The sequence below is a fragment of the Nothobranchius furzeri genome, chromosome 6, assembly GCF_043380555.1.
Source record: "Nothobranchius furzeri strain GRZ-AD chromosome 6, NfurGRZ-RIMD1, whole genome shotgun sequence".
NCBI lineage: Eukaryota > Metazoa > Chordata > Actinopteri > Cyprinodontiformes > Nothobranchiidae > Nothobranchius > Nothobranchius furzeri.
In genome coordinates this window covers 38025900-38081336 of record NC_091746.1, presented here as the reverse complement: position 1 = coordinate 38081336, position 55437 = coordinate 38025900, and the positions used below count along the sequence as shown (strand labels likewise).

At 42.1% G+C, this 55437-nt stretch overlaps 1 protein-coding gene across 3 annotated transcripts; it reads left to right on the top strand.

Annotated features, from left to right (window-relative positions):
* Nucleotides 1-4076: 4076 nt before the first annotated feature.
* mctp1b (multiple C2 domains, transmembrane 1b) lies at nt 4077-54146 on the top strand. 3 transcript variants are annotated; one of them, XM_054744020.2, is made up of 21 exons: nt 4077-4724; nt 24538-24658; nt 24735-24877; nt 24967-25046; nt 34768-34891; nt 38810-38848; nt 39606-39770; nt 39850-39980; nt 42691-42877; nt 42949-43042; nt 43154-43256; nt 43642-43744; nt 45067-45168; nt 45390-45464; nt 46716-46835; nt 46907-47017; nt 47094-47147; nt 47755-47864; nt 48067-48176; nt 49870-49967; nt 50113-54146. In XM_054744020.2, the coding sequence occupies exons 1-21, from the start codon at nt 4221-4223 to the stop codon at nt 50182-50184; spliced, it is 2646 nt and encodes an 881-aa protein (XP_054599995.2). In that variant the 5' UTR covers nt 4077-4220; the 3' UTR covers nt 50185-54146. The 3 variants fall into 3 exon arrangements, with proteins under 3 accessions (XP_054599995.2, XP_054599994.2, XP_054599996.2); XM_054744019.2 differs by having other exon boundaries at nt 39603-39770; XM_054744021.2 differs by lacking the exon at nt 38810-38848 and having other exon boundaries at nt 39603-39770.
* Nucleotides 54147-55437: the final 1291 nt, after the last annotated feature.

The window sequence follows — 55437 nt, the reverse complement described above, 5'->3', positions numbered from 1 at the left end:
CAAAAGCCAATAAAAGCTGATCAAAACAGCAATAAAGGAAAGATAAAAATCATAATCTAAAAGCCAAATTGTAAAGGTGAGTCTTCAGGCGTGACTTGAAGATACCAATGAATGGTGAGTGGCAGTGCATCCAGAGTGTGTGAGCAACATACATGAAAGCTTGCTCCCCCGTCTTGTAGTGCATTGTCGGGGTGCAGAGCAGCAGTTGGTCTGCTGAACGTAGCGAGCACACTAACATATAGGGGTAAGACCGGCCGGTGCCAGACCATTCAAAGCTTTGTATGCAAACAGCAGGCTGATGTCATACCTGCCAATGCATGTGTGTGTGTGTGTGTGTGTGTGTGTGTGTGTGTGTGTGTGTGTGTGTGTGTGTGTGTGTGTGTGTGTGTGTGTGTGTGTGTGACTGACTTGTAATGTGTGGAGTGGCCATTTCCATATTGTTGGGACATTTTGCTGCATGGTTTACACAATGCAGAGCACCCTAAAACATGCTTTTAGCCCTTTGATGCATAATGGTCACTACAGTGGACAGGTACTCAAAATTGTTATTTCTTTATTTTCGCTATTAAGCACAGCTTTTGAAGACTTTATTGCATGTGAGCCCCTCCATTTGGACTTCAGTAAGTCAAGCCAACATATTTCATGTTCAGAATGCACTCTGTCCACTGAGATGGACATGTAATAAATTATTTGTAAATTAACAAAATGTAACAAAAAATATTTGTTGAAATTTGGTTCATTCACACCTAAAGATGAATGAAAAAAATTGTTTAAAAAATCATGGTTGAAGATTTCATAATTCATGCATCAGAGGGTTAAAGGTATGGTGTGAATTGGTGTTTAGGATAGCGTTAGAAATAGAACCCCATTAGTTATGGTTCGGGTATGTTATTATATAAATATGAGTGTGTGTGTGTGTGTGTGTGTGTGTGTGTGTGTGTGTGTGTGTGTGTGTGTGTGTGTGTGTGTGTGTGTGTGTGTGTGTGTATGTGTGTACTTGTGGACAAATTGGAACTTTTAACCTGTAGTGTGTGGACATTTCCACATTGTGGGGACATTTGGCTAGTCCACACAATGACAAAATGTACCCTTAAACGTGGTTTCAGAGGTATGGTGGGAATTAACTTTTAATTTAGATTAGGGTTAGAAATAAAACAGCGTTTCAGAAAGAAAGGGTCAAGAGTATCCAGTTTGGCTGATTTATGAGGACCTAACCTCAAGTAACTTGATTTTATTTAGGCCTGGACCTAAAACCACGCTGGAGCCAACCTCCTCAGACCTATGATCTCGGCTCCTCACTCTGCATCAAGTAGCAGACCCTTCCAATTACCTTTATCTCTTATCTCAAACCCCACAAATATATGCTGTTTTTAAGCCACAGCTCCTCAGCCATGTGGCAGCAATCTTGATTTGAAATTGGGCCCCTGGGGTCTTCCTAGCTCCGATGAAAGGTCTTGTGATTAAAATAAAGTTTTTAAGCTTGGTTTATGCTTGACGCATTTACTTTCCGCGCGGTGATGCGGCTCGCGGATGGAACGCGCTTCACAACTCGCAGCGTTTATGGTTTGTGCGGCTCGTCTCTGCGGTGAGCCAATATTCTCCCAAACTGTAGGGGGCAGCATGGAGCTCTACGGCATGCATCCAACACTACACCATAGTACAAATAGAAATGACTGTTTACAACATGGCATTCCAGCATTTTTAACAGCATCCTCATCTTTTCCAACAGTGCGAGCTATTTTTATCCAAGAATTATTAACAACATGTTGATCACGGTGATCTCTGAGAGCTGAATCATACAAATGTCTGTATTTACCAACCTCTGCCATACTAGTTCTTGCCGGTCCGCCATGTTTTTCCGCGTCCGTCCGTCCACGTGGTTAGAAATTTTCCGAGGTGCGCGTTGCGGAAATTCTGGGCCGTGTGGAGGCGCGGTGGAGGGGCGTGGTTGTTAAAATGACGCAAAATGACGCAACTTTTCCGCGCGGAGCTGTGCGGACCTCGTGGACGCGTCAAGCATAAACCAACCTTAGTTCTTGCCGGTCCGCCATGTTTTTCCGCGTCCGACCGTCCGCGTGGTTAGAAAATTTCCTAGGTGCGCGTTTCGGAAATTTTGGCCCATGCGGGTGCGCGGTGGAGGGGCGTGGTTGTTAAAATGACGCAAAATGACACAACTTTTCCGCTCTGAGCCATGCGGACCTCGCGGACACGTCAAGCATAAACCAACCTTAACCCATCACAACCTAAACAGAAACCCTCTTATCTTTCCTACAGCTTTATGAATAACTTGGCGGTTTGCAGTGGCAGTGGCACACATGCCTCGGCAGGGGCATAGCACCAAATTCTGGGCCCTAGGTACAAGTCTTCTAGGTGGGCCCCCATGCTCAATTACTTAATATCTCTCTTACACATTTTTTGTCATGCTATAAGACAAGATAATAACTATGATCTTAGTTTAACCTCTATATTGAGCAAATACAAATGCCAGCATAATAAAAGTGAAATGCCCAGACTTCACATATAATTATTTTTATTTGCCAACAATGTGTTCAAACAAAAATCCTGGAATTTATTTTCCAGTAAATGCCCACTGACAGGTCTTCATGTTAGCAAAATCACTTATGAGATCTTTAAAGTCCAATCCTTTGGCTAATTGGCTTTCAATAGAAAGAAGAGCTAGGCTGTTTAGACTATCCTGGGACATTGTTGATCTCAAATAATTTTTCACCAGTTTCAGTTTGCTAAAAGTCCGTTCACCCCCAGCAACAGTCACAGGTAGTGTGCAAAAAATCCTCAGTCCAATACAAACTTCTCCAAAAATGCTCTGTAATTGCATCCTGTATGGCATTAAGCAGCTCAAGAGGAGACCGACTGTGTGGAAATGTGGCACCATATATTGTTCTCAGGTGTAGCATCTCATTCTCAAATTCAGCTGTGAGATCCTTGTAATATTTTCTCATCAGTGCCTGGCATGATATCTTCATCTGCTCTTCAGTCATGTCTGTCATGGTTCATGATGTTAAGTTTTGCTGATATGTATTGATATATTAAATACATATGACATGAAATAAACCAGGTTCTCTCTGTGAATGTAATGTACTCTAAATTTTATAATCCCTGCATTATCAGCCAAATTATAAGATTGTCCGTTTTCAAGATCAAATATAAAGAAATTTAAAATAGGCTTAAAATATCTAACCAAGTCAATAACAATCCTCTAACACCAGTGTCATCATGCTATACGAAAAACAGTGGCAGCTTCTCATTCCTGAGATTACCACGAATCCATCGATACCAAGTTTGTCCTGGTCCATGACTGGGAAGGAGCTGAAATATCCACACAGAGTGAACCTGTTTTTACTGCGAGTCCACGAATTAATTGGCGGCGGCTGCCCGCGATAATAATTCTGATTAATATATATAAATTAATTAGTGTTTTCACTGATAACACTAATTAATTTATATTTGATCTTGATGGTGAAACTAAAGGTGTTTAACACTGAACACCTAACATGAATGCAGCTTCTGAGAGCTAGCTAATATCAGCTAAAACTGTGTTCTGCTGCTGCTGGCTGCTGCTCACCTTCCTTCTTGAAAAACCTAGTCAATACTTGCTTCTGTTCAATTAACTTTTTCTCCTTCTCCTTCTTTTCTTTTCTTTTCTTTTCTGGAAGCCAGATTTCCCTTTCTTGGGAAAATCCATGACTGACTCTCCTGCCTCCAGCTCTGGCTGTCAGCATCTGTGATGTCTCTCTAGCTGTACACGCGGCCGTGCAGCCCCTGGCCGCTGGTGTGGACTAAACCACTTTGCACATTTTTAAGGGGTGATAGATGCCTCAGAGATTATTCAGTTATTATTTTTAAGGCGAGAATCTGTTTCTTAACTTCTTTATCCAGGTAAAGGGAAGTTTATTAAGACATTAAGTAAGTTGGGGGGAAAAACAACAACAATAAAACATTTTTATTCAAAGCTGTCTCAGGGCCCCTCCCTGCAGTGGGCCCTGGGTAAACGGTACCCTTCCCCCCCCCCCCCCCCCCAGTCCGACGCCCCTGTGCCTCGGTGCTGAAATATGTTCAGACCGGCCCTGCGCTCCCGCCTGTCGCTGCTGGGGTCATTAATGTCTGTGCAGCTCTCAGATCCGTGCAGCCGAACATGCTTCTCGTTTAAGCGCGTTTTCCTGGGCGTGATGCGGCTCTGTGCGAATTTCTGAGTCGGAAAGATGGAAAGGAGCGACGGGGACGATGAGAGCTGCTCGTCCCAGCAGAACACGATGTGGAAACAGCTCCAAGCCAAAGCCAAGCCGCTGCTCAGCCCCAAGGCAGGCGCCCGGGACCCGGACGACAAGAAGGAGCGGGGCGTGTGGATGTTCAAGAAGATGAAGAGGAAGGAAAACGTCGCCCTGGACTGGGTGATCTCCTCGTCGCAGCCCGACCTGCTCTTCTCCTCACAGCTGGACGTGGAGGCGCAGGAAGCGGCTCAGCGCTGCGGCAAAGTGGCCGGGAGCGGCTCGGTTCTCGGTCGGGAGAAGATGCTCTCGTCCGTTAAGCGCAGGTCAGCTGGCATGGATAAACCCACGGTGGCTCAGCTGGTGCAGTCCCACCACAAGAGCTCCTCACTGGGGTCCGCATGCCTGGAGCGGCTGGCCGAGCCGCCGAGCGGCAGCGGTGGGGAGGAGGCTGCTGCAGCGGTGGAAACACATCTGGAGAGAAATCAGGAGCGCCCGGTGAGTTAGACCTGTTAATACCACCGTTCATGGGCTTTGGAGAGTTTTACTGTGACATGTGAGCCTGAAAGCGTGAACGCAGGAATTAAAACCCACTGGGCTCTAAATGCAAAATGATGCCGGTGTGGAAGAGAATAAAACCATTCTAAACATCAGTGATGACGAGGCTTACAATTAGTGGCTGTAACTTTATTCAGCTATGGTTTTATTATGAAGTCCCGTTGGGGAGAAGAAAAAAACAACAACACAGCTTCCTTGAATGAGTCTGAGCGTCAACAGAAGCAAACATCTCAGATAAATTCATTTAAAGGCATGACTTTAGTATTTCACTGCTTACACTAAAATCAGCTGCAGGGAAATCTCCACACAGATAGGACATCATGATATTTCCCACTAAACTGTGTATGTAATTAAACAGTTGGGAAGGACACATTTATTTTACTTTCTTTTGAAACAAACTTTTACTGAAGCCCGTTTTTGTGTTAATATGAGAGGTCACCACAAGCCCTGATCAGCATCCCTCCTCAGAGATGTACCTCTTCAGCACATGACTAAACTTAAGTGATAACAGAAGCTACTTAGGTTAAATGTTGAGATGGACGGGACTCAATACATGAATCCCTGTCCACGTATACAAATGTTAAAAGTAAATCATTTTGTTCATTTGTTGATGGCTGCTCACTCCTCCTGTGCAGCATTCAGTCAACACAAGTCCAGTTTTAACATCTGGTAACAATTTGAATGAATCATGATGATTGCATTTGTTCTAATGACTAAAATTCCTTCACTGTGTTTACATATTTGAGGTTTTTTACAATAGAGCAGCCTGATTTTAGAATAAACAGGGTCACTGTTCACAGTTAAAGCCCATTCTGGCAACACATCTGTGTGTGTGTGTGTGTGTGTGTGTGTGTGTGTGTGTGTGTGTGTGTGTGTGTGTGTGTGTGTGTGTGTGTGTGTGCGTGTGTGTGTGTGTCTGTGTGTGTGTTGTTTTGGAACGCTTTGTCCATGTGGGCGATAATTATAAATCTATTTCCATCAACTGTTATCTCAGTCATTGTTCAAGAGTTCATATTAGCCTACTGCTAATGCTAAGCTAATTCATTAGTCTGCTGTGGTCCCAGTGTTTTTATCACTTTTACAGTGGTTTGCTTTTTATATGGAGTCACACTTTCATATTTATTATCCTGACATCATCTTTTTAACATTTAAACCCTTTCACAATGACCTCAACTCAGAGTGCAAAACATCAAAAACACTTGAAGCCCTTTGCAGTAATTTGCAGCCTCCTTTAACACTAAATAGGTTTTTAAACTTTAAGCTAGAGATTTAACATTGATCTCAGTGATTGTTGGGTTACAAACTTGAACAGTTTCATATCTGACACCACTCTGCAGCCATCTGCCAGAAACATCACTTAACAGTTTTGTGGAGCAGGTAGGTGTTCTAGGGGGCGCTCTTTTACCTGCATTATAGCAGTTAGCTTTTTCAGTTTAATGATCATCAATAAAAAGCACATAAAAAAGAAGTGTACCTTTTTGTTGGCATCATGGAGTCTGGAAGTTAAAGTAAGAGAGTAATGACTTTGGAGGGGGGGTCTCAGTATGTCCCCTAACATTAGCTTCACAGTAAATAAATCAGAAGGCAGGTCATCTAAGAGGGCTTTGGTGCTGTAGTCCTGTTGTGTTATGCACAATTACACAGAAATGTCATTGGGACAAAAAAAAACTTGTGTCTACTTGTGAAAGAGTGTGGAAGAAGCATCAAACAAGGGGATAAATGTACCCTTATAGTTTACATGATCTAACAGAAGAATATCTTTCTATTTTAAAGTAGAATTTACCATCTTTTTTTCTCCTCAGGTGTTGATCGTGCATGTTCATACCTGAGCTGAGGTGTGTGGGCTATGTTAGGCACTCTGCAAGCTGATTTGTTTAACCCCTTGTAGGTTATTGTAGCATCAAATCACTTCAGACCTTAACGCATCCAAATGAAGTATTAAGATTAGGGCCTTTATCATAAATCTGCTATATTCAGTTTTATACATATCGCCTTAGTCAGTCCCTACTCTCCCAGCAGGTCCCGAGGTCCAGTGACCAAAGCCTACTGGTTGTGCAGCGCACCAGGCTACAGACCAAAGGTCTGACATCAGGATGTAGATCATTTGCTGCTGTGGCCCCCAGACTCTGGAACTCTCTCCCCCTGAGCCTGAGATTGGTGGACTCAGTGGTCTCCTTTAAAAAGCAGTTGAAACCTCACATGTTCAAGCTGGCTTTGGTGACCTTTAGTTGATTTTTTCTCACTGATTTCTATTCATGCTGGTGTTTCTACCAATTTCATATATTTCTGTCTCTTGTTTTTGGTCTTGCTTTTGAAACAGCCTGTGATTTGTATCTGTAAAGGTCCTGTAGAAGTAAACTTTACCATTTTAATACTTCTGCCCTCTGGGAGAGGATCTACAGATGGTAAGGGCCAATTATACTGTTACTTAATTACTGATCTTTACATGGTTTTCATTTTAACATTAGCTAATAAAAGGTTGGCAGTGACAGAAGTTTGGTCCTGATGACCAACATAGTATGGCTGAAAGGATTGACCTTTTGTCACTATGCCGGTTTAAGAGGGATGCTGCGACCTCTTCAGACAGGAACTGTTGGTTGTCCTAGGGTCCAGTATAAAGCGAGAGGAGATGGCTCCAAACTTGTAGACCTCATTGACAACATCTGTTATATATCATATTTCAGGCTTTAAAGGGTTAATACCGGTATGAGTCTAAACTATTCAGTGTGGAAAAGCTTTGAGACTGCATGATCACAGCACACTTTATTGCTAAACCCTACGGTCTGTCATCTCATGTTGGGTCCTATCACAGCAGATGCTGTTGTAGGAACATGTTTTCAGAGCAGAGCTGGACAAAGTTTCACTGAAACAAAACGTTTTATTTCTGGGTATAAATTCAGGCTGACGAAAATAAGTCGTATTCAAGATAAATGACTACTCAATAGTGCCAAAGGTAACATTTTGTCATATACTGTGCCTAGCTTTGCTCTCAGAGGTTTAAAATAACGTGAAATGGAACATTTAACTATATTTTATAGTAAACTTTTAAGACCAAGAAACTAAGACACAACTGACCAATCAAATCCACGGAATTTGACCCTTTTCTGTTACTGAAGCAAACATTTGAGACCATTTTTTGTCTCATAGCTACCAATAAATATAGAGATGTTTCTATTTTATAATGTACTCTTTGTTGTTTTCATCAAGAGGCTGTAAACTAAAAGACTTCATAGCTCTTTGTGACTTGTTAAAAAGTCAGCTGTTGTTTTCTGCTGACCCTGCAGCTCACCTCCCCACTCTGTCTTAATCCTCTGGATTAGGATTACAGTCCAGCCAACCACCTTGGATCATCACCAGTGTTCTTTCTACCTATTGTTCGTTCCATTTGGCACCTTCTTTACTTGAGCTGCTGTTGCACCAGTAGGGCTCTACCCTGTGAAGCATTCCCACACAGGGCATCTGGACCGGAGGATCAGATCATCCTTTCTACTTTCTGTTCATCTTTTGATGTATGTTCTTGTTAAGCGCCGTGTTTGACCCTGGCTCTTTTAATAAGTGAAGCCCCAGTGGCTCAGCACCGTCTAGAAATACGAGGGTTACTTCGCTGTGTTGGAGATGACTTCTTCTCCCTCGCTTCCTCGTGTGGGCGTCTTCTGTCGGTGAGCCTACTCAACCTGTTCATTTCTGTAACTCCTTAGGAGGAAGTCTGATTTATTCCTTCATTTATGTTCATCTGGTAATAATTTACTGGATTCCACAGATTATTAAAAGTTTACCAAACACTAGTTTAGTTGTAATTACAGTGAGATTTGCTAAACAATGAAATTAATCCTTCAAAATCACCAAAAAGTATCACTGAACGAGTTTAAGTTTCAGGTGTATGCTGTCATTAAGTGGGTCAGAACTGAGTCAGAGCTCAAGTCTGTCCTGAGTGACCCAGACGATGAACCAGACAGCAGTCCAAATTATTGCAATCTCATGCATTTGATCGAAGAAATTAGTAAAACAAGATTTTTGCAATAGAACAGGTGATTATTGTTAATGTGCTTTATAATAAAGAGAACCTGATTGAGTATGTTTGAGTCATCCCACGCTGGCATTATTTATCATCTTTAGTGAAACTAAAATGAGAGATGTGTTATTTTTGCTGCTGAAAATGCTTAAATTGTGGCACGAATCAGAACACTGGAATCAGCCTAAAGGCGTCTGATGTAAAGTGTCACGAGCGTGCAGGTGAGGTGAGCGGAGGTGAGGATCCAAGTGCAGGGAAAAGCAGGCAGGCAGGCAGACAGACAGACAGACAGACAGACAGACAGGAACGATGAAAGGATTTTAATGAAGGCACGCAGGACATCAAAACAATGATCCGACAAGACAAACAGGACTGAGGGTTTAAATACAGGAGGAGCTGGGACCTTGGGTGATTGGGAGACGAGAGGCAGGTGGGAGAAATTAACATGGAGACAGGACAGGTTGTGACATAAAGTAGAAGTTCTTCAGAGTGTAAAACCACTGGTGACAATTTGAAAACACGTGGTTTTGAAGGCAGTCTCTGTTCCCTAATTTCTGCATCACTGCTGCCATCAAAATAGAGTAAAGGAGCTCCTTACTGGCCCAGAGACGAGATGAGTCTAGATTTCTTCTCAGTGATGATCCATCTCACGCCTAAGCCCATAAAGGTGAACTCTCTGCTGGTAAAACTTGTTTTATGAAACAGTTCAGTTTGAAGTAGCATTTTTTTAAACTAATGTGATGGACCAATGCTTGCCAAGGTAATACTAGCTTAATACAGCCAGAGGTATGTACGGGGTAGGTACCAGTTAAATACTAGGTACATTTTTCTTAGCTCAAGGCCAAGATCTACAACACCAAGACAAGACTCAAGGTGTAGGATATGCAAAGGGGCCCAAGAGACAATCCACCACATAACTGCAGGGTGTAAGATGCTGGCAGGGAAAGCATACCTTGCTCGTCTTAAGCCGATTTTGAAAAGGTTGTATTTGGAGACTGTGATACATGCTTTTATTGCCTCACGACTGGACTATGCTAACACACTATTAATCGGGACTCCAGCTTCAGCCCTAAATAGCCTGCAGATTGTGCAGAATGCTGCAGCACAATTTTTGACAAGCGCAGGCAGACGAAGTCATATGACCCCAGTTTTGGCGCACCTTCATTGGCTACCAGTAGCATTTAGGGTTAAATTTAAGGACAAGTGGGCAAGTCAGGGGGTGCGGGTATGGATCCCATTTCCGCATTCCTGTGGCAGCCTGCCCCCCAGTTTTCTTTGCACATTAAACACTTCCACCAGCAACATTCCACGCAAACACACGCTTAGGGCCTTGGGAGTGAACACACTCAACGGCATTTGGCAAGGAGATCTTTCAGCCTCATCCCAAGTGCCGGTGCCCACTTCCAATTTTAACTGCATTTAGACACAGAGGGCTGTGGGGGGAAGTGGAGTTGTGTGGTGGCATCAGCTGGCATGGGCCAGACGATGCCTGCACTGCCTGCTCACCCCAGCCTTGGAATACACCTCATCAACACGCTGTAATGATAGATTTTAATTACATTTAATTAAGGACCATAAGACATAAAAAATTCATATCTAGTATGAATTCCATCTTACAGACACTGGGTTATTTAAATCAGAAGATTGGATCTTTTTATTGCAGGGATTTTCTAATAACACTTTGCATTAACTGAGAGACAAGAGAAGAGAGAGACTCTCAAACATTTAAGGAAATTTATTACTAAATAATTTTAAACAGTTTAACAAGACTAACTCTCTAACGATGGATGTTCTGTTTGAATGAAGTGTGAGGTGAATGGTGTGTGTGAATGAGTGTCAAATTCACAACCCTCGCATCCGGAGAAGCAAGTCTGAGTGGGAGATGATGTTTTGCTCCTAACTGATCAGAGTTTGAGACCCGTAGTCATAAACAAATGAGACGCCATTTTTGTCGCATCCACATACCCTCAGTGAGACCCCCGTACAGATCCGGATGCCAGGTCCACGGACCCTCCTCTAGTACTGGAGCCGATGGTACAGCGTCGACAGTACGACAAACCAGTCTTTGGCTCCAGGTAAAAAGCGACAGGTGTTTCACAGAGTCAAAAAGAGAGCCTCCTTGGGTCAGCGAGTTCAGCTTTTATTCTGAGAGGTCATCACGTTACAACGCACTAACACTGTATTGGAGTAGGCGGAGGGAGACTAGGGGTCTTAGCGCACCTCTGTTGTCGCTTGGCTTCCCAGGGCTGGAGGCTAGGAGGTGAGCTGGCCGTCTGGTTGGGGTCTGGGGTGGTGGGTTTCTTTGCTCGGCATTGAATGGGAGAGCGTGCTCATCATCACCCCAGCATAAAGGAGCAAACTCTGGGAACCGGTGAGGGTTGTACGCTTTGTGCAGCAGTACCGGGACCAGAGTGAATAGCTCCAGCAGGTACTCCAGCTAGGACCAACAAGTGTGAAGTGGAAGAAGTACCACTTCACACTGGTTGGTCCTAGCTGTTACGTAAGCACTGGTGTTCAGTTGGATGAAGCTCAGAGTGCCTGTTTAATGCTGCATTTATTATGACTTTTCATCTGAAAACACACTAAGAACGCATCAGCGCAGCTCGTCAAGAGTGACATCTTGAACATAAAGCACTCTGCAGGGTACACTAGATTGTATTAAAGTGTATTATAATTTGTGTTCAAAGTTATCCATTCTAATGTTTTATATTTGAAGGAAAACTCATGGAAATATAAATGTTGATATTCTGCCTTGTCTTAAAATGATAAAGTTCTTGTAACTCATTCACTACTCGCTGTTTTCTGAACAGAAAGCCCCTGACTGCCAGCGTTTTTGAGCATTTTTACAGATTTTGAAGACTCAGAATAGTGTTTTTTGATTGTGTAAATACCAAAACTACCAAAAGACAGAGTAGACTCACTTCTTCCATCAGGAAGAATCAGAGTGTTTCTAGCTTTTTCCGTTCTTTCCCAATCCGTTGTCAATGTGTGAGCTGCAGAAGCATTTCTGGTTTGCACCTCGCCTTATGCGTCCTGAAATTATCTCCTAATTCATGGAATGTCTGCATCATGATCACATGATGTGTGACACACTACTTTAGGGCCATGATGCTTGCTCTCAAAGTGTGCAAGCTCGTCTCCAACCCGCCCCGTTAAAAAAACGCAGTTGATGACTTTAGTTGTCAATGGCAGTGAGTGAGTAAACAGAAGTTTTCTGAGAATGGAAAATCTAAAAGAAAAGATCACATTTTAGGAAGACTGCAGATGATAATTTACATCAGCAGGTGGCAGAAATGAGCTGTTTGAGTCTAATTAGGAAAATAATAAAAAACGTGAAACATTCAGACATTAGTATAAAACACTTAGTTTGCTTCTTTCTATGTTTCCTTCGTGTAAATTCAGTATTTTGAGGTTCCGTGTTTTTAGCTTTTCTTTTTTCTTCTCATTCTTCTATTTTTCTTATTTTTCATTTTTTTCTCCCATATTTATTTTGATACTTTTTAAAACCTTTTTTTTATTTTCTTAATTGCCTGTTGGTCTTTGAGACACTATATACAAAAATATTTTTTCTTTTATGTTCTTGAGTTTGACTCCCATCACCTCTCATCCCAGTACACACACACACGCACACACACACACACACACACACACACACACACACACACACACACACACACACACACACACACACACACACACACACACACACACCTCATGCACTATTCAGCAGCTGATAGATTGGTGGTTTCATATGTCTGAATAGATGAGCCAGACACTCAGACGCAGTTTTACCTTAATCCACATCAGCTATTAAGTACTCCTTTCTTTTAAATATAACTTGGATAATATTCAGTATTAAATTGTGTTTACACCATCTGTCTGCACAGATTGTCACATTAAACCAATCATTGAACCATTTAGTAAATATTCAGTGAATTTTCCAAAATTTTACCTTGTAATTTCCTGTAAGATATTTCTTGTGCCCCTTTAAATTTTCCTTTTTCTTTTAATTAGAATTTTCTCTGAATATGTGATGTAACAAGTCTGATCAGGCCTCTGGACTTGGCCGGAGTAGCAGACAAGATTGATTTGCCAGGAGACATCCTCCAGAGCTTCTGGTTTCACAGGAAATGTGTCAGTTATACAAAGACAAATGGCATCTCGTGTGCCAAAGGCTGTGAGGGGCTTTGTTTCAGCATTTAACCGATTATGGTCTAAAAAATATTATTAACTAACTATTATTGCGTAACAAACAATTTAAAACAAGTGCTAATTATTATTGTGCAAAATAGCTGCTCCATAAAAGCAGGAGTCATAGCAGTTTGCTGGTCTGGAGAATACAGGTGTGTGTTGACACAAAATCAAAAGAAGCAACTGTTGCAGGACATCTATCTGATAAGGGTTTAAGGTCATTTGCAGACACGTCGCGGTGCTTTATTTTACAGACAGAATTGTTTTTCACAAGTGGAAATGTGTGACGGGCTGCGCAGTGGTGCAGTGGTTAGAGCTGTTGCCTTGCAGCGAGAAGGTCCTGGGTTCGATTCCCGGCCTGGGATCATTCTGCATGGAGTTTGCATGTTCTCCCTGCGCATGTGTGGGTTCTCTCCGGGTACTCCGGCTTCCTCCCGTAGTCCAAAAACATGACTGTCAGGTTGATTGGTCTGTAAATTGTCCTTAGGTGTGAGTGTGTGTGTGCATGATTGTTTGTCCTGTGTGTCTCTGTGTTGCCCTGCGATGGACTGGCTCTCTGTCCAGGGTGTACCCCGCCTGATTGCCCATTGACTGCTGGAGATAGGCACCAGCCCCCCCCCCCCGACCCCACGTGGACAAAGCGGGTTCAGAAGATGGATGGATGGAAATGTGTGACTCGTATTAGGTTTTAAGTAAGAAACCGTTTTAGAAATGAAAGTGAGTTTTTGTTCCAGAGCTGTGGCAGAGCTGCAAAAATTCGACTCACTTGCTCCTCACCTAAAAATGTTCATCCTGTCAAACGTGTGGTGGATGTTGTGTGTCAGCTAAAGGCATTGCTAACAAATCACAAATTCACAGCAACACGCCATCAGAGGCCTTCGTTTACCCCCCGACACGAACCAGACTCTGAGCTCACCTGTGTGTGTCTGCACGGCGCCGTGGAGACAACCTGTTACACTGAACTTCTCTAAACCACAGTTTTCCTCTGGAAGCCAGACAGGCCTCTTCAGACTATTAGTTACCATATTGATCATCACATTCTGAAGCACTGTCGATGCTAATGGGGCCATCACCTTTTACAGGCCCCTGCTGTGGACGTGAAGAAGATGGATTTAGCCCCTCGTGTCTCTCACCATCAACTCACTGCATCACTGACTTGATCTGAAGCCTCTTTTACACCAGTTGTTGTTGTGTGACATTGGGTGAAAGTCAAGCCAATGGAAACATACACACCAAGAATAAAGTCAAATGATATTAAGTTATATATTTTATTACTGCACGAATGTAATATGTGTGTTTCTTCATGTGGATGTACTTATTCATGAATCCTCTTTCATAATCAGAGATAAAGACCTGAGTCTGACACTTGGACTCAAGTTACTCAATGACATGACTTGGATTCAACATTTAAAGACTCTCTATCTCTAGTTGTAATGCACACAGCGCAACAAAACAGCCTAAGTTTAGCTGTAAAAAGTAACATTATTTGCAGAACTTAATCAATAAACCGAGGTTTTGTTTAGTCAAAGAAAGGTCCATGAAAAGTATTTTTGAACGCAGCTCTGAACCTCACCCACAATGTGAGTTCAAAACAGATCACAGCCTTAAAACAGACTCACGTCAGAGGGGTTGATGGGATTGTGATCTAACGCTATTCCCAGGTTGGTCCTTTGCTTCCTGTTTACTGTCAGTCAGCTGATCCTCTCTAAGCAGCTTGTTACTCTGACAGACCTGGTTACACCAGGGTGTGTTACTGTTCTGACCTCCTTCAGTTTTCTCCTGACTCAGTCGTGTCTGAAAATGTAAAAACATGGAGTGAGTTAAGATGTGACTCAGACATTCAGACAGCCAAAAATGGAGCAGCTTTGAAAAGTCTGTTTCTGTTCAGCATTTCAAGTACCAGTAATATGGGCTGCATGGTGGCGCAGTTGTTAGCACTGTTGCCTCGCAGCACGAAGGTTGCAGGTTTGAAACTCGGCTGTGGCCTTTCTGAGTGGAGTTGCGTGTTCTCCCCATGTATGCGTGGGTTTCCTCCGGGTACTCCGGTTTCTCCCACAGATCACAACATGCCCTATAGTTTATAAATTGTAAGTCACTTTGGATAAAAGCGTCTGCCAAATAAATAAACAGAAACATAATATGTGTAACGAAAGAAAGTGTGATGCATTCCCATAGCAGGAAGGCAGATGATGTGAATCTCACATGACGTCACATCCCTGTTCACAAAAACACCAACCCAAAAAACCATAGACATAGTAGTTAACAGAATCAGACAGGACAAGACTTTACACAAAAGAACAACCTCACAGCAGATGACACAGCACAACTGATAGGACTGGTAGCTAACTCCACCTACTTCACATATAACAACACAATATACAAACAAATGGAAGGCTTCGCCATGGGTAACCCGCCATCAGCCACCCTGTGCGAGTTTTTCATGGAAGACCTAGAGCAGAAAGCCATAGCTACTGCCCCCCCAAACTGCAAAATAAAACTATGGAAACGCTACGTAGACAACATACTGTAAATCATACCAAAAGGACAAACAGAAACACTAACACAATGCTTACATAACATTGACGACACAGGCAACATAAAGTTCACATATGAGTCAGAAACAGAAGGCAGTATAGCATTTATGGACATGAAAATAACCAGGCAGACCGACGGGACCCTAAACATAAACACATACAGGAAACCAACACACACAGACCAATATCTATTATGGACATCAGAACACCCCACCATACGCAAAATGTCAGTAATCAGAACATTATATCACCGAGCAAACATAATAACAGAAGAAAGAGACCGTAAACAAGAGGACAAACACATACAACACGCTTTAAAGACCTGCCGATACCCAGCATGGGCAATAAACAAAGGAAAACAACAAACAACAATGGAAAGAAAAGAACAACTAAAGCAAATACATTAAAGGCATAACAGAAAAAATAAGAGCAACAATAAAAAACACAACATAAATACACCAACAAAAACATACACAACAGTTAGAAACAGACTAGTACACCCAAAAGACAAAGTATCAGCTGGTCTTAAATGTGGAGTCATCTACGAAATCCCATGCAAACTCTGCAATAAAACATACATAGGAGAAACCGGACGCCAACTCAACACACGAACAATAGAACATAGAAAGGAGTGCGAGAAAGAAACAAGTCGAAAACACACAAGAGCAGCAAAACAAGAAGCAGAAAGCACAATAAAGAAGTCAGCCGTAACAGATCACTGCACAAGAGAAAACCATATAATGGACTGGGACAACACACAGATCATAAACATCGAACAACAGAAATACAAAAGATGGATAAAAGAAGCTATCGATATAAGTAGACGTGGATGTGGGACCATGAACAGGGACGATAGAGTTTACACGTTGGACCGCGCATGGGACTGCATCGTCAAAGAGGGGAGAGCGGGCAGTAGAGGGCGACAACGTTCTCTGCTGCCCGCGGATAAACGGGGAAGGAAGTGACGCCACCATCAGCGTCAGCCTGAGGAAGCTTGCAGCCACAAACGAAACGTAGCAGGAAAACCGGTAAACAAAACTGCTCTGTGTTTTAAAAAAGAACTACAGCATGGAATCCTCCCACATTCATAGACACGCCAAGCCTGTAGGTGGCAGTAGTTATCCAAATCATCAGCATCTTTGCCAAAAAACATTCCATGGATGTGGTATTATTACATAGTGGACAATAACTATGTTGTCCTTTGCCTGCGGGCTTTGAGAACAATTACTGAGCTTATAAAGAAAAGCAAGTAGGTGTGAACACAGGTCGCACATGTGATGTTTGAGCATTTTTGTGAAAGGGAGTGATGTTGTGGCACCTACAATCCTGGTTATGTACATCCACAAGAATATGTTGACAATGGAGAATTCACCAATCTCCATCTTGGGCTGAGTTTTTAAAAGAATGGAGGTGTACATATTCACTTTCATGTGGATGACAGACCAACTTAACCGTGTAAAAGTATCTTTGTTCTGTGGGTTACCCGGTTATGTGTGTACAGGGTGGCCGTGGCTGAATGGCCTTCTGATCAGAGAAGAGCAAGTTCCTCTTTTGCATGATACAAAGGCAGCCATGGTTGTTGTTGTTTTTGTAGTTGTTTTAATAAACAATATAGATGGAGATGAGCTTCAAGATAAATTATATCAGATAATAATGCCTATTATTTCATTTTCTTCTATTTGGCGGTATAGGTCATAGAGGCCTTTTTTCATTGGTTGCCATGTTGGATGCAACTACAGGGTTGGCAGCATGTCCAACAGGACCAAAACAGTTCATAACATTAAAACATCTCCATGAAGGACTCTTCATGCATTATTTTACTATGCTGCTCCACATTTGTGTGTTTTAGATCTGCAGCCTTCAGCTACTTAGCAGAAGTTTGGAAAGGTAATGATGTCATTTTCAGAACTGCTGCATCCATTTGATTTAGTTTTTTTTTTACATCATCAGGATAACTAGGAGTGTGTTCAGACAGCAGGAAAATCAGTTCCATCCAACTAGACCGACTTTCTACTTTGCTTCATACGGAAGGTCAGATTGTATCTGTGTGTATGGTTATCACCCAGCTATCTGCTCTGAAACGATCAGATACAACCAGGGGGGCGCTGGTTGAACATGACAGGTATTTTGTGACTTGCAGCTGAAACAAACTGGGACACATTTATCTCTGTTCCTGTTACAAATGTCCAATGTTTGCTGAGCTGAAGAATGAAAGAAAACAAACTCTAGGGGAACTTACTCAGCACTTTAATCGTTTGATCGTGTCTTGTCATTGCTCTGATACAGCTGAGTCATTTCAGTTAGTAGATAAAAAGGCTTTTGGACTTAAAGCAGAGACTATCTATAGTCTGGATGGGGATGGTAGAATGACTAAAGGCTCAGTTAAAGATCCGCAGAGTTCCTTTATCACCTGCTTCAGTGTACAAAACACCAGGTAAGCATTTCTACTTGATGTTTTGGTTTCCTGCAGCCCAAACAGAGCACTGCTTGCTAGTTGGTGTTGTAAATTTCAAAACACACTACATGAAAGACTAATAGTTTAGGTAAAAACAATTCATTTTAGTTCTATAGCTATCTCTTTTATTTTTATAAAATGGCAGATGGCAGAATGAGGGGAAAACATTTAAAAGATAAGAAACATTTTTCTTCACACTGACTCTATCAAACTAGACCTTCACAGACCTGTTGCAGCACTTCCCTGCTTTTGTAGCAGCCCACTTGTCCATCTTTTCTTCATGACTGATCAGTTGAGTAGGAAACAAAGCTTCACAAGTTTGCGTGTTTTAATCAAAAGTCTTAATCCTATGTATTTTTTATCACAAGTAAAATGTTAATAAAAGTCTATATTGATTATTGTGTGATTTACATAATGTTGCAGCCTGGCAAGTTATCCTAGATATGTGAATATAAACCTGATATATACTTCTCCGTCTGCGTCGGTATGGATACACACAACACAATTGCACAAAGGCTAACGGAGACATGCCCAAATTTTTAAATATCTGTTGAAAGTGAGAGCTTGTGATTGGTCAGGACGCCGCTTTCTGTAAATTTGTCAACAGCACCGCCATTGCTCCATTACAAAGTAAAAAGGATATTTAGCGGCAGACCAAGGACAGATTGAAGAACGCGTCGTGGAAAAAGTCTAAAAATATGAATGTTTATTCACTTGTGACTGAAGGAGTACAAAATACGGAGCAAATGTTTTATTCGTTGATGGAAATGAAGGGAAACGTGGGTTTAGAGCATGATTTAGAGATAGCAACCACATGAAGAGGTGGAGGAGAATGAAGGATACATTTGTCCCTGTTTTAAAGTATCTGAACTATAACTAAAAACATAAAATAATACAGTGTTGTTCTAAATAAACATGCTTTGATTGGCCAGCCATAATACTGGTCGGGGCAGCGAGGTTCCAACGGAGCGTTGCTAGACTGTCCATTATGCTCTGGCAATTGAAGGTTTAGATTAGTGGTACTCAATTCTGGTCCTGGAGGGCTGGTATCCAGCACGTTTTAGTTTAAACCCTGCTTCAACACCCCTGATTTCAATCAGCAGGTGATTAATAGGCTTCTGCACAGCCTGATGAGCTGCTGCACAGGTGATTAAACCACTGAATCAAATGTGTTAGAGAAGAGAAACCCCTAAAACGTGCTGGATGCTGTTCTTCCAGGACCAGAATTGAGTACCACTGGCCTAGATTCTGGGCTAGTATTGTTTGCCCCTCATTTATGTACTGTCATGATCACCACTAAATAGCTCAAATCTGCCACCTGCTGATACAAATTGGTAACTGCAGTCTCCTTAAAATATGAACTCCGGAGGCTTCGGGCTTTACAATTAGGGATGGGTACCTTTGACATTTGAATCGATCCGGTACTAATTCCCGGTACCTACGAACCGATACCGGTACTTAACGGTACCAATTTTCGATACCTTTGAGTGTTTATTATTTTAATTCTCTTTTATAATTAAATATATATTTTCTCAATATATAACAATATTTGATAAATGTCACAATAAATAACATTCAACTGTTTGTATTAACATCGTCCTTGTAGTTTTATAAGCTGATAATTAAACTGAAGCAAACATCTTTACTGTGAACTAAATTTACTGTGTATCTTCATTCCTTTTGCCGTCTTTTTTCATTTGATTTTTCCTACTGGGAAGTTAGAATTTCCGAGGAGAAAGCGAACGCACCATTAGCTGATAACAACGGTGGCAATGGAAGCTAACATATGAAGCTAACGTTATCTTTAACAATTTATTTAACTGCTGGAGCAGATTAAAACGATGATGCCTGACACTTAGATCGTTGTCGCTGGTTTCATCTTCACCCAATCACCCGTCGCATTTAGTAAAGTGAAGCCAAACTTTAGAGCGCGTTCATGTTCTTCTTGGCGGAAATTCTGAGTTCCGAGGAGAAAGCGAACGCACCATTTGCGAAACGGAAGCTAACATATCAAGGTAACGTTATCTTAAACTTTTTTTTTACCTACCGGAGCAGATTAAGATGAGGATGTCTCACTTAGATCGTTGTCGCTGGTTTCATCATCACCCAGTTACCCATCACATTTAGTGAAGTGGACCCAAGCGTTAGCGTGGGTTCTTTCTACCCATGCTGCTCTGTTTACAACTCGCTTGCTGGGACCGACGACATAACGCTCTTGCGCATGTGCAGCTGTCTTGGCAAGTTCTCGTTATGAAGGACGGGTACCGAAACGAGGCACCGTTTGAAATGACGTGAATCAGTGCTCGGTCGGTACTATGGAATTCGGTCGGTACCTTAAAAGGTACCGAATTCGGTACCCATCCCTATTTACAATATTAGTAAACTTTACATAACTAGGTAACTTTACAGAACAGTGGTTTACAATAACCTCTCTTTCAAACTGGCACAGGTTTTAGTTTTATACGCACAGGTTGTTAATGGGATTGCTATATTATATATATGCAATGTCAGTCTTGTGTTTGTGTTCGTGTGGGGAGTGGAGTGGAGGCATGGTTTTAAGGGTTTAACACTTTTTTTCTACATGTTGTTTTCACACAGTGGCTTGTTGTTTGAGGCTTAATTTCTGCTCTGTATTTCTGTCAGAATGTCATTTATAGTGCAGTCAGGGAGCAAGAGACAGGTTACCACAGCAACTCTAATGAGTCACTTTAACTGCTGTAACATTTCTATTTATCTTACTTCTTGTCACTGTTCTTATCTAGCTCATATTTCAGACAAACACTGTCTGGATTTATATTGGGAAATTTCATTTGTATTTAGAAAAGTTTAGTTTATAATACAATTGGATAAGGTTGCAAATCAAAATAATCAATAAAGAAAATAAGACAAATCACAACATTCACTTCTGCAGCTAAACGACTGGTCTGAGCAACAGAGCTGCCTTCCACAAACGTATGGTCCTGGTGTATTTTCTGTATCGATCTCTGTAAGTGGATGTGTTTGTGTTGACAGGATGCAGGTTTCCCAGCAGACCTCTTCTTTATTTAAAATGCAGCGCAGTTAGATGAATGTATGATTATGTCTGTAGCTTAGACCCAGGCAGAGGCTCTCTCTCCCACTGACAAATGCATCATCATATTTGTGAAACTAAACTCAAACTTTCACCTATGAACCTTCAGACTTTGTATTTCTAGCTGCATCATGTTTCTATCAAACCTCAGATCAGCCTCATCATTGTGTACAGTTTAGTTGGAACTTTTAGCACATGCTGTCAGGGTATTGGCTCATGCTTGATGAAGACGTCAAAACTTAGTTTTACTAAAACAGAAATTTTAGTTGTTAAAACCCAGGTCACACTTTCACGTCCCTGCTGTTTGGCACAATGAAGCACGTGTATGGAAGAAAATAACATCACAATCCCTTTATGTGTCTCATACTCTAGTATAATGTAAGTAATCTAACCCCAAAACACAAATGATCTGTTTGAGGAATTTCATTCTGGTTTTAGAGAGTATCACAGCACTGAAACTGCATTAGTGAGAATTACAAATGATATTCTTATGGTCTCAGATAAGAATCTTGTGTCTGTTCTAGTCTTGTTAGATCTCAGTGCTGCCTTTGACACAGTAGATCAAAATGTTCTTGTGGAAAGACTTGAACATGTTGTAGGAAAAGTAACAGCGCTAGGCTGGTTTAAATCCTACCTGCCTGATAGATTTCATTTTGTAAATGTACATGACAAATCTTCTTCATACTCCAGGGTTACTTGTGGAGTACCACAGGGTTCAGTGCTTGGACCAATTCTTTTTACTATATATATGCTCCCAATTGGTAAAATCATTAGACAGCATGGGATAAACTTTCACTGTTATGCTGACGATACTCAGTTATATTTATCCATTAACCCTGATGAAGCTAATCAGTTAGGTAGATTACAGGCTTGTCTTGAGGACATAAAAAAATGGATGACTCTAAACTTTTTGCTTTTTAAATCAAGACAAGACGGAAGTTCTCATCTTTGGACCAGAAATCCAGAAAAGGAAATTGCTTAGTCAGTCACCTGACCTGAATGGCATTACATTAATCTCTGAGAACAAAGTATGGAACCTTGGTGTTATTTTTGACCAGGACATGTCATTCAAATCCCAAGTTAAACGGGTTTGTAGGATTTCCTTTTTCCACCTTCGAAATATTGCTAAGATTAGAAGCATCCTTTCCAGAAGTGATGCTGAAAAACTAGTTCATGCGTTTATTACATCAAGACTGGATTACTGTAATTCATTACTCTCAGGAAGTCCACAGAATGTAGTTAAAAGTCTTCAGCTTGTCCAAAATGCTGCAGCTAGAGTTCTGATGAGAATTACAAAGAGAGATCATATTTCTCCTGTCTTAGCTTCCCTACATTGGCTACCTGTTAAATTCAGAATAGATTTTAAGATCCTCCTTCTCACATATAAAGCTCTTAATAATCAAGCTCCATCATACTTCAGTGATCTGATTCTTCCATACGTTCCTAACCGAGCACTTCGCTCTCAGACTGCAGGTTTTTTGGTGGTTCCCAGAATATCTAAAATTAGGATGGGAGGCAGATCTTTTAGTTATCAGGCTCATCTCCTGTGGAACCAGCTCCCAGTCTTAGTCCGTGAGGCAGACACCTTGTCTACTTTTAAGACTAGGCTTAAAACATTTTTATTTGATAGGGTTTATGGTTAAAATCTGATGTTAGCCTAGATCTGGACATGTGGGGGAGTACAGGGAGGTGGAGTGTTTAGTCGGTAGACTCCAACATGCCTCCATCTAAAAAGGATAGATTATCCAGAGTTATCTCTGTAGTTATGCTGCTATAGGCTTAGACTGCTGGAGGATACACTGACCACTTTTCACACTCTACTACTTTCTTCTACAATCTGCTCTTTAACTGTATTATTTTCTGTGATTTCAGCCGTTAACTTTATTTTCTCTCCAAGTATTTTTCTCCCCAGAAGAAGCTACGGTGATGTTCTGCTGAGCTGTGTTGGCCTCATGGAGGGGGCCATCGTCTAGCACACCGCTACTAACCACTTAAACATTCTCCCTCTCCTGATAACTTTTTCTTTCCTTGACGTTGGATGTGCTACTGCTAGTTTATCCGTTTAATTATAGATTCACTAGGATAAATACAATAAAGTTTATCTCTCACATAATAGAATATTTACTAAGAAATCACAATGTAACCATAGACACATTGCTTGGTGTGTGTGTGTGTGTGTGTGTGTGTGTGTGTGTGTGTGTGTGTGTGTGTGTGTGTGTGTGTGTGTGTGTGTGTGTGTGTGTGTGTGTGTGTGTGTGTGTGTGTGTGTGTGTGTGTGTGTGCTCTGTCTTCTCGATCCCCAGTGAATCGTGGAGGATGGCTGCTTATACTGAGCCAGGATCCTCTGGAGGTTTCTTCCTTTTAAAAGGGAGTTTTCCTCTCCACTATCGCTAAATGCTTGCTTAGTATGAGGATTGCTGTAAAGTCACTGACACTAGTCAGTGACTTGATGCAATTTGCCGGGTTCCTTAGATAGGAAACATTATTTCTGATTGGCTTAATGAACTGACCTGAATTGGAATGTTTATTATGTGAAGTGCCTTGAGACGACTCTTGTCATGATTTGGCGCCATATAAATAAACTTGAATTGAATTGAATTGAAATTTATATGAAGTTATGGGATTGCTGTTGTTGGAGTGAAGGTTGAGTTGTAACAGCTCCAAAAGCACCTGAAAGGCGTTGGTTCATTTTGTGTCCACAGCAGCAGCTATGAGACAAACTTGGCTTTGCTCTTGGTTAATGTTCATTCTTTTGCAAACATGTTAATGGTGGGATGAGGAAATGCTGTTTGTTGTGATGTTCATGCAACCAACACGTAACAGTGTTCTTATATTGGGTAACTACACATTACATTACTCAACAGTGTACAGCAGAAGCTTTCTTCAGGTTTCTTCACACTAACCAGAGCTCTCGAGTTTCTTTAGCGAGAGAAAACGTTGGGGTGCTGTAGCACTGAGTTATTCTGTTATCTGACTGGATTGATTTGATTACTGAAATAATAAAATATATTACCTTCAGTGATTTTTGCTGTAATTAGTTCAGGCTTTATGAATGATGCTCACTAGTCTGCTTTTATGTCAGTCAGGATTTGCGGTTTTATTTATTTGACCTTTGTTTAACCAGGATACAGTTTTACCAATCTTGTCATTGCAGTCGAGGGCTGCACAGATTCCCTCAGAGGGCCACTAATGTCCTGTAGGCTGCACACACAGCCCTTATCTATGGCATTTCAGGGTTTAATTGAAAGTGTTGTACCTCGGGTTTCAGTACCGTTTCTCTGTCGTAGCTGTTTCTGCTCTGCCAGATTTGAACGTGCGAGAGACAAAATATGAAAACGATTAATTAGCTCAACGGCAGTGTGGTTGCAATTTCTTGTTATTGATACTCTAACTGCACCAGAGACTGTGGTGTGGAAATAGCTTATCTACATTACGACACAAACTCAAAAACTCAGTCACTCTGTAGTTAACGCATCTGTCTCTCCTGACAGGCGTTTGGTGCATCGTGCTCCACGAGGGTCCCCGCTGAGCCGGATGCCTCCAGCACAGGGATGTACAGGCTGGAGATTGAGCTGAAGAGAGGACATGACCTGGCCATCAGAGACAGAGGAGGTGCATCAACATCTGTCTGTAACATCGTCTCCATCCTCTCTTTGTGGATCTATAGCAGCTACTCTTGTCCCTTCAGGCACCAGTGATCCATACGTCAAATTCAAGCTGGGGGGTAAGGAGGTGTTCAGAAGTAAAACCATCCACAAAAACCTGAACCCCGTGTGGGATGAGAAGATTACTCTAATAGTTGAAAGTCTGAGTGAACCTCTGTATGTAAAGGTACAAAGACACACACACGCATACACACAGTTTTATCTGCTATCACAAAGCTTCTGGGTCAGAGGAGCCCTTCTGTTTCTCTCCTGCAGGTGTTTGATTATGACTTCGGTCTTCAGGATGACTTCATGGGTTCCGCCTTCATATACCTGGAGTCGCTGGAGCAGCAAAGGTTTGTCAGATGCTTCTGGTACTGCTGAAATAACAGAATACTTTCTTATTAAGGTAGCTGCCCTCAACAGTCCAAATAAAACAAAGAGAGTCTCGACAGGTGCCAGCCTTTTATTTCCTTTCTGGTTGTCACACGACAGAACTCAGGCGTCGTTATGCACCGTGAAAACTTGGAAAAAATACACAAATAAACAACACATGGCATGATAATCAGTGACCAGTTAGTTAACAAACACATTTTCTTCATACCTCACTTCTCTTGCCAAGGGTGCTAATTAGTGATGTAATGAAGAGACTTAAAAAAGCAGTTTCAGCCTGAGTCACAACAGTGAATAGTCATTATTTACATGTTTTCATTTAGCATCAATTAAACAAAATATAACATACAAAATTAAATAACTTACCACTTGGTATTGTTACAGAGACCCACAGCTTCTCTGTGTTTCACCCATCAGTGTTTCATCCATCAATACAAACAAACAAAACAGCAAGGCCTTTCTTAACAGGTCAGGTACTGCACACCTGTGCCAGATTAGTAAAACAAAAAACCCAAAGGGAGCAGTACCACAGTGTGCTCTACTGGGCTTAAATGAACAGTACCTCCAACCGTTACAATTAGCTTTTGGAAGTAACATGTTTTTACATCTCTGTGTGTTTTTGGTCTACTATAAGTTGTTGCACATGTCTTGTATGATGGCATATTAAGTAATGTTAAGTAAGAAGCTGGAGAACAAACTACAGAGGAACAATATCAGAGATGTCTGGTCAGGGATGAAGAAGATCACAGGCTTCAAGCAGAGAAAGAATTGCACAGATGGAAGCCTGGACACAGCCAATCAGACATCCCATCCAGAGGCGGTTTTACCATTAGGCAAAGGTAGGCGGCCGCCTGGGGCCCCCTAGTGGTGGGGGGCCTCCTAGCCATAGGCGTTATTTTAACCGGGGACGCCGGGGACATGTCCCCGGCAAAATTTATAATTGGCAGCTGTGTCCCCCCCCCCACTTTCAAAAAAGCCTGCTGATGAGGATTTTTGTTCTACCAGCTCAGATCGGGTCGGCAACCTGTTCCCATCAAAGAGCCATTATTACCCGTTTCCCACAGTAAAGAAAACACTGGGAGCCACAGCAGCGCAGCATTGTGGGCGGGGCCTACCCTCAGACAGCATGAGAGCTGCTCATAACAGGTGACAGCAGCCGGTACCATGGGCGTCGCACCCGTGGGGGATGCAACACCCACACTTTTCCAGCTGTTTTGCTCACCTCCACACCAGTCTGGTTTCTTCAGGTCGCACTCACTCTGTTTGCCTCATCTCCTTCTTCACCTCCCCTATTCTGACAGCCGATGTCGGGTTCAAGGAGAGCAGGAGATGGAGGGACGGAAGAGCTCGACTGAATTCATAATTTTACATCTTGACATTAGCTGTACAAAGTCTGAGTTTGATCAAGTGAAGAACACCAATCTGCAGAGGTTTATAACAGGCGCAGCGCCAGGTTTTCATTTTTGGGTGGGCCACGGTAATTTTGGACGGACCTTAATAAGCAGTGACTTAGTGAATCAGGCAGGTCGCGCTAGAAAATTTCGTTTAAAAAGACGTCATAAATGTGTTCCCCCGTCATTTTTATTTCTAAAATATGAAGTAAAAACTCACAATTTAATTTTCATTCATTTGTCATTAATATGTAGTCTACACCCCTGCGTTAAGTGGACCATCTTCCAGTAAAAGCAAAGCATCCGGCCCACCTCTCCAAATGCGTAAAATGTGCATCACAGCCACTAGGCGCACCGCGCGCACCGTCAGCTGTCAGCCCAGACGAGAGCAGAGCAACTAGAGAAAGAATAGAGGATAATTGTGTCTGGATGTGGATGGAGATTACATTTTACATCAGTCTGATCATCATTTAAATACGTAAACCATCACCTGTCTTCTAGTCCACGCTATCAGCATTATTTTAATTGGTGTGTGTGTGTGTGTGTGTGTGTGTGTGTGTGTGTGTGTGTGTGTGTGTGTGTGTGTGTGTGTGTGTGTGTGTGTGTGTGTGTGTGTGTGTTTTCCACTTCAAACATGGTCTAACCAACCAGACCAGTGTGTCCAGTAACATATTAATGTTACAATTAAACAGTTTCACTTCATGTAGGCTAGGAACATTTCACCTGCCGTAGCCCGACCGCTTCTGCTCCACATAAACTTTGTGCGTGATCAAATGTCTTTACAGGTGCTTTCTGAGCTGAAGAGGCGACTGGATGTGTCATGCGTCTCCATATTGGAGACGGGAACAAGCGCTATTCAGCCAAACTTTCATAATTTCATAAAAATAACATTTTTCCAAGTGACACATCCCTCAGAGAGACCGGGTTTCCAGACCGCTTCAGTGGGAGGAAATCAACCAACATCCTTGAGTTTATCCGTCAAAATAAACAGTCAAATGGAAATATCTGTAACCTGTCATTTAACTCTTTTGCCTTCTTGTGAAGATTGTTGCAAAGAGAAACAACTAAACTTGATTAACCCCAGAGCCACGCGCACTGCGCTGTACTGACTGTAAATGAGGGGAAAACGATTTAATGGGATCCTTTTCTTTTCAACATGGTTTAATGTAAAGTTTCATTCAGTACAAACTTTAGTTACACCAATCTAATGAGAAAGAGTCTGGATTTGTATTCTGAACAGTTTAAACATGTTTAAAACGGAGACATGCGTGACGCGTCTAAAATTCGCACCTGCTCCGCTATTATGGAAATTAAAATAAGATGAACATGAAATTATTTTAGGCACAGACAACATCCCCCACACTTTTGAAAAGCTTGCAACGCGCCTGGTCGCTCGTGTACGTCAAAGTTGTCTTTCATAAAAAGATAATCAATAAAACGATTAAATAAAATGGATCCAGAAGCTGTAGCCCGTCTCTGCCTCAATATTCACACTGTTGGTGGTTTTACTGAGCAGGTGCCACTTTTGTCATACGTTTCTTTTTAAAACATGTTTAGACTGTTCAGAATACAAATCCGGGCTCTGTCACGTTTGATTGTTGTAATTAAACTTTGTAGGTGGGGAAGGTCAGAAAGCAGCTCAGAAGCGCATATGATTACGCACAAGCGTGACGCGTCAACCCGGTCTCACAGACCGGGTTGGACCTGTTCAGGTTTACGCAGACAATCTTTACATTTAGAATTAGCTTACAGATGTAAAATTAATGCAGTAAAATATAAAGCATTTTATTTAAATATCCATTCATTATTTTACAAGCACAGGGAGCGCATCAGATGGATGGAGGAGCCGCATGCGGCTCCAGAGCCGCGGGTTGCCGCCCCCTGTGCTAGCCTACTTTATTGTCCCCAGCAATTTTTAAGCCCCACTCAAGTGTATGGTTATTGTCCAGCAATTCTGAAAACAAACTGACGCCTGACCGTCGGCACCCCTCTGTTAATGCCACAATATTCTTATTACCAACCTGTGGCCGCAGACGGGATTGGACATGCGCACTTCTCATTACCATAATTCCTGAACCATTCAAGATATCATTAAAATTCCAAAAGTGCTGAAAAGATTAAAAATGGGGTTTTTCGTGCATATACAATACATTACGGTAGCCACCGGGATTCCCGGTCTTGAGCGCACCGAATCACAACAATGATTCAGAGACGTGCTGAGTTTGTCATCCAAAATACTCCGTTTTATAACTTTTGAACGGCTGATCAGATTCAAATAATTCCAACGGTTCCTAAAAGTACATAAAAGCAGCTTTCCAACGATCTATAGCATGAAGCAATCACAGTTAGGGAAAATGTCGCTACGAGCAAGGGCGTCAGTTTGTTTTCAGAATTGCTGGGGACAATAACCATACACTTGAGTGGGGTTTAAAAATTGCTGGGGACAATAAAGTAGGCTAGCACAGGGGTCGGCAATCCGCGCATGCGGCTCTTCCATCCGATGCAACTCTCTGTGCTTGTAAAATAATAAATTGATATTTAAATAAAATGCTTTATATTTTACTGCATTAACTTTACACCTGTATGCCAATTCTAAATGTAAAGATTGTCTGCGTAAACCTGAACAGGTCCAACCCGGTCTGCGGTGGTTGACCGGTCACGCTTGTGCGTAATCATATAGGCACTTTATGAGCTGAAGAGGATGTGAGATTCTGGGCTTCTCCTCAGACGGCTCCTGGATGTGTCGCCACATTGGAGCCAGGAACAAGCGCTATTCAGCCAAAGTTTCATCATCAGGGAACATTTTCTAAGTGACAAGTCTCTCTGAGAGACAGGGTTTGGAAAACACTCGCTTCAGTGGGAGGAATCTTCCCGCATGCGCACTGCATGGTTCTCTGCGTGGCTCTGGGGTTAATCAAGTTTAATTGTTTCTCTTTGCAACAATCTTCACAGGAAGGCAAAACAGTTAAACGGCAGGTTACATATATTTCCATTTGACTGTTTATTTTGACAGATGTACTCAAGGATGTTGCTTGGTTTGAAAAAATTACCCCCACGCACACGGATGCTCATGGATGAGCTGACATTTTAATCGTTAACGCACACGCGGAGGTAAAATATTCCCATCAGAACATCAGAGCTCTTTATACTGGACACTGTGTTCAGCGCGGCTCGGAGCGCCCCCGGTGGACAGTGAGCTGAAGATCTGGGGTTCGCAGTGCAGCGCAGTGCAGAACCACGCGCATGCGATGATTTCCTCCCACTGAAGCGTTCTGGAAACCCGGTCTCTCTGAGGGATGTGTCACTTGGAAAATGTTCTTTTTATGAAATTATGAAACTTTGGCTGAACAGCGCTTGTTCCCGTCTTCCGCATGAAGCGTAGAGACATTTGATCACGCACAAAGTTTATGTGGAGCAGAAGCGGTCGGGCCACGGCAGGTGAAATGTTCCTAGCCTACATGAAGTGAAACTGTTTAATTGTAACATTAATGTGTTACTGGACACGCTGGTCTGGTTGGTTAGACCAGTGTTTGAAGTGGAAAACACACACACACACACACTCACTCACTCACTCACTCACTCACTCACTCACACACACACACACACACACACACACACACACACACACACACACACACACACACACACACACACACACACACACACACACACACACACACCAATTAAGATAATGCTGATAGCGTGGACTAGAAGACAGGTGATGGTTTACGTATTTAAATGATGATCAGGCTGCTGTAAAATGTAATCTCCATCCACATCCAGACACAATTATCCTCTATTCTTTCTCTAGTCGCTCTGCTCTTGTCTGGGCTGATCAGCTGATGGTGCGCGCGCGCCTAACTAGCGGCTGATGCACATTTTACGCATTTGGAGAGGTGGACTGGATGCTGTGCGTTTACTGGAAGATGGTCCACTTAACGCACGGGTGTAGACTACATATTAATGACAAATGAATGAAAATTAAATTGTGAGTTTTTACTTCATATTTTAGTAATAAAAATGACGGGGGAACACATTTATGACGTCTTTTTAAACGAAATTTTCTAGCGCGACCTGCCTGCTTCACTTAAGTCACTGCTTATTAAGGTCCGTCCAAAATTACCGTGGGAAACGGGTAATAATGGTTCTTTGATGGGAACAGGGTGCCGACCCCTGGATAAGATCTGAGCTGGTAAAACAAAAATCCTCATCAGCAGGCGTTTTTGAAAGTGGGGGGGACACAGCTGCCAATCACAAATTTTGCCGGGGACATGTCCCCGGCGTCCCCGGTTAAAATGACGCCTATGGCTACGAGGGGAAATCCTGCCGTACAGCCTGATTGAAACGGAGCACAGCGCGGTGGAAGCGGATAACGGAACGGGGAAGCTAATTAGCATAAAAACCAGCATAAAATTATGGGAATGCCTCAAAGAAAATCAACACGATCTATTAGGTGTCCCAGAAGGCTTATATCTGAAGTCAGTGACCACGAAGAAGGACAGATCTCCAGTGAACCAGGATATGAATGTTTGTTCAGTCTTTATTTATTTTTTTTTTATTTGAACAACCCTCAACTATTTGCTAATTGTAAGATTCAGCTTCATTCCAGCATTATTTATCCTTTTACAATAAATTATTATTTTTGCTAAAACAAAAGTTTCTGTTCCCAGTGAGGGTTGGACTCCGCCAGGGCTGCCCTTTGTCACCGGTTCTGTTCATCACTTTTATGGACAGAATTTCTAGACGCAGCCGTGGTGTGGAGTGTGTCGAGTTTGGTGGCAGGAGAATCTCGTCTCTGCTTTTTGCGGATGATGTGCTCCTCCTAGCTTCATCCAGCTCTGACCTTCAGCTCTTGCTGGGTAGGTTCGCGGCCGAGTGTGAAGCGGCTGGGATGAGGATCAGCACCTCCAAATCTGAGACCATGGTTCTCGACCGGAAAAGGGTGGCTTGCCACCTCCGGGTCGGGGGAGAGGTCCTACCTCAAGTGGAGGAGTTTAAGTATCTCGGGGTCTTGTTCACGAGTGAGGGTAGGAGGGATCGGGAGATCGACAGGCGGATTGGTTCGGCGTCTGCAGTGATGCGGATGCTGAGCCGATCTGTCGTGGGGAAGAGGGAGCTGAGCCAGAAAGCCAGGCTCTCGATTTACCGGTCGATCTACGTCCCAATCCTCACCTATGGTCATGAGCTTTGGGTAATGACCGAAAGAACGAGATCGCGGATACAAGCGGCCGAAATGAGTTTCCTCCGTAGGGTGGCCGGGCTCAGCCTTAGAGATAGGGTGAGGAGCTCGGACATTCGGGAGGGACTCGGAGTAGAACCGCTGCTCCTCCGGATCGAAAGGAGCCAGTTGAGGTGGTTTGGGCATCTGGTCAGGATGCCTCCTGGACGCCTCCCCGGGGAGGTGTTTCGGGCATGTCCTGCCGGCAGAAGGCCCCCGGGTCGACCCAGGACACGTTGGAGAGGTTACATCTCCAATCTGGTCCGGGAACGCCTTGGGGTCCTGCCGGAGGAGCTGGTGGACAAGGCCGGGGAGAGGACGGCCTGGAGCTCCCTAATTGGGATGCTGCCCCCGCGACCCGGACCCGGATAAGCGGAGGAAGACGAAGACGAAGACAAAAGTTTCTGGTATATCAGTGCACGGTGTGCAAGAGTAGCACCCCAGTGTGAGGTGTGACTCTGCCTGCAGCTGGAGAGAAACTGCTTCAAGGTCTACCACATCAAATAAAAACGTCTGAAAGTTAACAATACTAAATGGTCTTAAAAACAGCAAAAAAAGATACCAAGGTTCACACTTTTTAAAGAATAGATGCATTTCAGTTCAAAGTTTAAATTGTTTGCCCAGTAATTTTGAAGTTCCTGTTCAGTAATAAATGTAAAAAATTCAAATCCGTTTTTTGCTTTTTTCACTTTGAAGCTGATTTTTTAAAGGCTTTAATAGAAATAAATTCTAAATACAAACCATACACTAAAAGCTGAGGTTGTTCTCAAAAAGGAGAGAGTTACACACACTTTGTACTTTTTATTACAATTTTACAGCCATAAGATTAAAAACATACCAGGCGGCCCCGTTTATAATTATGGTCATAAGAGGGTTATTAAGACGGCGATGCACAAACAGGAAGTGATTGGTAGTCATTCCACTCCAATCCAGTTGGTGGCGGTAATGCACCAAATTGTTGTTTGCCAAGTGCCATGAGACCACAAACAAGAAGAATAAGAGGGGTGGGAGCGTTCGTAACAAACTCAAAGCAATAGTAAAACATGAAGCATGACATGGAGTTATCCTAGTGGCTCCAATAAGAGAAAGAAGCAGCATGCTTCATAAAAGCTTTTATTTTCACTTCTGAAAGTGACGTCGTTTCTCGATGTAAACATCAAAAGGAGGCAGAAAGGAAAGACAATGGAAAATGTTTAAAGGGAGGAAAACATAGACCAAAATGGAAAATAGAAATAAAATAACAAAGGCAAAAGCAGGAGCACTGACAGGAAGAAGAAAGCACTCAAAGGGAGAGAAAAACAGGAAAAAAGAGGAGGACTAATAAAAAGTGAAAATAAATCGTGTCAGAAGAGGGTAGATTTTCGCAAATCCAGTTAAAGGTAAGATTGTCGAAAATTTAGTGTAAGGGGCCCCATGTCTGTGTTCGCCTTGGGCCCCCAAATTGCTAAATCCGCCCCTGATCCTATCCTCCTCTGATCGAACATTTTCCTGTCACACGCCAGCTCTTTTGTCTTATAACGCAGTCATGGCCTCTTCTGGTTTTATAAATCTGTCTTCAATCAAGTCAGGAGATGCTGCTGCCCCATTTACCTCCCCCTCCCACCTATCTGTCTTTAGAAGTCAGGTGAAGAGGCAGCTGGAGAGACTGAATAGGAACAAGGCTGCAGGTCCAGATGGTGTCAGCCCCAGAGTACTGAAGGCCTGTGCAGAGCAGCTCTGTGGGATTCTGCAGCACCTCTTCAATCTCAGCCTGGCCCAGGAGAAGGTTCCAGTCCTGTGGAAGACATCCTGCCTTGTTCCAGTTCCAAAGAAAACTCGCCCATCAGTCAATGACAACTACAAACCGGTTGCCCTGACATCCCACATCATGAAGGTCCTGGAGAGACTCCTGTTGGTCCACCTGAATAAGCAAACTGGTACATATCAGGACCCGCTGCAGTTTGCTTATCGCCATGGAGTTGGAGTTGAAGATGCCATCATCCAGCTGCTTCCACCAACCCACTGTCATCTGGACAAGGCAGGCAGCACTGTCAGGGTCATGTTCTTTGATTTCTCCAGTGCATTTAACACAATCCAGCCTGATGTACTTTGCCAGAAACTCCAGAAGACACAGGTGGGGGGCTCAACTATCGCTTGGATTAAAGACTACCTGACAAACAGACTAGTTTGTGAGGCTGAAGAACTGCACATCAAACCAGGCGATCACTAACATTGGAGCACCACAGGGGACTGTACTCTCACCATTCCTTTTCACCCTGTACATCTCAGACTTCCAGTACAAATCAGAGACCTGTCATCTACAGAAGTACGCAGATGACTGCAGTTGTCAGGTGTATCAGAGATGGACAGGAAGCTGAGTACAGAGAGCTGGTGTAGCGCTTTGTGGCATGTGGCATTTCTCTGCCAGGGCAACGGGGCACCTTTTCTGGCAGGTCTGACTATCATTGCTGTGACGTCTCTGATTGACAAAAGTTTATTTATTTCAGCTTGTAAACACAAATCCGCTCAAGGAGCAATAACCGGCAGAGAGCGAGTTTTCAATGAGCTGGAACTGCTTGATCTGGAGGAACAAAAACTTTTGTTTCAAAGAAATCAATAGGAGCGAAGGAGACATTGATGTTGTTGGGCCGACCAATCACAGACATGGGCTCTTCATTGTGGTTGGTGACTAGTTAAAAATGTATCTCTTTTCTGTCCATCCTTGTGTGCCTGTCAGAGAAGAGACAGTTGCATGTCTTCATACCTTTGCTGACAGAGACGTATAAACTAGGCATAAAAGTTGTTGTGACTTATAATAAGTACAACTTTACTTTTGGTGTGTTTATGAAAAAATATGACTGTGAATGAAAAAAGTTCCAAATTCTGCACTGATTTATGAGCATTTATGACAGAAGAAACGGTAAAAATATTTAATACAACAAATTGGATTCTAACATTTAGGGTAAGCATAGAAGGGATACCATTTTTTAATAATAATAATAATAATAATCAAACGTCTGAATTCATGATCAAATTCTTTAAGATCATGAGTATCATTTCATATCTGACTTTGGATCACAAATCTGTCCTCTGCAGAACAATACCTGTGACCCTGGAGCTGAAGGACCCTCAGCACCAGCATCAGAACCTTGGTTCTCTGGAGTTGGCCATCACTCTGACTCCGAAGAACAGCCCCATCGAGGAACAGAGAGACACAACTGTAAGTCTGATTTCTCTTAGCTGGAGATGTGGAAGATATTGCTGCCAGCCAGTGATTATTGGTGTCCATTGTTTGAAGAATTAAAACGTTTGGTCGTATTGCCTCAGAGGGTAAACAAAGATTTCAGTGTGGATTTTCTGCTGATTTGGTTTGGGGCTGTCCTCGTGTTTTCAAACTGGGAGTCAGAATCCTCCTGGGTGAAATGCAAGGCTGGAAATGAGTAAAATCCATCAAAAGAGAAGGAGATGCATGATTCCTAATGTATCTTTATAGTGTTTGCAATTTTTGTCTTCAGCCTCACAAGTTCTCACATTTCTGAATCCTTTTGACTCTGTGACAAATTTTTTGTTGCTAGATTTTTTAATTACAATTGTCCATCTGTTTTTGTCCACTTATCTGGGGCTGGTTTGTGTGGGTAGCAGCCCAAACAGAGAAGCCTAAACAATGCCCTCCTGCTGCCAACCTCGATACCCTCCAGCCCACAGTTAGAAACTATGTCCATAAAGGTAAAGAAAAGAACTGGAGTCCCCAGTTAGAGCTCCATCTATCCAGGCTCCATCAATACAATTTTTGCCTCCAGGCACTCGCACATGGGAGCCCAATCCCAGAACTGGTTCCTGGGTGGGACCACGGCAACCAGGTACTCTGTTTTTACAATCATATAATGTTTTTTGAGCAGCACTTGTCTTTTACCCAGAACCATTTTGCCACAGGAGACTGTCTGGGGCAAAATGTCCCAGAAAGCCTACGTCCTATAGGATCATTAGGACACGCAAACTCCTCCACTATTGTAAGGCAGCGAATCAAAGAGGAGGCAAGTTTATCGGTGGCAGAGGAGTTACATGCCCGTCCAGAAACTGAAGGGTTGCAGATTCGAGCCCCGTCTGTTGTAGTCTTTGTGTCCTTGGGCAAGACAATTGACCTGCCTTGCCTGTAGGTGGTGGTCAGAGGGACTGGTGGCACTAGTGCTCAGCAGCCTCTCCTCTGTCAGCATGTCCCAGGGCAGCTGTAGCTACACTGTAGCTCAACACCATCAGTGTGTAAATGTGTGTATGTGCATTGGTGTATGACCTTGGCGGGGTTGTAAAACTGTATTGCACTGTATCAAGAAGAAGAAGAAGAAAATATCTTTTCTATAGCGCCTCTCAAGATAAAAAAATCATGAGGCGCTTCATGTAAAAATATAAAAAATAATTTAGAAAATGATTAAAAATATATTTAAAATGAGCAAAAAATAGACAATTGTGATTAAAAAATGTTAAGAAAGAGAGAGAGTGAATAGGAAAGACGGAAATCAATCAATCAAACGCAGGCCATTACCATCAAGATTATCTAACAACACAAAACTCGCTAAAAAACACCCTCATTGTAACAGTCTACAGTTACTGTTGAGCAGTCTCAGCCCAGTGAGCTTCTGGTTTAACTGCTGAATAAAAACATCGAATCCACTCAGTTAAAGTGTGTTTGTGTTTCCTGCAGCAGGGCGTGGTAAAGGCATATCGGTGGAAGCCTTATGTGAACAAAGTGAGTGAGTGAAGTGGTGATTATGTTGTAGTTGGAGTAACTTCCTGTAGCTGAGTGACCCTCTCCCTTATCCGCTCCCTGATCAACATTAACCAGGCCTCTTTGGTCTTTAATGTTCCTGCTGGAGCTTAAATGTGGCCACAGCTGCTGTTGGTAAATGTAATTCTGTTTTTTAGTTTCTGTTGCATATCTGTTCTTTTTTTTCAACCTCATCCCTCTTTAGCAGGCCTTGTGAATAAAACAGAAGTTCAACATGAATTATAGAAACTGCTGTAACATATTTTTTCTCCACCACAAATTCTGATTTCACACAGATAAAAAGGAACAATATCAAAATGCTTCCTTTAAAATATTACTTAGTTGTTTTCATGAATAACTTAATATTTAAGGGGAGGAATAATCATGCTTCTTATGAACAATTATTTAACTTTTTCTTATATTTTGTTAACTGTAGGCCAGAATCATCCTGCTAATACCACCTCAGCTGTTTCCATGTTTTTACTTTATATATATTTTTAGATTTCTAACATTTTCAGTGAAAAAGTAGACCAGGTTTTAATTTGGGTATCACATAATCATTCCCATCTGTTTAAACTGATTTATTTAATATTTTTCCACATGCTTGGGTGTTTTCAGCACTGATGAGAAAAGTCTCTGCAGGTCTGAAACCCAGACAGAACTGCATGTGATGAAGTCATGTTGGGAGCTTAATTATCCAGGTAGCCAGCCTGTCTCTGGTTAACATGCTAACACTTGTAGCTTGCTGCAAACATTTATTCAACGCATGCTAGCTTAAAAACAGTGATCGGCGGTGCAGCTGTACCAAGTAAGCTGTCACCATCTGTTTTGGTTAAATTTTTTACATGTCTTATGATTTTAGACAAGCCAGCTACTAACAAAACATATGTTTAAATTCACCACAAGGAAGAACGTTTGTGTTTGGTATTTAAGTGAAATAAAGTCACATTCAAAATAAGGTAGAGTTCATAAGGAAGCTCCCTCTGAGTTTCACAAGCAGGCTTAACGTGATCATAGTTCTCTAGCCTTTTTAATTGGATTAGCAACAGATAGAAAATAGACGAGGAAACACTCGGATGAGAAAAGCCAGTCAACTTCACGTCATATTGCTAAATTAGCATTCATGGACTCACCCATTTTATGTCATGACGGGGAAGGCTGTTGTTGGTTTAGAGTTCAGGAGAGAGGAGAGAGTGACGCAGCTACTAGAAGCTAACCGTTAGCATTAGCAACTCCACCACACAGCATAACTCCTCCATGGTTGTGTTATTTGTGGAGATAAAACATCAGCGTTGCAAAACAGTAAGCGGTAGAGGTATGTTGCTATTAACCAATCAGAGAAGAGATGTCCACAAATCATGAATATTAATGAGAAAGACCCCAAATATTGCCGTTTCCTGCTTCCTCCTGCTCCGACTAACTTCTGCTCCCTGAAACAGGAGCGCCAGAGCTTTTTCCCCACAGACATGATTCACAAGGTAGTCATTTATACTAGAGATCACTGCAAATGTGTTGAAAATTATTTCTGCAGGGCTGTCAACCTTTGGTATTCTCCAGGTGTGAGAGCAGGGGGCTTTTGAATTTTCTGCCTTAGAACTTAGAGGCGTGGCATGAGGGCGTGTGAAGACAGTCACATGCGTGTGTCTCATGCTCAATGTGTGAGAGTTGACAACCTTGGCTCTGATTTGTAGAATGGATCACTTTTCATATTCAGGAGGCCAAAGATACACTTTCACTGTAACGTGTCATTACAAGAGTTGAAGGGATAATGGCTGTAATAAAACATATTGCCTAGAGTCATTGACATGTATGAGTATTTACATTAGGAACGTGCAGACTGAAGCTGTTAGAATGAAATGTGAAGCACAGCAGTGCTACTGTTAGCTTGTGTTGCTGTAATCACAGGTCCTGTTCTGTTACATGTGTCCTTGCTTATTTGCCGATCAGAAATAGGCTTCAGATGTGTCTTCCAAGCCCAGAGGCAATAAGCAAAGCATGTCTCATTCATGTTTTATTCAAAGTATGAATTAATAATAGAGCAAATCCTTGGCTGAGCTCCAGCTTTAGTCAGAGAAGGTACAGAACTAAATCCATAAAATGATGGTGATAAAGAGGAGGAATGAAAGTGTTTAAAACAAATATTAAAACCTGGAAGCAAAGTCTAATAAATGCTAATGAATGCATGAGTGAGGAAGATGATGCCGTTTTTATTTTTTTATTGCTCTGTAGACAGGGAGATACCCCTCTTACGTTGCTTCCATCCTGAACTAATCCTGTCTCTTAGCACCCTCTAGTGGCCTCACACATTAGTGATTCATTACATATTCCAACAACCTGCAGCTTCAGTATAAATAACGTGTTTTAATGTATGTTCAGACCATGCTGCTGCGGAGGTCCTGGAAACGATCCACCAAGGTAAATCCTCATCATCTGTGTTTGCAGTCACAGTTTTCCATAAATTGTCCCAACCCCTTCATTGGCCTGCTGCAGCTGTTTGTGTTATTCATGTCTGCATTCCACAGCAGAGCTTCCATTTTGTCCATTTCATATGCTGTTGCAGCTCTCATCATCAAACCCTGTTCTCTAAAGCCTTGACACACATGATGTTATCGGGCCTGTAAAGTAGACCTCACCAAATGTGCAATTCTCATAGTTACCTTCAGTGTGTCTGATCACTGCAGAAGTCTTCAATCTAGAACTCAGTAGGGATGTTCTTTTTTTTACACCTAATGTATGAAAACACCGAGAACTCTGATTGCCAGGAAAACTTTATTATTTACCAAAAATTCAAAATCCAGTTTCATGGGCATTCACCAACCAGGACTCCTCTAACTAATCAGTTGGAGTTGAGCTGCCTGCTTGGCTCCATGATAACATCGGTGAATGTTGGATTTTTATCAAGTGCTGCTGAGTATATTAGCATGTCATCAGCATATAGATGCATGGAAAATATTATGGGTGCTGTGAACTGTGATGCTGGTGTCCTGGTGGCCTTGGCATTGCTGTTGAATGTTTCTCGTAGAAATGGGACAGCTCAGATTGAAATGAGCTTCGGGGAACTGATGTTCCAAACAGAAACGAAAGAGCAAATCTTTACGCTGCTCTTATATGTCAGTGCAAGTGATTTTAGTATGTGTGCGTGCGTGTGTGTGTGTGTGTGTGTTGATAGCAGCAGCAGTCGATGCGTCTCTCCGAGGTGCATCGGAAGGCTCAGCTCTGGAGAGGGATTGTCAGCATCGCGCTGATCGAAGGCCGAAACCTCATACCCATGGACCCCAATGGTCTGAGCGACCCATACGTTAAGTTCAGGCTGGGGCCACAGAAGTACAAGAGCAAGGTGGGTCAGCTGCTGTTAGCTCTAAAAGGACATGCTCAGGAAGGTGACTAGTTGAACTAGTGGAGGTGTTTTTGTGCAGACGGTGCCAAAGACCCTGAGTCCTCAGTGGAGGGAGCAGTTTGACCTGCATCTGTATGAGGAGACAGGAGGGGTGCTGGAGATCACGGTGTGGGACAAAGACACTGGCAGGAGAGACGACTTCATTGGACGGTGAGTTCCTTCAGTCTGGCTCCACCACAGGGTTCTGACCTTTGGTCCTGAGTGCTGACATGTATGTAAGGAAGTGTTGAGGTTTCTGCTTGGGTTACTTGTGGGTTGAGGACTTAGAAACAGCTGGCAGCTCACCAACTTACTGTTAGCTTTGGCTGCAATCCAGTTCAGAAATCCCTGAACAATTTAAAATGCTTACTGTTTTTCTGAGGAAACGGGCAGAATTACAGAAATTGAATGTAGACAGATGAATACTTTAGTTACACTTTAGTGGGTTTTATAACAAAGTTTACGAAAGAAAACCTGACATTTGCTTTATTTATTAATTGTTTTTTCACAAGTATTCTGAGTTGGTGACTGAACAGTTTCAGTAATAAAGTACATTTTATTTTTATTGCACTCATCACAGACAGAGAATCACAAAGTGCTTCACAAAGATCAAAACAAAATAAAACATAATGATTTCACTACAGAAATAGATTACCATCAGAAAATAATATCATAAACAAATGAAAGATGATTACAAATTTGAGTTAAAAATAAGAAAACTAAAGATTTCAGTACAAGCAGCTTTAAATAAAAAGGTCTTTAGCTGTTTTTTTTTAAAGTGTCCAGACTGTCAATGCCAGTTTTTATTTTAGTTACTGATTTGATAGAGCTGTAATCATTTAACACGCATAAACCCTTCATCCTAGAGCACATACGAGCTTTAATAACTTTGATTTTGTCTTCAATAAGTTTCTCTCTAAACCTCCCCCTGTCTTAGGATGGTAAAGTGTTTATATTTCTGTGATTTTGTACATAAACTTTTGTAGAAGTGTACTTGCATATTGTGTCTGTTTTTGCCACCCAGCCACTCGAGAATGAGCACAGAGAGGAAAAAAGATGTAAACATAACCTCCCTTCATGTTTTTTTCTCCGTCAGTTTCAAAAGGGTAAACCTACGTACAAAATACCCTGCGGTCAGCATACAGAAGCATGTGGTAACTTTCATAAAAAAAAAACTGAAAAATCACCCCCCCCCCCCTCCTTTTTTTCACAAATCACACACTGGTTACAACTGATAACCAAATGAAGTACATACATGAAAAAACATGAGATGGTCCCAGTGGACTTAGCATGCTCCAGCTTTTAGCAATAAAGTGTTTTATAAGGAGTTTCCACTTAAACCTGATTGTTTAATTGAAATACTTGTCAAGCCTCAACGAACAGTGACTTTGCTTTAACACAAAGTCAAACGCATTGAGCGAAACTCTTGTCGTTAACAAAACTCTCTAATATGTCAGTGATTGAGGTGAAAGTTGCAGACGTCCTGAAATCATTTAAAAACAGAAACAGGCATGAAAAATATCTCAGTCTGCCTTCAATGAGCAGCCTAAACCTTGTTACAGGAGCTGTGGTCATCAGCCGTGATCGGAATCCATGCTGCTTCCGCAAAGTCCCAAAAATCACTTAATCTAATGTGCTGTACACAGGCTGCGGTGCGGAGCAGATCCAGGTGTGGAGCAGCAGAATTTTTCTGCATGGTTTTATTTTGTTCTATTTTGCTGACGCTGTATGTGGATCGTTATGAAGCGGGACAAATTACATATGAGCCAGACCAGAAGTGAGACGCGTTTCAGCGAGGTGCTTCCGGTCTATTTAAAAATTAAACTCGTGCTTCATCATTCTTTTGGCTGCTTTTGGTGTTATTAATGGCAAGGATATGGGTTCACAGTGCATGACGGTACGAGGGCACCAGTGTGCCTTTTGCGTACCAACTCCTTTCTACACACCTAGCTGGTATTGCGTGAACTCATGAGCAACTTTCCAAAGATGTAAATGAGGGGTAATCGAGACATGTTGGAAATGATCATGCTCTGAGTCATGGTGGTGTTTTATATTTTATTCTTCATGACTCCCAGCTGGACCTGAGCAAACTCCCCTGTGACGGCACATAACACCTGCTGCGCCGCTTCCTCTCTGGTAGCTCTGACAGAGGACCAGCTCAGTGGCCTGGTGGCATGAGTGTCCGCCCTGGGACTGAGAGATCGTGGGCTCAAATTCACGGTCGGTCATACCAAAGACTTTAAAAATGGAAACCATTGCCTCCCTGCTGGACACTCAGTATTAAGGGGTTGGATTAAACCACCAAAGAGTTACTGAGCTGTCCACGTCTGCAGCTCACCGCTCCCCCAGAAGATGGGGCAAATACGGAGAACAAATTTCACTAGTGTGTGACGCCTAATTGGACTTTAACTTAAGACACCGGCTGTGCTGACAGGCCTTTTAGCTCCTAGCTGACCTATTAATGTTGATGTGAAACTGGATAAGTGAAACGTGTCATCATTGTATCATACATGCACCAGGACCAGACCAGGTGCCTATCTAAACTTTGCAGTTTATTGAGAATAAAGCATTTTTGTACATAGCAACACACTGGATGGGTCCAAGTTGACTCTCTGTTTGGACTCAAGGTCGGACTGTAAATGGCTTAAGGCTTTGACTACGTCAGCATAGTCCAGTGGTATGAATACATTCTGTATGGAAACGCTTCACGCTGGCTTTTCTCTAAAGTCACATTGCTCAGTTTGTTCACCTCTGGGATTTTAACTTTCATGTTTAGAAACTGAACAACTCTCATGGAGGAAGAATGCAGTTATTCCAAACTGTGATTATTTCCAGCTCACTTTTGACCGATGAGCTCAGATCAGTCGTGTTTGTGTTCCAGCTGCCAGCTAGACCTCTCCACTCTGGTCAAAGAGAAGACCCATCACTTGGAGCTGCCGCTGGAGGATGCCCGAGGCTTTGTGGTTGTGCTGGTCACACTGACCGCCTCGGCTGCGGTCTCCATCTCTGACCTGTCCGTCACACCGCTGGGTGACCCACTAGAGCGTCAGCAGATCAACAAACGATATGTAAGCACCAGTCTGAGTTTTGTTCAGGTGGAATATCAGCTAAATGATAAACTTTACCTGCTGTGCCACAGGGTGTGAGCAAGTCATTCTTTAACTTAAAAGACGTGGGCATCGTGCAGGTGAAGGTGCTGAGAGCAGAAGGACTCATGGCAGCTGATGTAACTGGTAATAATCCGATTCCTCCCTCTTCTTCCTCGTGGTGTCTTGTTAAGTTTTAGATTTTCTGAGGTTTAAAACATAAAACTGTTCAAACCATTAACCTGGTTGGTCTTTTAGGTAAAAGTGATCCGTTCTGTGTGCTGGAGCTGAATAACGACAGGCTGCAGACACACACTGTTTACAAGAACCTCAATCCAGAGTGGAACAAAGTCTTCACCTTGTGAGTCTTCGTTGGTCAGTGTACCCCTGGCTGATCCGATCAAACAGCTGGCTGCTAAGTAATAACGCAACACAACAAGAATACGAACTAGCTTGTGTTGTCACTTTTAAAGGTGTTTTATTAAAATTCTTTCTTTTTTAACTTCTGATCATCTCATCGGCCCAAACGTAGTTTCTGGTTGTGACTCCAACTTCAGGAAGCACTGCTCTAGACACCTTGACTATTTTAAGACAGAAATGTAGTTATCAAAATTTTCTAATTTGTTTAAAATTCCATCACCATGAGATGATGATTTGATCTAGCCGTGATCTTTGAGATCCAACATTAGTTTCAAACCCCATATTAGAACAGGTTCATTAGAGGTACTTGTCTTCTCTGTCCTCAGTAATGTGAAAGACATTCACTCTGTCCTGGAGGTGACGGTGTTTGATGAAGACAGAGACAGAAGTGCAGACTTCCTGGGAAAAGTGGCCATTCCGCTATTAAATGTGAGTGTCAACCATATGTAGAGTCCCGACATCCAAAACACAGTGACTGCATCATTATGTGACGTTTCAGGAAGGTCTCAGCTTTGAGGCAAAGTGGGTGGATTCTCGTATGCTGATGTTCTCCTTTGTCACCTGTTTGGGAGGAGTTCAGGATAAAGTCGTTACTCCTCTTCATCAAAGGAGCCCGTTGATGTAATTTAGTCATTTGTTACGGATGCCGTCTGGATGCTGTTCAAAGAAAGTGTATTAGACATGCACCGTCAGAAAGAACGTGTCAGGGCAGACTCAGGACTTGCTGGAAAGAATAACGGCAGACACTTGGACACCGTGGAGTCCCTCTGTGTGAGCTGGAGGAGATACACAGGGAAGGAAGGAGGTCTGGGAACATCTACTTATGTGGTCTCCTCTGTGAATTGGTTGTGGACAAGCAGCAGAAGATTTTTACTATCTATTCATCCATTCCGCTTATCCAGAGACAGGTCGTAGGGGCAGCAGCCAAAGCATGGAGGCCCAGACTTCCACCTCCCCAGCCACTTGAGCTAGCTTCTCCAGGGGGATCCCAAGGCATTCCCTGGCTTGCTGAGAAACATAAACCTTCCATTGTGTCCTTGGTTTTCCTTTGGGTCTCTCACACAGAGAGGCATCCAGGAGGCATCCTAATCAGATGCCCGAGCCACTCCCAGCCCCTCCTGGATGACTGAACTATCTCTAAGGGAGAGCCCAGACTCCCTGCGGAGAAAACTCATTTTGGCCGCTTGTATCCACGATCTCTTTCTTTCGGTCACTACCCAAAGCTCGTGACCATAGGTGAGGGGAGGAACGTAGATCGACCGGTAAATCAAGAGTTTGGTCTTCCTGCTCAGCTCTCTCTTCACCACGACAGATCGGTACAATGCCTGCATCACTGCAGATGCAGCACAAATCCGCCTGTTGATCCTATTCTCCATCTTTCCCTCACTTGTGAACAAGACCCCAAGTTAAACTCCTCCACTTGGGGCAGGGCCTCATCCCAAGCCTGCAGAAGTCATTTTACCCTTTTTCAACTCAAGACCATGGTCTCGGATTTAGAGGAGCGGATTCTCATCCCAGCTACTTCACACTCGGCTGCGAACCGCTCCAGTGAAAGCTGATGAAGCCAACAGGACCACATCTTCTGCAACAAGCATAGACCTGATCCTTAAGATTTTTACTGTATAAACACAAATCATTTTATGTCCGAATGTGGATGATCTTTATGTCTGAATGAGTAGTTATTGTGTGAACAGTATGAGACAGTTCGGACCGTCTGGATCCTGTAAGCTAGTCTGACTCTTGTGTTTAAGGTCCATAATGGTGAGCAGAGGGCGTACCTCCTGAAGAACAAGGACCTGACAGGACCCACCAAAGGACACATCTACCTGGATATCGAAGTCATTTACAACACCGTGAGTGTAACACTGTACACCGAACAGGTGTGAAGGAAATTGTTTAATGCAGAAACGGAGCAGAGTGGAGGAGTGCGTGAGGTTCCCAGACTAGTGAGGATCATCTCAATCCTCTTGTCGCTCTGATTGATTCTGTTGGGTTTTATGATGGTGATCTGAGCTTGAAACCATTTTTCAGAACAAAGTTGTGACCCCAGTCCTTCATGTGTGGTTCACCTCAGGTAAAAGCTGCTTTGAAGACAATTGTCCCTGCTGAGAGAAAATACTTAGAGGAAGAACCAAAAGTCTCCAAGCAGGTGCATACTATTCTCATTTACAGCTTCTCCTTTTCACTTTGAAACTTCTGATCTTTTCACAATTAAAACAAACTAAATGTATTTATGATTTAATATTGGATCTTAGTGAAACAGTTTCCTTCAAATTAAACAGCTGAAAACACAGAAATGGCAACATTCATGAGAGCTAATAGACTTCATTATGTGAAAATAAAATAAGCTGAACTGCGGTAATATTAATATAACCGTCTCTCAGACCAAAGGCTGAGTTGTTTATGATAAATACCCAAAGGTATTAGGGTAACAAACTCCAACGTCTGAAAAGGGTTTCAAACGTTTCCTAGCGTGAGCTGCAGTAACTCGCTCTGACGTTACCGAACTTTTGAACATGATTGAAAAAAGAATTCTGTCTCTTCTCAATTTAGACAGAAGGCGGAGATAGTGAAAAAAAAACACTGAGACGGGATGGTGGTCACATAATGACTAAATAAGGGTAAAATGCAAACTGAGGTATAATTAAAGGTAGAATATGGAACACGAACACCAAAGCAACACCTAGTGTGTGGAGGTTGTAGTTGCAACAACTGAACAAGGTTTCCAGCCGTCGGGATATCAGGCTTGCTGCTGATTTGTGAAATGTTTTATTTGGATCCATCTGTTGTAGGCTTCACTTAAACTCACTCTGGTTTTAGATCTTTTGTGGTCGCTCCTTTTCTGAAGATAACGACACCTTCTAGGCTCAGAAGCAGCTGCTTGGCTTGACGAGTCGGCCACTGAGTGCCAGTCTCGCTGTGCCAGCAGACTGTGTAGCAACCCGCAATGGTGCATTATTATTGGCTGGTAGATATAAAAATAAACTCTGTGTCATGCCCTTCAAATTAAATATTTAATTATTTTTATTAAAATAAAACTTACTGCACCGTCATTCTGCACACTTCTAAGTGCCCTGTGGAGGTATTATTTTAAAAATATATATTTTTGATAAATTATTTCATATTCAAACTTTATAACACTTTATGACTAAATCAAACTTAAAACTAAAGTATTGTCCACACCGGAAATGGAAACAATACCAAGAGGAAAGGTGGGACTCTTCTAACTTATTTTAGGCTTTAAGTGCAAGAATAGATTTAAGTTTACAATGTACAAAAAACTGATTTTGCCTTCATTAAAATAATCAAAGGAAATACAAACATCTCCACTTTTTACACTAAACCGACAAACGTATATACCTTTGGTTGTTTTTCCACTAAGTAAATCTGTTGCTTCCAGTTGCTGCAGCAGAACTTTAACCGGGTGAAGCGGTGCATCATGGTCCTCTACAGCTACGTCACCTACATCAACAGCTGCTTTGAGTGGGAGTCTGCACAGAGGAGCATCATCTCCTTTATTGTATGAGAACCACACACTCTTCTTGTGTTGTTTGTGCCGTTCTACCAACTCTGACTGTTCTCCACACACAGCTGTTTGTACTGGTGGTGTGGAACTTCGAGCTCTACATGCTGCCGCTGGCTTTGGTTCTGCTGCTGGTCTGGAACTATGTCTTCTCATCGAGCAGAGGAATGACTGACATGGTGAGAAAACAAGATGTTTTGATGTTTGTTTTCTCCTGAAACATTTAAGTGACCAGTGCTCTGCTCTGTGCTGCAGTCTATGGAAGCCATGTTTGAATGGGAGGATGAAGAGGAGGACAAAGAAGACAAGGTACTGGACTGTGGTGACCATAATACTGTCACTGAACACAGAACTTCACAGAAAACCTAATGAAAACAAATATAAAAGCTTGTTTCATTTATGGTTGTTGCCTAAAGAAAAAGCCACTTTCTGTGAATTTGATCCAAAACATCTTGATTGCAGGCTCCCTCTTGGCTTTTTATTTTAAAGTGGAAAGCACACAGAGTCATCTTACCTGTGGGAGGGTTTAGCATGTAGTTGTGATCCATTTGATTTGTGTCAGAGGCGTTCATCCTTTTTTGTTGTTAGAAAGATTTGTTTCAGGCAAAAAGGCTTTAAAAAATCCCTTTTCAGATAAACTGAACACTTTCAAGAACCCAAGATAAGACACGATGCTTCTTGATGAACTGTATAAGAAGAGTAATCAACATTTAAAAATGTTAAAGCTGCTGCCAATGGCTCATTAGGGTCACCGTGGGTCACTGGCAAGCAGAAACAAGCCTCAACAAACAGTCTTTGCCATAAAACTAAAAGAATCTCACATCTGAACATTTTAAAGCTGGATTTTTCGTCAGGGTTTTAAAAAAACGGAATCTTGTTGTGACGTTTCACTTTATCTGGACTCTCCTCTTGTCAGGACTCAGAGCCCAAAGGCTTCATGGATAAACTGTACGCCATCCAGGACGTGTTCATCAGCGTTCAGAGCGCCCTGGATGAGGTGGCGTCATTTGGAGAGAGGATGAAGAAGTAGGAGACGTGATCACACATGGATGTTCTGCTCACTTTGTATTTTAATTGAATTATAAAAATCCCAAAGATTTCGTAATCCTGCATGATTTAACTGTCAATGTGCTACAAAGCCTGAAGCAGCTGAAGGAGTGCAGTGGTGAATAAGCAGGCGGAGAAGGATGAACTTCCTGTATTTTATCTGTTTGTCTTTCTGCTGCAGCACCTTTAACTGGACAGTGCCTTTTCTCAGCTGGCTGGCGATCACCGCCTTCTGTTTGGTCACTCTGCTTCTCTACCTCATACCTCTACGGTACCTCGTGCTCGCATGGGGTGAGTTCTGATTTCCACAGGTTTTTGTGAGTTTTGTCCTATGCATGGTGCCCAAAGTCAAATTGAGGATAATTCTTTTGTTATCTGTTTAAAAACAGCTCCAGTCCCCCTAATGTTCACAGAAGTGCACATGCTTATGAAATAGCAACACATGACCTGGAGTCAATCTTAAGCTGGGCGTACACTGTGCGACTTTTTCACTCGTAGCACTCAGCTTCAGCTCAAACTGTACGACTTCCTCGCAGGGCAGATCTCACGAGTCATGTGCTCACACTGTACGTCTGGTAGCAACACGTCGGCCCTAAAAATATGCTAAAAATAGCAGTTTTTACACAACACGTCAGACTTTTTTGTCTTGTTTTGCCTGTTGTCCTTCGGGAGTGCTGCAGGAGGACACACAGGGATTTATGGGGGTTGCATGAGGAAAACTAAATAAAGAAAGTAAATCTGTGTTTTGTGATCAGTTTAATTTGAAATGAACACGACAAACACGCTTTCTTGACAATCTTTGTGAGTAAAAAAACGTGTAGAAACAAAAACGAACAACGTGTGTTATTATTGTGGTGTTGATGCAGGATTGCGCATGCGCCGTGAGCGGTTCTGATACTTTTTGGGTCGCAGCTGCTCGCAGCACCGCTTCAACAGTGCGATGCCCTCGCAAGGGACGAGCAAAATATTAAACACGCCAGAAGTCCGTGTGAGCTCACGATTGCTGATCGGTAGCTGGTCATGTGGTGTTAATCGCCTCTCGTAACCCCCTGTACACTACACGACGCTCAGCGCGAAACTCGCCCCGATCTCGTGGATTCTTGCACGAGTGGAAAATGGGCTCAAAAAAGTGAAAAAGTCGCATAGTGTACGCCCGGCTTTAGTAGACTGGAGCCGTACGCCAGCAGCAATTCACTTTGGTTTTTCTTTCAATAAATGAGATTTTATTTCAGGAAGCTACGACAGATAATTGTTATTTATAACTGTTATACAGAAACAAAATAAAATGTCTGAACGATACCTCTGAGTTTTGCACCATGCTTTAAATCATCTACTTAAACAAACATTACAGATATGAAGCTGAACGAGAGAAAAAAAATCCACCACGCCTTTTTGCTTTACAGCCTTATAGGGAAACTTTCCAACTTTTTTATGTGATTTTCTTTAGCCAGTATCTGCTAAAATGACTCTTTACTGGGTAATGAATGGCCGCCCAGCCTCTATCGCCCCCTGTGGCCAGAATATCCCACTTACAACTTCAGACAAGTGGGCCACTCTGTTGGGACTTGGAAAAAATGGAGCTGACATACCTGGTGCTGAAGTCTGGTTCCAGCACATTTCCTTTATGTTTTAGATCATAAACACAACTGATTTGTTTAATTGAGTGATGAACCGCTCCTGTAGACACTAATGAAGGATAGGAGACATTTCAGCTGTTAGGTTATGGTGTTAAAAAGATGAATGCACAGCGAGGAGATAAGTTTTGCTTTTGGTTCTACAAACGGGCACTGGGGGTGCTAAAGGCAAGCCAAAACTGCAGAGTTACCCTTTAAATGATAAAAAACAAAAAATCTTTTACCTGCTTTACTTTACAGGGGTAGAAGGCCGTTTTTATTTTCAGCATGCATGTGAAACTCAGAGTGCCCGATAGCATTTCAGGTGTTCTGCATTTTCGATGTTCAAGCACCATTGTTTGGTTCTGCAGGTGTGAATAAGTTCACCAAGAAGCTTCGAGATCCCTACATGATCGACAACAATGAGCTTCTTGACTTCCTGTCCAGAGTGCCGTCTGACGTCCAGGTGGTGGGTAGAATACCTGAACTGTGACTCGTTTATTTACTCGGTCCTCTGATTTAAAAAAGTAAAAGGGAAGAGCAGATTATAATAGTGTTTGATTAGATGATGATGCAGCTTCATCTTTTCTCTTACCATCTCTGATGATGGACAGATGCAGTATCGTGAGCTGAGGATGGATCCCGGACAAAGCCCCAACAAACGCAGGCGAGCCAACCAGAGCTAGCTGTAAACATTTACCTGTAAACTATGTAAACTATCTTACATGCTGTATTTCTTGTATATTTTGAAGAGTTACTTTATTTTCTGTTGCTTTTTTGTGGACAGACTGATTTATTTTCTAAAACTTTCAAAGAAGGAAAGAGCATGATATTTTTTAACTGTTTTATTTCTTGTATAAACTCAGACTACACTCATTTTAGGATAACGAGTGTGATGAATGTAACACGTGATGTCTGCATGTTGCATGGAACTGGAGCATCTCTAGGTCAAGGCTTTTATTTACTTTCAACTATTTTGTGCTTTTTCAACTGGATGTGATGTTTGTGTCTCACTATTTTTATAAACAAGGCTGCATGGTAACTCTGTCGATATGGTGGCACAACGCGCACACACACACACACACACACACACACACACACACACACACACATAACTCTGCCTGCTAGAGTTACATTCTGTTTCTTTATATTCTTTGTGGCTAAAAAAAGCATCAGTTTGATCAGAGGAACAAATCATAGAGACGATCCACATATATATCAGACTTTATAGGGGAAATTTTACTTTTATAGAAGTACAAAACCCTCCAGTTATAGAGCTGTTCATTTTACAGACTTTTACAATATCAGAACAGGAAATTGTAATTTGTTTGTTTATATTTTTCTTACCAGTTAAAAATTGTGAAAACCATTTTACCATAATACCACATTTCTTTTATTGGATGAATTAAATATTAGCAAAATATACAATAAAAGCCCTTAATTTAATGCATTTAGCATTCAGATGTTCAGACAGTTAACATTTTTAGAGAATAAACCAAAGAAAATTGGCTCCATTTAAATCAGACCTGCACCAAGAATCACATTAGCTCCAAATATTTCTTTTTGTCTATTCCCTTTACATGTTGATTATTTTATCTCTGTCAAAGTAGCTGTATATATACACTCAACAAAAATATGAACGCAACACCTTTGTTTCTGCTTTGATTTTCCATGAGATGGACTTAAAGATCTAAAATTCATTCCAGATACACAATATTACCATTTCTCTCAAACATTGTTCACAAATCAGTCTAAATGTGTGATAGTGAGCACCTGTGCTTTACTGAGATAATCCATCCCACCTCTCAGGTGTGCCACATCAAGATGCTGATCCAACATCATGAGTAGTGCACAGGTGTACCTTATACTGCCCACAATAAAAGGCCACCCTGGAATGTGCAGTTTTTGCTTTATTGGGGGTCTGGGGACTCAGAACTGGTCAGTATCTGGTGTGACCACCATTTGCCTCATGCAGTGCAACACATCTTCTTCGCATAGAGTTTATCAGATTGTCAATTGTGACCTGTGGAATGTTGGTCCACTCCTCTTCAATGGCTGTGTGAAGTTGTTGGATATTAGTGGGAACTGGTACACGCTGTCGTACATGCTGGTCAAGCACATCACAAGCATGCTCAACGGGTGACATGTCCGGTGAGTATGCTGGCCATGCAAGAACTGCGACATTTTCAGCTTCCTAGAATTGTGTACAGATCCTTGCAACATGGGACCATGCATAATCTTGCTGAAACATGAGGTGATGTTCATGGATGTATGGCACAACAATGGGCCTCAGGATCTCATCACGGTATCTCTGTGCATTCAAAAGGCCATCAATAAAATGCACCTGTGTTCTTCGTCCATAACAGATGCCTGCCCATACCATAACCCCACCACCACCATGGGCCACTCGATCCACAACATTGGCATCAGCAAAGCACTCATCCACACGACGCCACACACGCTGTCTGCCATCTGCCCTGAATAATGTAAACCGAGATTCATCCGTGAAGAGAACAACTCTCCAACGTACCAGATGCCATCTAATGTGAGCATTTGCCCACTCAAATCTGTTACAGCGACGAGCTGGAGTCAGGTCAAGACCCCGATGAGGACGACGAGCATGCAGTTGAGCTTCCCTGAGATGGTTTCTGACAGTTTGTGCAGATATTGTTTGGTTATGCAAACCAATTGTTTCAGCAGCTGTCTGAGTGGCTGGTCGCAGACGATCTTGGAGGTGAACATGCTGGATGTGGAGGTCCTGGGCTGGTGTGGTTGCACGTCGTCTGCGGTTGTGAGGCCGGTTGGATGTACTGCCATATTCTCTGAAACACCTTTGGAGATGGCTTATGGTGGAGAAAGGAACATTCAATGTATGAGCAACAGATCTGGTTGACATTCCTGCTGTCAGCATGCCAATTGCACGCTCCCTAAATGCTTGTGTCATCTGTGGCATTTTGCTGTGAGACAAAACTGCACATTCCAGGGTGGCCTTTTATTGTGGGCAGTATGAGGTACACCTGTGCACTACTCATGATGTCAGATCAGCTTCTTGATGTGGCACACCTGTGAGGTGGGATGGATTATCTCAGCAAAGCATAGGTGCTCACTATCACACATTTAGACTGATTTGTGAACAATGTTTGAGAGAAATGGTAATATTGTGTATCTGGAATGAATTTTAGATCTTTAAGTCCATCTCATGAAAAATCGGAGCAGAAACAAAGGTGTTGTGTTTATATTTTTGTTGAGTGTATATATATACATATATGTGTGTATCAAAGTAAAGCAGGTAAAAGATGTGTGTGTGTATATATATATATATATATATATATATATATATATATATATACATACATACATACATATATATGTATATGTATATATATACATACATACATACATATATATGTATATGTATATCTGTACATATATATATATATATATATATATATATATATATATATATATATAGCGAGAGAGAGAGAGAGAGAGAGAGAGAGAGAGAGAGAGAGAGAGAGAGAGAGAGAGAGAGAGAGAGAGAGAGAGAGAGCCTCAGCAGCCCCAGAGCCATGCCAATCGCTGCTCTCTAATAATTTGATGGGCCAATCACAGCTCTCTATCGGTTTGGTGGACGGGATGTTACTGCAACTGAGCAATGGCAGCAACTCGTTTGAAATAGTTGCATCAACTTTGGATTATTTAGACATGTACTTTTCTTTGAGTCGAGAGCAGATAGAGGTACTCAAGTCCTTTATTTTAAAAAAGGATGTATTTGAGACTTCTACAACGGTGTATGGCGGATTGCCTCATTGACTGTGAGTATGTCACGTTGTCCAATAGCATGACTTGCCAGGCTACATCTTTAATATTTTAAATTTAACTTAAGCTGACAAAAGTCAGTCAAAGTAAAATGTAGACTAAAGTGAGTTAAGCTGAGTTAGCCAAACATTTTAACAGTGTACAATATAACCTACAGATACACACAGGGAGAACAGTGACATGCCAGGAGTGAACATTTCTGCCATTTAGCTGGGAGAGGATTCCCTACAAAACATTTTTTAAACATAAAAAATAAACTTTAATTATATTTTCTCAATTTTTTGAAAGGATAATACATTTTTAATAATCTGTAATCTGAGTCTCTGAGGATGGGGAGGACCAAATATGAAAAACTGCCATTAAAGTGCTGATCTAATGCTGCCGTATGTGAACCCAAACATGGAGATGTTTAGCACAACTAATTATTACTTGTATAAATGAATCTACTCATATGGAGCATAGTCTTTTAACGTATTCATTTTGTCATGGTAAATCTAACATTATTCTAGCCATTCCAGTATTTTTATTTCCATTATTTCATTTTTATTAACTTAACTTTTCTGTGACTTCCAGCAACTCTTTTGCTTGATTAGAGACTGGGCTAAACATTTCTATGACCGTTTATCAGAGATGCTTCGTCCTGCATGTCTTTGGAAGCAGATGTTTGTCTTTTGCATGACTGAAAATGAAATATCCAAGTGCTTTTACTGAGTCTGAAAGTGTGTACTGTTGATAATTGTCTCTAGTGAATCCTCACTTCTGTCAGTTTTTGTCCAGACAGACTGTGATGACTGTATTGTTTATGAGAAAATATATTTCTACCCAATTATTGTGTTTTTCTGTGTTTGATTTGATCACAAGAGAAATACAGATTTCACAGAAACATGCATGTGTTTTCAGGGGTTGATTCAGTAGAGCAAGTTAACAGATCATTGATCAACACTATAGTTCATGTCTATTTTCACATTAATTTGGTTTAGACACTGTCACTGCCACTCTCACGACCCAAAGAATCATGACTCCACCAAAACTGGATGAAATGTGGTGAAATCTGACTGAAATTAAGTACAACTGTGGACCTTATTTCCATGTTATAAGTAAACAGTAGATCTGTGATTTGGCTCCACTGTACAGGTTTCCATTTTAGTGAGTTGAATTTCTTTTGAGTATAAACAAAAATCCCAGTTACTCACACAAATAATAACCCTGTTTAAAGAGAACCTGGGAAGTCATTTAATGACAAAAATACAAAAGAAAATAGGGAATGCATCCATCTTGACCTGTGCAATAGAAACATCGACCAGAACACTGTGGTCATGGATGCAGACCACAAATTGCTGCTTTCAAGTTGAGTGTCACCTCTTTAACCAGCAGAGGGCCTCAGATGTCTAACTTCTGTTGAGTCTGAAGCAGGAAATGGTGCAAAAAACAATGCAGAGATCTAACTATACCACACCCTTTCTCCTACCCCTCTGCCCTTAAAATTATATACATATATATATGTGTGTGTGTGTGTGTGTGTGTGTGTGTGTGTGTGTGTGTGTGTGTGTGTGTGTGTGTGAGTACCAGAGAATGCTGCTGTTGTGTCCTTGGGCAAGACTCTTAACCTGTCTTGCCTACTGGTGGTGGTCAGAGGGACCGGTGGTGCCAGTGTTCAGCAGGGCTCACCTCTGTCAGTGCACCCCAGGGCAGCTGTGGCTACATCGTAGCTCATCATCATCAGTGAGTGAATGGCTGATCGTGTTGGAAAGCACCTTGGCGGATTGTATAACCCTAAGAAGGCGCTATACAAATACAGGCCATTACAAGTGAGTGGTGCTTGTTGTTTTCAGTAATTTCAGAGTATTCAATTTAAGAGGTCATGCTAATAAACACGAGAACAGCCTGCAGCCCACCCTCAGTCACCCTTTGTCCAGTTTGTCCACATTCTTTCATAATAATAAAATTGGTTTTCTTCAAACTGTTTTATCTGTAACCGAGTCATGATTGTCTTCTGAGGGCTCCATTCATTCTGTTTAGTGGTCCATGAAACATTTTGCTAACATTCATATGAAATAAGGATCTGGGCATAAAAAACTGACTGTACATTTGCAAACAACAGCAAGGATGTAAATACTTGC

Coding starts and splice junctions, on each gene's coding strand:
- mctp1b (XM_054744019.2), top strand. CDS start 4,221: ATGGAAAGGAGCGACGGGGACGATGAGAGCTGCTCGTCCCAGCAGAAC. Junction 43,745..45,066: donor TGGCCATTCCGCTATTAAAT/GTGAGTGTCAAC, acceptor CTTGTGTTTAAG/GTCCATAATGGTGAGCAGAG. Junction 45,465..46,715: donor AACCAAAAGTCTCCAAGCAG/GTGCATACTATT, acceptor TGTTGCTTCCAG/TTGCTGCAGCAGAACTTTAA.